The sequence below is a fragment of the Bos mutus genome, chromosome 16, assembly GCF_027580195.1.
Source record: "Bos mutus isolate GX-2022 chromosome 16, NWIPB_WYAK_1.1, whole genome shotgun sequence".
NCBI lineage: Eukaryota > Metazoa > Chordata > Mammalia > Artiodactyla > Bovidae > Bos > Bos mutus.
Genome location: NC_091632.1, coordinates 60,567,893 through 60,639,981, shown reverse-complemented (window position 1 = coordinate 60,639,981; position 72,089 = coordinate 60,567,893).

Sequence of the window (72,089 nt, the reverse complement as noted above, 5' to 3'; positions counted from 1 at the left end):
GAGATGAATAGTCTTATCAGAATATATCACAACATCAGTACATTTTCCCAAATATTAGTCATTCTGTATGAAACAATCCTACAGTTAGGACAAAAAGTTCCACCAGGGATACTGTGATGAACTTCCGTACACTGAGTGGTGAAGGGTGTGTTAGTAAGACATTTCTGCAATCTTCCTTGTCAATCCTTATCTCCTATCAGTAACTTGTCAAGCCAAAATACCTATGACACCATCAGAACATGCCACAGGTTTTAGTACAGAGTACTCGAAACTCAGAGCCAAAAATATTTCTGTTCCGCATTTCCTCTCCTCTAAAAACTTTTAGAACATGAATATATATATATATATATATATATATATATATATATATATATATATATAGCTCTGTCGCAGCCATATACCACAATGTATATAACCAAATAAGACACTTATTTTCTTACACTCTTTTGTTCAGATTAATGACACTTTTGAACTTTGCCTCAAAACTTGCTTAAAAATTGATAACCAAATGGCATATTCCAACTGATCCTTCTAGAACAAAGGGACAGTCTTCCCTCAAGTAACACTTGAGTTTTCTATTTTAATTAGGCATAAAATAGATTGCATGGTTAAAAAGTAGGTTTTGCAATTTTTACTCATCATGGTTGCAAAAATCTTTGGGTTTGATTTTTAACCAGGATATTCACTACTAAAACCTAGTTAAGGATACATGCTTACTTGTCAAATTCTATCCTTTTAAATATCCATTCAGTTCTTGTAGAAAGTATCAGCTTTGTATCAGTTTCTTTATTAAAGGTATTATATCTTTATTAAAGCTATTTCTTTCATATCTCTCTCCAATATTTAGTAATACCTCTTTCGAGCATGAATTTTTATAGCAAAAGGCATCAGCAACAGGGAACAGGAAATTATCAACCTCATGTCAGAGCTTATGGTGAATTTTTGAAAATCCATATCTTGAATCTATAAACCTGGAAGTTTTCTGGTTTTATTTCCTCCTCCAAATGAAGTACACTTATTGTCTTGTTGTAGACATAAAACCTAAGGAGACAAACTCATCTCTTATTCGAAGAGCACTTCTGGACTCTGAGTTCCCTCTGAATCATACTCTGAGGTCATTCTGACAAGAGTGACACAATCCTTGTCCGTTCACCATCATCACACATCACACCATCCTGCAGAAATTTCATCTTGTGCAAATGAAGACCCCCCTGGACATTCAGTTCAGTTCAGTTCAGTCACTCAGTCGTGTCCGACTCTTTGCGACCCCATGAATAGCAGCACGCCAGGCCTCCCTGTCCATCACCAACTCCCAGAGTTCACCCAAACTCACGTCCATCGAGTCAGTGATGCCATTCAGCCATCTCATCCTCTGCCATCCCCTTCTCCTCCTGCCCCCAATCCTTCCCAGCATCAGAGTCTTTTCCAATGAATCAACTCTTTGCATGAGGTGGCCAGAGTATTGGAGTTTCAGCTTTAGCATCAGTTCCTCCAAAGAACAACTGATGAAGCCACTAAAATATAAACTACATACTCTGCAACTTTTAAAAAACTACAGGTAGATGGCATTACCTGTGGCCTGATGATGCCTCTTGCTGCTTCTTTCCCACACTGTGGTTTGCATGTGTGAAGGACATAGACAGCAATGCTGGAATTGCAATCAAAATCGAGCTTTGAGAGCTGCTCCTTTATAGCAGGCATCCCAGGAACGCAGAAGACCACTCAGGGAGGTGCTGTGGTGCAGGGGTTAAATGCATGTGCTCTGGAATCAGTCAGGTTCCTTCCCAACTTCTTCCACACACTAGGCACACTACCCCAAGCAAGCTATTTAATATCTTTGTGCATCAGTCTTATCATCTGTAAACTGGGGATGATAGAGTCCCCACGTCAGAGAATTGCTATGAGAGGAAAATGAGTGGCAAATATAAAATACTCATAGTATTACCTACACATTGTTGTTGTTGTTGTTTTTCAGTCACTCAGTCATGTCCGACTTTTTGTGACCCCGTGGATGGTAACCCACCAAGCTCCTCCATCCATGGGATTCTCCAGGCAAGAACACTAGAGTGGGTTGCCATTTCCTTCTCCAAAGCACAAAAGTGAAAAGTGAAAATGAAGTCTCTCAGTCGTATCTGACTCTTAGTGACCCCATGGACTGAAGCCTACCATGCCCCTCCGTCCATGGGATTTTCCAGGCAAAAGAGTACTGGAGTGGGGTGCCATCACCTTCTTCCAGCTCAATAGATGAGTTAACAATAGATGTTCATTCATACCATTCTTTATCTTCTGCTTATTTCTAACTCCCAAAGTTTTCAAGGATTTTGGATTAGCCCTAATCCTTTAAATTACACCTCACTGCTCCCTCCTCTCCTTAGTTTGCCACTGGAAAATAAAGCTGTAAGCTGCTGGCCCATTTTGGGGCCAAAGAGAATTCAAGAGGAGCAAGTCAAGTGAGCGCTTGCTCATGAGTGGGAAGGCCATTCTCTCATTGGTTTTCTCTGCTCAAGAAAAAAAAAAAAAATGTACTAACAATTTTTCTGAACAATGAAGGGGAAAAAAAGATTCATTCAATATTGAGGTGTTCTATTTTACCTATCAAGAACAAAGATTCTTGAAGCTGGCTTCTTGTCAATGCAGATAACCCATGCATGCATATGAGTGACCCTCAGCCCTCAGGTAACTAGCAAATTGATCTACTTCTAGTTGACCCAAAGTCAATGAACAAAAGACTCTGGACTTTTTTTCTATCTAACACAACTCTATCTCACTTAGTTTTAATTGGGGGTCCTGGAATGGGGCACAAATAGGAATCAGAAGTTGGGACCCCTCAAAGTTTACTCCTTTTTCAATGAACTAAAGAGGCATTAAAAGATACTTACTCCTTGGAAGGAAAGTTATGACCAACCTAGATAGCATATTCAAAAGCAGAGACATTACTTTGCCAACAAAAGTTCGTCTAGTCAAGGCTATAGTTTTTCCTGTGATCATGTATGGATGTGAGAGTTGGACTGTGAAGAAGGCTGAGCACCAAAGAATTGATGCCTTTGAACTGTGGTGTTGGAGAAGACTCTTGAGAGTCCCTTGGACTGCAAGGAGATCCGACCAGTCCATTCTGAAGGAGATCAGCCCTGGGATTTCTTTGGAAAGCATGATGCTAAAGCTGAAACTCCAGTACTTTGGCCATGCGAAGAGTTGACTCATTGGAAAAGACTCTGATGCTGGGAGGGCTTGGGGGCAGGAGGAGAAGGGGACGACAGAGGATGAGATGGCTGGATGGCATCACCAACTCAATGGACGTGAGTCTGGGTGAACTCCAGGAGTTGGTGATGGACAGGGAGGCCTGGTGTGCTGCGATTCATGGGGTCGCAAAGAGTCGGACACGACTGAGTGACTGAACTGAACTGACTGAAAGAAGCATTGAAAGATAAGTATGTCCATTAGTCTCATCAAATTAGAGTCTATATTAAAATCACCATCAACATTATGAATGGCAGTGAAGCTCCATATAGGGTTAAAGAAGCAGTACATCTCCATGAGGCGAAGTCTCATTTTGCTCTACCATCTTTCTCCAAAAACAGCCTTAGGAATGGAACATAGGGTGATATAAGTAGATATAAGAACACACAAATCACTTAGTCACTTTCCCATAATGGACACTAACCTGAGCAGGTGAGATGGTCCAAGCAGGGCTGAAGTGAAGATGGCTCAGCTGTAGCCATTTGCCCTATGAAGTGTGTTGGCAAGACCTTTATACAGTCTTCTGTATCAACATGTACCTCCTATAAATTAGGTCTTTGGTATTACCATATATACACACTGCTGCTGCTGCTGCTAAGTCGCTTCAGTCGTGTCCGACTCTGTGCGACCCCATAGACGGCAGCCCACCAGGCTCCCCATCCCTGGGATTCTCCAGGCAAGAACACTGGAGTGGGTTGCCATTTCCTTCTCCAATGCATGAAAGTGAAAAGTGAAACTGAAGTCGCTCAGTTGTGTCTGACTCTTAGTGACCCCATGGACTGCAGCCTACCAGGCTTCTTCATCCATGGGATTTTCCAGGCAAAAGTACTGGAGTGGGGTGCCATTGCCTTCTCTGGATATACACACTACTATATGTAAATAGATAAATAATAATGACCTACTGTCTAACAGGGAAGTATACTCAAAACCTTTTAATAACTTAAAATGGAAAAGAACGTGAAAAAGAATATATATACATATGTGTGTATATATATATGTATATGATTCTTGTATACATACATATATATGTATATGGAGAAGGAAATAGCAACCCGCTCTGGTGTTCTTGCCTGGAAAATCCCACGGACAGAGGAGACTGGTGGGCTACATATAGTCCATGGGGTCACAAAGAGTTGGACACAACTTAGCAACTAAACAGCAACAAATATATATATACACACACACACATATGTATATGTATACCTGAATCACTTCTGTACACTTGAAACTAACACAACATAGCAAAATAACTATACTTCAATTTAAAAAAAAAACACATATCTCCTATAGGTAACTGCCTAAGCATGCTATGTAGTGAGGCAGGGAGAGTTTTCATACAAACAGGCTGTTCCATTGTGAGCATCTTATTCTACTGGTCCCAGAAGCTGTGTCGTGGGCTTAAGGTGCTGCTAATCACTAGCCACTAGCCATTCTCCTCTCTGCTCCTCTGCTCAAGCCCTAGAATATGAAAAGTATACATGTTTGGAGTGGCATTGAGGATGGTGGCAAGTGGAGAGCATATCTGATTGTCTTTTCTGTCATTCTAAGAGCTTTTCTGGGAAAAGAGAAGTCTGCAGACATACACTTGCAATAATGGACTGATGTGGGAGAAAAGCGTGTAATGGATTGCCAGGTGCATTGAGCAGGATAGATTTCTTCATAATGCTCACATCCTTCAGGTCTCTGCTTCCCACTCACTTGGTCATTGTGCTCTGTCTTCTTATCACCATCTGACATAAGCATATATTCTCTTAATTACCTGGATCCTCCAGCCAAAACATAAGCCCCATGAAACATTATCCCCAGCACCTACTACCATATCTGGAACATAGTAGGCACTCAATAAATAATTGTTGAGTTAATGAGCAAACCTGTTGTGGCCGTTAATAGTTTTAGCACTAGACTCCTGGAGACAGAGAAGGATTCGACATCAACTTTGGAATATACTAATCTCACTTCACAGATGCGGAAACTGAGACTCAGAGAGGTCTTGATTTGCTTCAAATCTTGTCAACCCAGAAGATCAGATCAAGGTTCAATGGACCACTGACCAACCTGTCCTCCATGCACACAGACATTTTTGCTATAAACATGTGACCCATGACAGAGCGGAAGGAACTGGAAGGGAATTTCCTGGGCACTCCTGAGACATGACCCAAATGGAAAAGTGAGTCCTGAGCCCTGAGAAACAGAATAGATGAGAGTGAACAGGATCCAGCCTGTCCCAGTCAAACAGGCTGCACAATGGACATGGCAATGCAATAAAACAGATGACTGTCCAGATGCAGCAGCTGCTGTAGCCATACAAAGTGTAGCCTGGTGAAGATCACAGTAAGTGAGTGTTATATCACAAAAAGGAGGAACAGGAAAGCAAAATAGATGCATGCATGCTAAGTCACTTCAGTCATGTCTGACTCTTTGCAACCCCATGGACCGCAACTTACCAGGCTCCTGTGTCAACGGATTCTCCAGGCAAAAGGAGTGGGTTGCCATGCCCTCCTCCAGGGGGTCTTCCTGACCCAGAGGTTGAAGCTGAGTCTTCTGTGGCTCCTGCATTGTAGGCAGAATCTTTACCACTGAGCCACCAGGGAAGCCCTAAAATAAATGCATATACATTTTAAAAAATTTAGCTTATTCTTTGAATTTTCCACAACTAGAAGATTATTGTTGTTCAGTCACTAAGTCATGTCCGACTCTCTGTGACTCCATGGACTGCAGCACACCAGGCTCCTCTGTCCTCTACTATCTCCGGAGTTTGCTCAAATTCATGTCCATTGAGTCAGTGATACTATCTAACTGTCTCAGCATGTGCTTCACCTTCTCCTTTTGCCTTCAACTAGAAGGTAGGGAACGTGAAAATAGGGTCCTTTCTCTCTCATTTAATAAATAGTTATTACATATATGAAGAGATGAATGAATGAATTATAAGCATTTCTCATGTGATAGACATAATGCTCAACACAAAGGATGGTTCCTACTCTAGAAGCTCAATATTCCAGAGACTTAAAGTAAGTCCCAAATTACCACACAATGTGTCTCCTATTAGACTAGAACCATGAAAGGATCCCAGAGGAAGCTGGACTTTGGGGAGTTGGGAGGTTTCAAGAAATGTTTTGGGTAGAACAAGATGGCACCCCACTCCAGTATTCTTGCCTGGAAAATCCCATGGATGGAGGAGCCTGGTGGGCTTCAGTCCGTGGGGTTGCTAAGAGTCGGACACGACTGAGCTACTTCACTTTCACTTTTCACTTTCATGCATTGGAGAAAGAAATGGCAACCCACTCCAGTGTTCTTGCCTGGAGAATCCCAGGGATGGGGGAGCCTGGCGGGCTGCCGTCTATGGGGTCGCACAGAGTCGGACACGACTGAAGTGACTTAGCAGCAGCAGCAGATGATTAATTGGGTAGTGTAAAAGTAGAAATGAATCAGGAATAGAAGATGAGGAACTAGGAGAATAATCTGTGCTAATGCCCAGAAGCAAAAGAGGTGGGAGAAACCCCAAGAAGCCCCATATCACCTAGAAATAGCACAAGTTTTTAAATTAGACCCAAGTTCAAACTCTGACTCTGCTTTTTATCATCTGAATATTGGAAAAATTACTCAAGCCATCTGACCTTTGGTTGTAAACATCTATAATATAGGGGAAATACAGTCAACATTTCAGATCCTTGCAAGGATTCCATGAAAAGGTTCTTTCTGTAGAGGATCAGGTACATGGTCAATTCTAGGAGCTGCTGTCTGCCATTAAGGTGCAGAGAAAAAAGAGAAGTGGCGCTAGTGATAAAGATTCTGCCTGCCAATGCAGGAGATGTCAGAAACACAGGTTGGATCTCTGGGTTGGGAAGATCCCCTGAAAAAGGAAATTGCAGCCCATTCCCATATTCTTGCCTAGAAAATCCCATGGACAGAGAGCATGGGCTACAGTCCATGGGGTTACAAAGAGTCAGACACGACTGAGGACACATGCAGGATGTATGATCCATTACCCTGTAGGGAATGGGTCAAAGGTGACCGGAAATGACAAGACATGGCCAACTCATCGGTGGCTGCAGGTGACACACAAATTCTTACTTTGACTAGGAGATATAAGAAGGAGATTCAGGGTTTTAAGAAATAGAGTGGTATGATCAGATCTATCCTTCACCTGGATCACTGTGAGAATGATTACTAGCATGGATGAGCTTGGGGTGATAAGAGGGCTGGCAGAGACATCATGGAGTTGTCACCTGCAATAATCCAGACAGTAAATAAATGCCTGGACTAAGGAAGAAGTAATGGAGAGAGAGAAGATGGGATAGCAATAGAGAGTGTAAGAACAAGATTCCTAGAAATAATTATCCATGGCTCCTATGGAAAGAATAAAAGCCCAGAGAGTGCTTGTGAGTGTGGTCTTCAGCCCAGGGCCAAATCTGAATTGTTACCAGCTGGCAACGCAACAAGTACAGAATCAAGAGTAAGAGTTTAAGAAGTTTCATAGTAAGATATTTTTATTGAATTTTATAAAAGTATCAATCTGCAACAGTCTTCATTCTTAGAAGGTTTGCAAACCATTGGTCTACAGTGATGCTATCCAATGGAAATATAATGAAGTCATGTATATAAGTGGAATTCATGTTAATATATTTTATTTGACTCAATACATGGAATCAACATGAAAATGTCAATGATGTTTTTGCATTCTTTTTTTCAAAACCTGATGTATATTTTATAATTATATCTGAATCTGGATTAGCCACATTTTAAGCACTTGATAGCCTGAATGCCCAGTGACTACCCATTAAACAGCCCACATGTAGAATGTCTGTCAGTTACTGGTTTAAGAGATTGAGTAGATGGTCATGCATTAACCACATCTTGGAGAAGGAGTAGTCTTAGGGGAAAATGCTCCTAATTTTATGGCAGAGAGATTTCTCCTAAATGTATATAGCCTCTTGTCCCATGTCTTTAAGCCTCCCCTGAAAAAGTGGAAGAATTTTCTGTGAGTAACTTTGGGGAAACAAACTGGGCATGTCCAGCTCGGCAACTCTATTCTTTTCCTTTAGGAACCAGACTGACCAGAGAAAGAACAGAGCTTTGCTTCTCTCAGGGACCCGCTCCACATAAGGAGGCCTGCCGTGGCCTAGCACCGCCCTGATCCAGAGGATAAACCCTAGTTCTGAGGTTATGCTCTAAGCTCCTTTGACACTCACAATACGCCATGTCCTTCAAATTAGGCTTTATCATTAATAGTAAAGGTAATACTCAGCCTCCAGCTTTGCCTATAGCAGCAGAGGTTGGTTCCAGGGACAGATGTGGATGGAGAGGTTCTCAGCTAAGGGATGGATCTCATGAGGGGATTTGGAGGTGCAGCCAGTGATGGCTTGACCTTGACTTAGACAGTGACTGGACTGAACACACACGTGTGGGCCATTCAGGGCCTCAGAAGATGCTAGCAGGTGACAGAGTCCTTAGTAAGCAAGCACAGCTGAGGCAATGACTCAATCTTAGGGAAAATAGAGCCTTTCCTTATGCTGTCATTACAGGCTTCAGGGAATTACAACACTTGCTGCTTTTAAACTTCAAAAGACTTGAGTTCAGCATGTACTTCAGAGAACTATGAAGGCTTTAGGTTTAAATTATTAATGCCAGGCCTAGCAAGTATACCAGCTGCTCCATTCTGTATCCTTAAAAAGGGAGCGATGGAGTAACTCATTTTGGATTTAGGAGGTTTGCTTCCAAACTCAAGAATGAGCCACTCCCAAATGATCTCACATTGGTTCATGATTATTTGAGGACATATGAGGGAGTCTGTTTCTTACCCTTCAGCAACTGCACAGTTATATTGCCTTAAGACTGTATAACATCTGAAAATAAGAGAATGCAGTTGCTCTGTTAATAGATACATTCCACACTCATATTGCTCAATTCAGGACTGAGTAAGTAGGTCTACACAATTCTGGGGCTCAGTTAGTAGGACCATTTGTCACACAAAATAGTGCCCTCCAAGTTAAAGTCTGTAAGCCATTATGGTAATATTCTGGCTTGCAGCTAACTACTTCATATTTTACATTTTCAACATAAAGATCTAACAAAAATAATAAGTTCCATTTGGGAGATTATCTTTAAATGTCAGGGAGATATTGAGGCATCCTGTAGGCATTTGACTAAGTTGTGTAAAGATATTAAATTGAATTTGGGTAGAGTCAAAGGTGTAGAAGCAACCAGTACAGGTGTAGATGGTGTTTGAAACATAGGTGAACAAGAGGTCATGGAGGAAGCTTTTAAAATGAGAGAGGAAACCAAGAGCTAAACTCTAGAGAACAAAAGCATTTGAGAAATGGACAGAGAAAAGAAAGAAACCAAGGAAGTGCCAGTAGAAAACAAGAGGGTATTATTTCTACTGAGAAAAATGGAAAGAATGTTTGAAGAGGGAGAAAATGGCCAACACTGTGACTGATATTTACAAATGTATTCATTCAACAAATATTTATTAAGTATCTGGTAAGCAAAAGACTATTCTAAGTACTGAAAGTTTAACAGTGAGTAAGACAGATAAAACGCTTCCTCTTGTGAAGTTTGTGATCTAGGGCAAACTCACACAGATCAAGTAAGATGAGGAAGGAATAAGACCATCCGTTGGGTTTGGCCATCAAGTGATCATTAGAGATTTCAGCAAAGGAAGTGCAATGGCATAGAGGAGTAAAAGCAGACAGATGCAGGTTCAGGCAAGTGTAGAAACTGGGAATGCAATAAAACAAGACTGTATGGAGTGGTTATTGAGACTATTTGAAGGGTGGGAGAGGAAAAAGTCAGTCAAGAGAGAAACTGAAGACCCAGGAGAAAAGATGAAAACTTGCAGAAAAAAACTTATGAGCATATGCTTGGGTAAATATAGTCTACGGTGGTACAAATTCTACTCTGAGTAATAGTAGTAAGAAGATTCAGTTTGTCAAACACTCCAAGTGTCTTATTCTATCATAAGTACTCTGCTAGATACAAGAGGATAAGCCTTGATCTTAAGGCTGTCTCAGTCCAGTACATTAACTCTACAAGAATAATTAGCACGATCATTTCTTGTATGGAATGAGATACTGTTCCAAGCACTTACAGGGAATACTGCATTAATTGACCTAGCAAACCATGCAAGAAGGTTGATTATTGTTCCCCCTGTGACAGATGATGCCACAAAGGGACAGGAAGGTGAAGTACCTAGCCTAGGAGACAGGCTGGTAAATGATGGAGCCAGGAATCGAAACAAGATAGTTCAAATTCGGGGCCCAAGATCTTATCAACAGAAGTTAATCTTAATCACTTTTGTTTATCCCCATGTGACATTTACACTGAAATGTCCCTTTTCAGGTTTTAGCTGGTTACTTGTCAACATCTATGAGCCTCAGAGTCAAGCCTCTGGTGTATCAGCGGAAGGTGAGTTCAAATGGATGTTTGTCTTTAGCAGAGCAGAGTGACAAACAAATCAACTGCTTGGAGAAGATTAACACATGGCCTGCTGTGGATTACTGTTTGGCCTGAAAGGCCAGTGCCTGGCAAGCTCCTCTCTGCTTTCAGAAACTTTGACAGTCATGGGAGGTTTTAGTTATTCATTAGGAGAGGAAGACTCTGAAGATCTTCCAAACATCATCTGTGACTCTACCTGACTCAACCAGGATGAAATCAGATTAACAGACAGAAAGGGGCTCTAAACCACAGGAAACATATGGAAAAGGACAAAGGGAGTAGAAGGTTTTAAGGGTGTTTTATTCACCAGGAATCATCAAGTATAAGAAGAAAGTGTGGGAAATAAAGTCCTAGAGGACACAAAAAATTACAAGAAGTCAAGAAACATACCAAATGCCTAGATGGACAAGTTGAAAAGCAATAATGTATTCCATTAAGACAATGCCAATAAATCACACTAGCACTTTTTTTTGAAAATTGAAAACACACTGCTAATAACCAAAAATGAAAGCATTTTAAAAGAAAATAATAGTGAGAGAGAAAGACACACTTGTCCTTCTAGGTAAGAAGTTATGCTATACTAAAGCTATAATAATTAATGTATTGTGATTCTAGGTCATAGCTAGACCTACAGATCAATGGAACAGAATACAGTCCTGAGAAAGATACAAGGAAGCAGAAAAATTTAGCTGATTATTAGGCTGTTATTTCAGATCAGCAGAGAAATGAAAATATTTCTAAAAAATAGCATTGGGACAACTGGCTAACAGTTTGAATAAAATTTAACTTGGATTCTTAGTGTGTGTCTTATTCCAAAATAAATTCAGGATGGATTAAATATTGAAATATAAAGCAAACATGTAAGAACACCAGGCGAACATCCAGGTGGATATTTTTATCATCCTTATATGAAGGATCTTCTAATTATGACATCAAAGTGAGAAACCATAAGGATACATTTGAACCCATAAGAATTCAAAACACGTATATGGTAAAACTCACTGTCTCCAAGATTAAAAGAGAGGAAAAAAAATAACATATGGCATCCCAGGATGCTGAGAAAAATAAGATGTTCAGGCTTCTATGATACAAAGTGTGGTTTCAAGACTCACGCAAGAAATATTCCTGAGGATCCTCTGGGTCAGGGGCTCTTCCCGGGGCCAAGGACACAGCTAAGAAGTGAGACTGGCTTCTTGCTCTCACCGAACTTGGTAGCCAGTGATGACTTGGTAGCCAGTGATGAATGAGTGGGAGACAGAAAAACAACAACAACAAAAACTTTTAACGTCCTGCAGAGATGAGTACTATGAGGGGGAAAAAGCAGAGCGTTGCCTGGGGTCGGGGTGAGGAGCAAAGGGTCGGGGAAGATCCTGCTGAGGAGGTGATAGTTAGCCTGAAGGGCTGGAGAACACAGAACAGCACAGCACAGATCGGGCAACAGAAGGCAAATCCATTCAGAACAGTAAAATGGAAATTCCAGTATCCAGGAGGTATCATATAAAGAATTACAGGGTTCTTACACCAAATCAAACATCTGTTTACTATTCTCAGCCCAGTTAGCTCCTTTTCCCACTTCTTTTAAAATGAATGCTTTGCCAGCCTAACCCCGTTGAAGGCCAGTTTTATGCACATTTTCTATTTCAGAATCTGAGCTCCTTTTGAAATCACAATGCTTTATAAGCAAGTTTTTGCTGTTCTTGATTAGCCACTCAGTTGTGTCTGACTCTGTTGCGACCTCATGGACTGTGTGTAACCTGCCAGGCTCCTCAGTCCATAGCATTTCTCAGGCAAGGATACTGGAGGGGGTTGCCATTTCCTTCTCTGAGCCCACATTTCCTGCATTGGCAGGCAAATTCTTTACCCCTGTGCCACCAGAGAAGCCCTTATAAGCAGGCTTTATTTTAATAGAAATTTAAGTTTTCATGAACATATGAAAATTAACCAGAAACTGAGATTTTTTTTTTTTACTTTTCTAGACTAACCAAGAAAAAAGCATGTGTCTCAGAAAGGGCTGACATGTGACTAGGGAGAAGATGGACAGAGAAATAGAAATGAGTATCTGTGTCTGTGTGCACGCATGGGTGTGCTGGGGTGCAGAGATGTGTAGAGACCCATAAAACATGACCTGGATGACAGGTACGTACATGAAGGAGCACAGAACATACCTCTTCCAAAGTTTCCAGAACCCACAAATAAGCATTACTCCAGAGTGTGACCCCTATTCAACTACCCATGCATGGGAGCTCAAATATTTGTTTTGCTCAAAAAGTAAAAAAAAAAGAAGAAGAAGACCATTTTGCTCAATCATGTTTTATTTATATGAAATGATGATATCATGGTAAAGCTATTTTATTGTTATAGAACTTTAGGTTATATAAAGAAAATTGAGTTTCAGGGGAAAAGCATACTTTAATTTTAAAATCTTCAAATTTTATTAAGTGAAACACTGGTTTTGGAAGTCAATCTTTTTTCATAATATATATAAACCTTCTTTTCAAAAGAGCCCTTCTGTTTTACCCTATCTCACTTGTCCAGCAAACATTTACTAAGTATCTACCTCATGCCAGCCAAGCCTGACCCAGTTCAGTTCAGTTCAGTTCAGTTCAGTCGCTCAGTCGTGTCCCACTATTTGCGACCCCATGAATCACAGCACACCAGGTCTCCCTGTCCGTCACCAACTCCCAGAGTTCACTCAGACTCATGTCCATCGAGTCAGTGATGCCATCCAACTATCTCATCCTCTGTCGTCCCCTTCTCCTCCTGCCCCCAATCCCTCCCAGCATCAGGGTCTTTTCCAATGAGTCAACTCTTTGCATGATGCCATCCAACCGTCTCATCCTCTTTTGTCCCCTTCTCCTCCTGCCCTCAATCTTTCCCAGCATTAGGGTCTTTTCTAATGAGTCAGCTCTTCGCATGATGTGGCCAAAGTCTTGGAGTTTCAGCTTCAACATCAGTCCTTCCAATGAACACCAGGACTGATATCCTTTAGGATGGACTGATTGGATCTCCTTGCAGTCCAAGGGACTCTCAAGAGTCTTCTCCAACACCACAGTTCAAAAGCATCAATTCTTCAGTGCTCAGCTGTCTTTATAGTCCAACTCTCATATCCATACATGACTACTGGAAAAACCATATCCTTGATTAGATGGATTATTGTCAACAAAGTAATGCCTCTGCTTTTGAATATGCTGTCTAGGTTGGTCATAACTTTCCTCCCAAGGAGTAAGCATCTTTTAATTTCATGGCTGCAATCACAATCTGCAGTGATTTTGGAGCCCAAAAAATAAAGTCAGCCACTGTTTCCACTGTTTCCCCATCTATTTGCCACAAAGTGATGGGACTGGATGCCAGGATCTTAGTTTTCTGAACGTTGAGTTTTAAGCCAACTTTTTTACTCTCCTCTTTCACTTTCATCAAAAGGCTCTTTAATTCTTCACTTTCTGCCATAAGAGTGGTGTCATCTGCATATCTGAGGTTTTTGATATTTCTCCCAGCAATCTTGATTCCAGCTTCTGCTTCTTCCAGCCCAGCGTTTCTCCCTGACCCAGTTAATGGCACTGAGTTCCTGAATCCTTGGGGTCCATCAACATTGAGGAACATACAAATGGCAAGTATTATTATTGCCATGATGGACACTCTCCAGCACACAGGCAGGACACAGAGAATTCATGAATCCTACCCTGTCTCTCATGGGATCTTTACCACTCTTTTCTTCTCAAAGAGCAGAATTAAAGGAATCTTCAGTTAAACCTGACTGCCATGACTTTGCTGATTCCAGCTTAAGAGAGTTAAAATGCAGGATTGGTGCTAATAATTAGACCACATTAAGGAGTCTGAACTCATAGGGCCTGATGTCTAATCCAATAAACTCATAAGCTTCAAAGTAAAAGAATCAAACCTATTAAATAACCCATCCTGCATGAAACAAGTGAGAAAAGGGGGAAAGATAAATGCTTTGTTATAAGATCACAAACACATACACACTCACAAACAGAATGGCAGACATACATAGCTTCCTAAACAGACACACTCACACTGTTAGTCACACACTCAAAAGTTCAACTGATTGGATGAGGCGCACCCACATTAGGAAGAGCAACCTGCTTTACTTTACAGATACAAAAGTTAACCTCACCTGTAACACCCTCACAGACACACCCCAAATATTGTTTGACTAAATGTCTGAGCATCCCATGGCTCAGTCAGTTTGACACATAAAATTAACCATCACATTCATATTTTATACCAGGCATTGAGCACATTCCTTGGCATATAATTTGTACTAGGCTTATTCTTATGAAATGAAGACCTTTCAAAAAAAATTCAAATGTTCTCAGCTCTCAGATTGTAGCCATGCTCCAAAAGCAGGAAACAGAGAAGAAGATGAGGAATAGCTAAGGACCTAAAGATAAACTACAAAAACTACAAAACAAGGAGAAACCAAGACTCAAGAGTTACTAGTTATGTTCCTTCAGAGAGAACACACACACACATACACATATACACAGACACATACACACACATACACACATATGTGTATACATAAATACAAACACACACATATCCAACCACCAAACCAAAGCAGAGAAAAAATTGTTGCTGTTGTTGTTTAGTTGCTAAGTCAGGTCTGACTTTTGTGACCCCATGGACTGCAGCCTGCCAGGCTCCTCTGTCCATGGGATTTCCCAGGCAAGAATACTGGAGTGGGGTGCCATTGCCTTTTCCAGGAGATCTTCCTGGCCCAAGGATCAAACCGATATACTCCTGCACTGGCAGGTGAATTCTTTACCACCGAGCCACCAGGGAAGCCCCAGAGAAAAAAGGCTTCTAGCTGAGAAGGCAATGGCACCCCACTCCAGTACTCTTGGCTGGAAAATCCCATGGATGGAGGAGCCTGGTGGGCTGCCGTCTATGGGGTCGCATAAAGTCGGACACGACTGAAGTGACTTAGCATAGCATAGCAACCCTTTCTTTTTTTTTAACTTTTTGTTTTGTATTTGAATATAACCGATTTACAATGTTGTGATAGTTTCAGGAGGATGGCAAAGGGACTCATCCATACATATACATGTATCCTTGTTATTTAGTGGCTAAGTCAAGTCCAACTCTTTGCAACCTCAGGGACTGCAGCAGTGCCAGACTTCCCTGTCCTGCACTATCTCCCAGAGTTTGCTCAAACTCATGTCCATTGAGTCAGTGATGCAATCTAACCATCTCTTCCTCTGTTGCCCCCTTCTTCTTTTGCCTTCAACCTTTCTCAGCATCAGGGTCTTTTCCAGTGAGTTGGCTCTTCACATCAGGTGGCCAAAGTATTGGAGCTTCAGCTTCAGCAAGTCCTTCCAATGAATATTCAAGGTTGATTTCCCTTAAAATACAAGTATCCATTTTCCCCCAAACTCCCCCTCATCCAGGCTGCCACATAACACTGAGCAGAGTTGCTTGTGCTGTACAGTGTGTGGGGGGGTGTGTTAGTCGCTTAGTTGTGTCCAACTCTTTGCAACCACATGGACTACAGCCCGCCAGGCTCCTCTGTCCATGGAATTCTCCAGGCAAGAATACTGGAGTGGGTTGCCATTCCTTTCTCCAGGAGATCTTCCCAACCCAGGGATCAAACTCTGACCTCCTAAATTGCAGGCAGATTCTTTACCCTCTGAGCTACCAGAGAAACCCTGTACAGTAGATCCTTGTTAAATCCTTCATTTTAAAAACAAAGAAACTGCAGCCCAGAGAGACGGTGTTTTGTCCAAAGCCACACAGCAAATGAATGACTGTTCTAGGACCCACACTCAGGACTCCAGAATATTAGTGCAACACCAGGGTGATACATTTTGGCCACTGTATTATCCTGCCGGCAGTCCTGGGTGCCCCAAACATTCTAAAATTCCTGCTTACTCCTACCAAGTCCTTTGTGATGAGAAGCTGATAGCAGGACAGTGGAACTCTTAATGTCCTTCCAAATAGCAGAGCCAGCACTCCAGGGAGAAATGGTTTTTTTGTGGTACTGAATGTACAGATTTTGAGAAGGAAGACAAAATGAATGGGAGGCAGATCCATGAGCTAATTGCTTTGAGATCATTATAATCAATATCAGTTGTCCCAGGTCAAGGCTGCCTTTGCCTTGTCAGGCTGCTGACATTTTGTGCTCCATCAACTGGCTTCTCGCTTCAAAGTGATAACATTATTGATTTTCATCCTGTCCCATGAAGGCCACCCTCTCACCTCCGATGGATAGATGGTGCCGGTGCTTGTGGTTTGCTCATCCTCAGGCTCCTTAGTGGAAAAGGCTTTAGGAGAAAGAACATTATCTTTGCAGTTTCACACCCTCAGGTTCTGTCCACAGCCTGAAGAAATATACTTTCCCACAAACAATACTGCCTGATTTTCCTAAATGCCCTTTCTCATCCTTCTCCATATGTAAACTTTTTTTTTTAACCCAAATGAAACTTTCCCTCTTCCTCTCTGTGCTCTGATAATGCTGGGCTTCAAATATGCACCAAAGGTGAGTTGCTTGCCCAGCTCTCTCCCCTGAGTAGACATTGGGAAGATTATGGGTTTGGGGGTCAGAGAGAGCTGGGTTCAAACAATGGCTTAAACATTTTCCAATGCTATGACCTTGGATAGGTTGTCTAACTCCTCTCCAGGCCTTCATCACCCCATCTTTGAGAAGGTAGATGGTAACACCTGTCTCATCAATTTGTTGAGCTCTTTAAATGAGATCTTTAAATGAGAAGCACTGAGTTGGTGCCCATTAAGCCTATGCATCTCATCCTTTTCCTTCTCTCCTGCCCTTTCATTTATTTATTTGGCTAGATCTGGCCTTAGTTGTGGCACACAGGATCCAGGCATGTGGGACTGAACTTACATCCCCTGCACTGGAAGGTGGATTCTCAACCACGGCACTGCCAGGGAAGTCCCCCTCCTGCTCTTTCCTGCACCCCCCACTCCACCACTGGACAGGGCCACGCCTCCCTCTTCTGTGAGTTTCCCTCGCACTACATATGGCATGGGGGAGGCATGATGAAAATTTGTGGCGTTGAGAACAGCGAGGAGGATAAACTTTTGTAGATGATGAAACTGCCTTGTGGCGAGAATCCGTGATGCTGATGATATAAACCAGTCCACCAGGCTCCACATTTGACACACGCTTTAATCTCTCTAAGTCTTGGTGCTTCATGTTAGTTGCAAAACAATCTGAACGCAACAACCATGCATACTCGGTGTGGCAGTTGCTGCATAATTTCTTTAGCTAACAAGTTCCAGTCTCCCTTTGGTGCTAAACAGAGCTGTCCACCACTCTCTGCACCAGCGCCACCTCCCTCCCCCTGCAGCTGTAGTCCTCAGTCTTCCCACCGCACAGCCCTTCCTAGTTACCAAGAACGATGCTCTGAGACAGGAAGGGCTGAAATAATCACAGTTCCCCTCCCAGCAAGTGACCGTGGACCTGGGACCCAGGGCTTCAGAGCTCTCATTCTGGGCTTCTAGCTGCAGTTTAACTTCTTTACAAACAGCACTTCTTAAAGCAACATGCTCCAATTTTAGAGATTAACTCTTTCTTCAAAACTCTTGCTCTGCACCTCAGCCCAGTGGCCAGGCCTTGCTACCCAAGGCCAGGTCCAGATGCTGCCAGCCCCTGGGTCTGAATTTCTCAGTGTCTCCCACCTGCATTCTTATTATTAGCTCTGCTCACCTACCGGTCTTCCTGGTTCTGTGCCATCTGGCAGCACCAGCTGCCAGTCACTTTGACATAAACTCCTTGAAAAGGGGGTTTGTCTCAACAGACTCTTCACCTTTGCTGTCGGCCAGCCCCGCACCTGAGTTCCCACCCAGCTCTCAGCCCTCTCCACCTAGCTGTCTGCTGGCCAGTCCATTGCAATGATTTCTTTCCCCAAATACTATTATCACCAAGCAGGACCCTATAGGGCCTTCCAGAGCAGACCCTTCCCCCATAACCTCTGCCTTAGCTCCTCTCTGAAGTACCCAGACAATATCTAATGCACATTTCCTGAGTTGTTTTACAGATGCTAAAACCCCTACCAAATGGAAGATGTTAATTCTTTGCTGACCGTGAGCACACAGGTCCCAGCCTAAGGACTGATAGTGTTAATACCTGTGATACCACCCTGTTACCACCCCATCAACCAATCCGAGAATTGTGCACAAACCAATCATATACTCTGCAAACTTCCCCTCTCTTAACTGGCCGTTAAAAAAAAAAAAAAAAAATGCCTTTCTGGGGATTTCCCTGGTGGTCCAGTGATTAAGAATCTGCCTTCCAATGGAGAGGATACGAGTTTAATCCCTGGTTGGGAAACTAAAATCCCACATGCCTCAGGGCAACTAAGCTGGTGTGCTGCAACTGCTGAGCCCAGGCACTCCGGAGCCAGTGCCCTGCCACAAAGGAAGCCTCTGTACCACCACAATGAAGACCTAGAGCAACCAAAAAAAAAAAAAAACACTTTGCTGAAACCCAGGAGAATTTGGGCTTTTTCAGCACTAACTATCGTGGATTCCTTGCGTGGTACCCTGCAATAAATACTGCACTTCCCTTCATCACAGTAGAGTGGGCTTTACTGAGCATGGGGACAGGATGACATTCTACAGGCACTTAGTTGCTTTTGTAGGAGAATCAAATTTGTCATCCCAAGACATCTCTTTGGCAAAGGATTATTTCGAGCTGAGAACAAGCAAGGCCCGTAAGACTCAGGAAGAAAACTCAACCTTCCTCCTAACTGCCTAAAGAATGTAAATAGAGGACATGTTCCAGGGAGGAGCCATCACCAGAGAAGACTGGTTTGAAATAGGTGTGTCTCCAGGGAGGAACCTAGAAAAGTCTGCTAAAATTCCTCTCTCTTTCCATTGTCTCTGCAAATGTGTTTACCAAACATTTGCCTTTCCCTCTCCACATGAGCTTCCTTCCTGCCCTCTGAAGTTCTGAACCACTACCTTCAACATCCTCTTATTATCTTCAGCTAAAGATGACGGTATCTGAAAGTGAAGATTTAGCCCTTTTTGGCGAGTCACTAGGTTTTCTTGGGTTTCTCCCATGTATACATGTTATTAAATTTATGCTTTATTTCCTTCTGTGAATCTGTCTCATGTCAACTTAACTCTTAGATCAGTGAGAAGAGACTAGAAGGGTAGGGGAAACTGTCTTGTTCCCCAACACTTTGCGCTATTATCAAAGGCATCCACATGTTCTGAATTCCTCCTCAGATGCATGTCAGTGACAGAGGCTCTGTTTTCTTGACTACATCCCTATGTTACCTAAAAGAGCTTCCCAGGTGGCTCGGATGGTAAAGAGTCCACCTTCAGTGTGGGAGGCTTGGGTTCCGGAAGATCCCCTGGAGAAGGGAATGGCAACCCACTCCAGTATTCTTGCCTGGAGAATTCCATGGACAGAAGAGCCTGGCAGGCTACAGTTCATGGTGTCAGAAAGAGTCAGACAACTAAAGCAACGGAGCACACACGCAGATGTTACCTGACAGAGTATCTCTTGTAACAGCCAGCAATATTGGAAATAGCACTAAAAATGTGGCAAAGTTATACACTATGAAAAGTAGTCAACATGCTTTCAGCCACTTAGCTCAGCACCTGGCAAGCATTATCTCATTTGCTCCTCAACAAGCTAGCAAAACTGATAATATCACTAAACTCATTTCAGAGTTGAGGAAACTAAGAGAAAATAAATGATGGCTCCCAAATAGCAAAACGATTAGGAGGGATTTTGAAACCAGATCTGCCCGATGTAAAAATCCATACCCAACCAATGTGTGCACTGCACTCCATCAGTGTGGTCATCTTAGAAAGCATTTATTGGGATGAACATGTAGTGTGGTCTTATTCCAGCATTAAGAATTGCAGACTTTGAGTATCTAAAGTAATAACACTGTTCTTGAGATTTTCTAGCACCTTATACCTTCCAGGGCACTCCTAGTCATTTGTCCTTTTAGGTGATGGCTCCATTGGTCATTAGTGTATCTACTCATCTCCCTCTGTCCTGAATTTCTTTATTATTTAACCATTAATTTGGTGTTAATTACTCTTTTCCACGTGTCAATTCTTTGGCTTCTGTTCTGTTTTGTTGTTTAACCTTTTCTATTTTGGATCCCTTGCTTCCTACATCATTTAGAACAGTACCTGATCCGTAGTAGGTACACAATATTATTTGCACACAGTAACCACTCAATAAATTTTCATATATTCTACCTCACTAAATACCCTATTATTTTCCATACAGGAGAGTATTTGCTGAATAAATTCATTTTTAAAAATGATAAACCTGAGACTTACTCAGCCAGAAGAAATGTGTGAGCTTCGACAACACAGCTGTTTGGTGACCTCATAAGAACTTAAGCATGGCATCTTGACTCCTGGCCCATTGCCTCTTTCCTTCCTTTGTTCTACTCTTTAGTATGTTGTGAAGAGTGGAAGAGTGATTTGACTGGAAGTGATGAAGAAGGCTGAGCGCCGAAGGATTGATGCTTTTTTGAAGTGTGGCGTTGGAGAAGACTCTTGAGAGTCCCTTGGACTGCAAGGAGATCCAACCAGTCCATTCTGAAGGAGATCAGCCCTGGGATTTCTTTGGAAGGAATGATGCTAAAGCTGAAACTCCAGAACTTTGGCCACCTCATGCAAAAAGTTAACTCATTGGAAAAGACTCTGATGCTGGGAGGGATTGGGGGCAGGAGGAGAAGGGGACGACAGAGGATGAGATGGCTGGATGGCATCACTGACTCGATGGACATGAGTCTGAGTGAACTCTGGGAGTTGGTGATGGACAGGGAGGCCTGGTGTGCTTCGATTCATGAGGACGCAAAGAGTCGGACACAACTGAGCGACTGAACTGAACTTAACTGACATCTTTAATGGGGCTTCCCAGGTGGCAAGAGAATCTGCCTACAAGGCAAGAGACACAGCAGATGTGGTCTCAATCTCTGAGTCAGGAATATCCTCTGGAGTAGGGTATGGCAACCCATTCCGATATTCTTGCCTGGAGAATACCATGGACAGAGGAGCCTGGTGGGCTCCAGGCCATGGGGTCGCAAAGAGTTGGACACAATTGAAGTGACTGAGCATGCACACATATACATCTTTAATATGTCTTGAAATGAAATCACAAATTCCAGGAACAAAAGCACAGGACAAGAATCCAAGAAGGCCATGCTCTGTGCTCCTGGATTTGCCTCCTAAGGTGACTAGCAGGACAATTTTTAGCATAAAAGTGGTCTGAGAGCTTGTCCCCGGAGACTGATAGGAACAAGGTTGAAGTGATTGTTTTGCAGCCTGAGTTGGAGGGAGGGGAGAAGTTGACAGGAGCCAGAACAGGTGGAGGAAGCACTAAAAATGAGCAGAAAATGAGCTAAATTACAGTGGCGACTTCCCTGGTGGCTCAGACAGTAAAGCATCTGCCTACAATGTGGGAGACCCGGGTTCAGTCCCTGTGTTGGGAAGATCTCCTGGAGAAGGAACTGACCACCCATCCCAGTATTCTTGACTGGAAAATCCCATGGACAGAGGAGCCTGGTAGGCTACAATCCATGGAGTCGCAAAGAGTTGACACAACTGAGCAACTTCACTTTTTGCTTCTTTCACTTTCAAGATAAGCAAGACCATATGGATATAGAATTGTTCTAGAAACTTAAGGGGCTTCCCTGATAGCTCAGTTGGTAAGGAATCTGCCTGCAATGCAGGAGACCCCAGTTCAATTAGGGAAGATCTGCTGGAGAATGGATAGGCTTCCCACTCCAGTATTTTTGGGTTTTAAGAGATGTATGAGTTTACTGACAAGGCGTTCATCCTCAGAAGGGAGCTCTGTGGTACAGGCACGCTGCTTCTACCTTAGCCATTTTTTTAAAGTCTAACAATCCATGAACACAGAGCAAAGGTTTTCCTATCTTAGATAGGTCAAGAGATACAACAAGAGTTTGGAAGTATAGCAGAGGAAAAGTAATCTCTACTCTTCTAAGTTCCTGACTGAGACTACCTGTAATAAAAGATAGATTAACAAGAGAAAAACCAACCGAAATTAAACCTCAATAACTCCCTCTATGTTCCAGGTTACCACTTTAAATGGGCTTCCCTGGTGGCTCAGACAGTAGAGAATCTACCTGCAATGCAGGAGACACAGGTTCGATCCAAGGAGTCAGCAAGGTCCCCTGGAGAAGGGAATGGCAACCCACTCCAGTATTCTTGACTGGAGAATTTTATGGACAGAGGAGCCTGGAAGGCTACAGTTCAGGGGGTCACAAATAGTCAGACATAACTGTGGGACTAATGCACGTAGACACACACACACCACTTTAAATACATCTTCATCTAAACACAAAAGAAAGATGTTAGGATGAAGTTAGGAAAGGGGAGCCTGGTGGGCCGCTGTCTATGGGGTCGCACAGAGTCGGACACAACTGAAGCGACTTAGCAGCAGCAGCAGGAGCAGGCTAATTAGAGGAAGAAACCAGGAGAAGCACAGTTAAAAAAAAAAAAAAAAACATGGTTTGTTTTACATATTTAACTCTGAACCTTCTCTGTTAATGTAAGTTTCTTGTAATTTAGAGTCATCCTTCTCTTCCTGGTACAGGACAGAAGGGAGAATCCTTACAAATGGAAATCTTCTTTACAGATGTCAATTTCTCTTACAAAACAGCAACTACTCTGTTTTCTGAGCAAGTCCTGGATCTGCAGTTTCTCAAAATAATCCTATGCCAAAGAGACATATTTGGGATGGCATATTCTGCTACCTTTCAAAAACATTTCTGTTATTTAGCCCTAAGGAGTAATAGAACCATCTGGAGAGAGCTAGTATTAATACCTCAAGATGTGTGTGTATGTCTGTGTGTGTGCGTATGTGTGTATGTGTGTGTGTGTGTGTGTGTGTGTGTGTGTGTGTAGGGGGTGATAGAAGGCACAAGTAATAGGCAAGGGAGGTGTGGAATCCAACTTGGGTAAATTTATTTTCCCAGGATAAGGCATCAGATAATTAAGTAAAAACATAATTTAAGTGACACCAATGGTGACTATTTTCAGTGGGATCAAACAATACAGTCAAGAATTAAATAGCAGCACAGAGTGACTTTTTAAAATCAGACTTTAAAAGAGTAAACATAATGGAAGCAAAATTAAAGTAAATGAGGTCCATCTAGCTTTCTTTTCTGCATAAAATTGAGGTAATTATGTACAAAGATAGTGTGATAAGCAATTACATAAAAATAGGCAGAAACACCTCTGGACCATTTCTTGCCCTTTAGAACTCTTTCTTGGACTCCCACGACTCTGCACTTCTCTGATCCTAGGCATCTCTCCCTCTTTAACTGTACTTCTGCTGAATCCTTTCTGATTTCCCTAGTCCCTTCGGGACTCACCTGTGGTCCTCCCTGAGCTCAGGCTTCAGCCCTTCCTCCTGCAACAGAGGAAACGTGCATTTTCAAACAGCCTATCTTGTAGAGCCCAGAGCCTGGCATTACCATGGTCCAGCTGGAGGGCCTGTCAAAGTTACTTAACCTCTCTAAATCATACTAGTTTTATCTTTAAAAGTGGGTAAAATAATGTCTACTTTATACTAATAATGATTATATAGAAAGACAGCTTCTAAAGTCCCCTCCACCATGTGGGAACAAAATAAAACCTTCTATTATTTCCTCTAAAACTTTACTGTGCTTAGTCACGTCTGATGCTTTGCCAACCCCAAGGACTGTAGCCCACCAAGCTCCTCTGTCCATGGGATTTCCCAGGCAAGAATACTGGAGTGGGTTGCCATTTCCTTCCCCAGGGGATCTTTCTCCCAGAGAGTGAACCCACGTCTCTTATATCTCCTGCATTGGCAGATAAATTTTTACCACTGTGCCACCTGGGAAAATTTATCTAAAACTCTGCTAACTTCAAATATTTTTTTCTCTCCTCTATTTGTCACCACACTGAAATACCCTGTTTTTATTTTTACTGTAGCAAAATGCACAGAAAATGAAACTTACTGTCTTAGCCATTTTAAGTGTATAGTTTGGTGGTGGTAAGTATACTCACATTGTTGGGCAGCCCATCTCCAGAACTCTTTTCATCTTGCAAAACTGAAACTCTATACTTATTGAACAAATCCTCATTTCAAAGTCCCCTTAGCATCCAGTAATCACCATTCTATTCTCTGTCTTTACGAATTTGACTACTCTATGTATCTCATAAGTCAAATGACCCAGTATTTGTCTTTTTGTGACTAGCTTATTTCACTTAACATAATGTCCCACAGAGTTGTGAGGTTGGAGTATGTGTCAGAATTTCCTTCCTTGTAAAGGCTGAATAACATTCCATTGTATTATATACCACATTTGTTTACCCATTCATTCTTTGATGGACATTTGGGTTGCTTACATCTCCTGGCTCCTGAGAATGTATATGCTGCTGCTAAGTCGCTTCAGTCGTGTCCGACTCTGTGTGACCCCATAGACGTAGCCCACCAGGCTCCCCCGTCCCTGGGATTCTCCAGGCCAGAACACTGGAGTGGGTTGCCATTTCCTTCTCCAATGCATGAAAGTGAAAAATGAAAGTGAAGTCGCTCAGTCGTGTCTGACTCTTAGCGACCCCATGGACTGCAGCCTACCAGGCTCCTCCATCCATAGATTTTCCAGGCAAGAGTACTGGAGTGGGATGCTATTGCCTTCTCCGGCTACTGTATATACGCATGTACAAATATCTCTTTGAAATCCTGCTTTCAGTTTTGAAGGGGAGATACACAGATCAAAGTAATTATAAAATAAAGTGTTAGTGGCTCAGCTGTGGCCAACTCTTTGCAACTCCATGGGCTCTAGCCCTCCAGGCACCAGGATTGTTGGCTCCTATGGTAGTTTTGTTTCAAATTTTTGAAGAACTGCCATACTGTTTCCATAGTGGTTGCACCATTTTACATTCCCACCAACAGTGTACAAGAGTTTCGATTTTCTACATCCTCACCAGCTCTTGTTATTTCTTTGTTTTTTTGAAGAGTAGCCCATGCTAATTGTTGAGAGGTGATATCTGATTGTGGTTTTGATTTTCATTTCCCTAATGATTTGAGCAGCATTTCCTATGGCTGTCAGCCATTATCATCTTTTTCACATTTTTATTTTTATTAAGTTTTATACCATCATTTCCAATACAATGTATGAAAACATATCCACTTTTATTCTTCAAACTCTTTTCCAAACTTCCTGCTTTTAGAAAATTTCTCATTTACCCAGACTAGAAGCAGTATCTTTATTACTAACTATTGTAAATGACTCTTCAAGTCCTCACAACCCTTTCTTTGCAATGACTGTTACTCTCACTCATTTCCCTCCACTCTTCCATCACGCTCCTCATCAGGAACCTGCCACACTAAGAAACGATGGCAGCTTCCTGCACACCCTGCCGTATTTTTCTGCATCAACTCCTATCCATCTTCAACACTGTTGCCAAATTAATTCACCTTTAAATCATCATATTTGTTTTCTAATTGGGCCTTCCCTGGTGCCTCTGACCGTAAAGAATCTGCCGGCAATGCAGGAAACCTGGATTCGATCCCTGGGTCAGGAAGATCCCCTGGAGAAGGGAATGGCAACCCGCTCCAGTACTCTTGCCTGGAGAATCCCCAGGGACAGAGAAGCCTGGTGGGCTATAGCCCATGGAGTTGCAAAGAGTTGGACACAGCTGAGCCACTAACACTTTATTTTATAATTACTTTGATCAAGAATTAGTAATTACTGTCTACTGCCCACTCTGGACGGAGAAGGCAATGGCACCCCACTCCAGTACTCTTGCCTGGAAAATCCCATGGACAGAGGAGCCTGGTAGGCTGCAGTCCATGGGGTCGATAGGAGTTGAACATGACTGAGCGACTTCACTTTCACTTTTCACTTTCATGCATTGGAAGAAAGAAATGGCAACCCACTCCAGTGTTCTTGCCAGGAGAATCCCAGGGACGGGGAAGCCTGGTGGGCTGCAGTCTATGGGGTTGCACAAAGTCGGACACGACTAAAGTGATTTAGCAGCAGCAGCAGCCCACTCTGGAAGGTCTTGGAATTTGTTTTTTTCTCATTTGGCAGAAGTACTCTGTTGATAAAATTAAATAGTGGTGGTCTTTTTTCAAATCACAGAAAAATTAAGTTGATAACGGTTCTTTTTTTTTTTTTTGGCAATTTTAGACTTTTATCCTATTTGTATTTATTTAGTTTTCAGCATTTGCCACTGTTTGACTTGTGGTAGTTCCTGGAGGATGACAGAATAATGAAAAAATAGTGCACTATTAATATTAATAGAAAAGTTCAGAAATTATGAAACATATTTATTTGGGCAGCTCAGGTTTTTCCATCATTGTCATTGTAGGTACATGTAGGCATCATTGTTTTATTAACAAGTATATGTCTGTGGTTTCCTATTAGAAAAATATTTTTCTAGTGTAGGCATAGTAAAATCACTTTGGGGACTGATAAAATTCCTACAGTTTATAAGAGAGCTAAATACATCTACATTAACAATTTCCATCACTTACGTGTCTTTCAGACTCTGTTATTGAGCCTGGAAGTTCTTGGAATTTGTTTTTGAGTTCTTTTGGCTGGTCTAATAATTAAATTGACACAAGACATATTAACAGGAGAAAAAAAAATAATTTGTATGTACAGAGATCTCATAGAAATAGGACTTAAGGGGTAGCCAAAGCAGGAAGCTTTTATAATTTTTAGACAAAGACAATCAGTCTCTGAGGAACTGACAAGACAAAGAACCCTAGGCTTGGTTGCTGAATTAGTGAAGATTCTAAACAGAGTTTGGGCTTGTGGTAGTAAGTTGGTAAAGAAGTAAAATGGATCAAGAGTTGTTCATATATTCTTTTGGGGCCCTGAGTTTCCTCTCTCTGGTGATAGAGATGTCTCCCCTCCTCCAAGTTCTAGGAAGGTAACTTTCATGTAAATTTATTTCCTGTGTTCAGGGAGACTGAGGGGAAAGTCAGAGCATTCTTCTTGCACTGGCTGTTTCTCAAGTAACTTGAATGAGAAATAATCAATATATTATTGTGGAGTATCTTGGGATGGCTTTCCCTGAGTTCCAACACAGACACCTGACAAATTTTATAATCAGTGACCCAATAATTAATTCTGGACACTTCAACTTGTAAAGAGATTCACTTTTAAAAGATGCCTAGGGTTTCCCTGGTTGTTCAGTGGTAAAGAATCTACCTGCCAATGCAGGAGACAACGGTTTGATCCCTGGTCCAGGAAGATCCCACATGCAATGGGAACAACTAAGTCCGTGCGCTGCAATGATTGAGCCTGTGCTCTAGGGTCTAGGAGCTGCAACTATGGAGCCCATGTGCCGCAACTACTGAAGCCTGCATCCCTTTGAGCCCGTGCTCCATGAGAGAAGCCACAGCAATGAGAAGCCTGCACACTGCAACTAGGCAACTTGAGGATAGCCCCCACTCTCTGCAACTAGAGAAAAGCCCACGCAGAAACTAGAGAAGACCCAGAACAGCCCAAAATAAATAAAACCTTTAAAAAAGAAAAGATACCTAAACTTGTTTACAATTATCTCAGATTGGAAAGTTGGCCGAAAGGGGAAGCAGCTGTTAGTTAGCTCATGTTCAGAGAAAATTTTCCACAGAATTTTCCTTTGAGGATCCCCCTTTGGGGTATAAGAAATCACAGAATCAAGACAGTATGGTATTAGCATAAAAACAAACACATAGATCAATAGAATAGACCAGACAGCCCAGAAATAAACCCATACATATAAGGCCATTTAATTTATGACAAAGAAGTAAAAAATACACAATGGGGAAAAGACAATCCCTTTAATAAATGGTGTTGGGAAAACTGGACAGAAATTAAAACACTATCTTACACCATACACAAAAATTAACTCAAGGTGGATTAAAAACTTGAACATAAGAACTGAAACCATAAAACTCCTAACAAAACAGAAACGGTAAGCTCCTTAATGTCCATCTTGGTGATGATTTTTTGGATTTGACACCAAAAGTGCAGCCAAGAAAAGTAAAAATAAGCAAGTGGGACTACATCAAACTAGAACACATCTGTATAGCAAAAGAAATCACTAACAAAATGAAAAGACTTACTAAAGAGAAAAATATGTTTAAAAATATATTTGCTAAGGACTTAATATACCCAAATGTATAAGAACTCATTCAACTGAATAGCAAAAAGCCAAACACTTGTTATTTCTTGTCTTTTTAATAGTACTTATTCTGATAGATGTGAGGTGATATCTCATTGAGGTTTTGATTTGCATTTCTCTGATGCTTAGTGATATTGAGCATCTTTTAATGCACCTATTGACCATCTATATGTTATTCTGGGAACATGTCTATTCAGATTCTCTGCCTAATATTAAATAGAAGTGTTATAGGCCCATCTTCATTACTTCAGAGCAGAGAATGAAAGACCTATTCAGTGCTGAGCTAAGTTGACGATTATTGATAATTGGCATATTCAACTCCTTTGGTTCCAGTCTCTACATGCAGAGAGACTTCTATACCTATTTGAACTTCTGTACAGCAACTCTGATGCTGGGAGGGATTGGGGGCAGGAGGAGAAGGGGACGACAGAGGATGAGATGGCTGGATGGCATCACCGACTTGATGGACTTGAGTTTAAGTGAACTCCGGGAGTTGGTGACAGACAGGGAGGCCTGGCGTGCTGCAGTTCATGGGGTCGCAAAGAGTCAGACACGACTGAGTAACTGAACTGAACAGCAAGAAAACAACCAGAGAGATAGATAGATAAGCAACATGGGTGAATAAGACACACTGTCATGAATAAGATAATCATCATCAACACCCCCCCACACACACACACACACATTTGGCATCCATTCACAGATGAAAGTGCCTTTGTGGGAGCTGTGGGATCTAGCACCATACACTAAGGGACCTAGGAAAACCACAGTCCTGCCTATGAACACTCCAAGGGCTCACGAACCAGCTCCAGCCCTTCATGGCTGTACTCTAGGGGCTATCTTAGGCAATCACCCATAAATAAGAAAAGCTTTGTGAAAGTCAAGGTCCTAGTGGAGACGTACCAACACATCACTGAAGCAAAAATATAAGTTTGGACACAACAGAGAGGGTGAGAGGAACAGTTTGACTTTACCTACACCACCCTGCCCCCAAGGTGGCATAGCCTGGGACTAAGAAAGTCATTCTCAGCCTGTGATTTCCCCAGTAAGAGAAATGCAGAGCAGGTGAGTGAGCACTTAGCTTCCCAAGGTGTGTGAGACACTGCCAATGGAGCATGTTTCTCTCTCACTCTACCCAAACTGATAAACCATGAGGTGTCTGATGAGGTGGTGCGGAAAGGCTGGGAGAGTGGCAGACAGATCTCTCAGAGGACATTAAAGGGGGCAGATCCTGTTAACTGTATCACAAACCCCATCAAGACGCCCACCCTCAAGCCAGTGGGGATGCATTCCCCATGTATCCTGCCAACTGACCCATGGGTACACTTGAGCTCCAATGCTCTGTGTGCCCCAGCCTCAAACACTTTCACCTAGCTCCCTGTGTATGCTCCAGAAAACAGAAGTGAGTGTAAACTTTGACAGACAGTTAATGAGCACATACCAAAAGTCAGCTAGAATCTTGTGGGTCAGGATGGGACCACAAAGATGAACAGCACCACCCTTTGTAAAGCAACAGGGAGGCTGTCAGCAACTGACTCGGTGTACTGCAGAATTGAGAGCCGACATGTAAGCTTAAGAATTCTGCCACAAGAGGGAGCAGAAAGTGTGGAGCAGGTGTTTTCATAGAAAGTATGGGAAAGCCTCAGAATCTTTAGCAGGGCTGATGGAAAGTATTTCTCTCCTAAGAGCAGGGCTCCAAAATCACTTCAGATGGTGACTGCAGCCATGAAATTAAAAGACACTTACTCCTTGGAAGGAAAGTTATGACCAACCTAGATAGCATATTCAAAAGCAGAGACATTACTTTGCCAACAAAGGTCCATCTAGTCAAGGCTATGGTTTTTCCAGTGGTCATGTATGGATGTGAGAGTTGGACTGTGAAGAAGGCTGAGTGCCAAAGAATTGATGCTTTTGAACTGTGGTGTTGGAGAAGACTCTTGAGAGTCCCTTGGACTGCAAGGAGATCCAACCAGTCCATTCTGAAGGAGATCAGCCCTGGGATTTCTTTGGAAGGAATGATGCTAAAGCTGAAACTCCAGGACTTTGGCCACCTGATGCGAAGAGTTGACTCATTGGAAAAGACTCTGATGCTGGGAGGGATTGAGGGCAGGAGGAGAAGGGGAGACAGAGGATGAGACGGCTGGATGGCATCACTGACTCGATGGACATGAGTCTGAGTGAACTCTGGGAGATGGTGATGGACAGGGAGGCCTGGCATGCTGCGATTCATGGGGTCGCAAAGAGTCGGACATGACTGAGCAAATGAACTGAACTTAACTGAACTGAAGACTTGAGAAGGTGACTTCAAATGTAAAGACAGCCATGCAAAATTCCAAGGAATATAAAAATACCAATAAAACATGACACCACCAAAATATCACAATAATCTTTCAGGAATCAATACCAAAGACATGGAGATCTGCAATTTTCTTTATAAAGAATTCAAAATGGCTGTTTTAAGAAAGTTAAATGATCTACAAGAAAACACAGAAAGACAATTCAACAAAATCAAGAAAATGGTACATGAACAAAATGAAAAGTTTAACAAAGAGAAATCATATAAAGGAAGCAAACAAAAATGCTGGAGTGAAGAATACTAATGAATGAAATATGAAATGAAAAAAATAGTATAGAACATCAACAGTAGCATGGACAAGGCAGAAGAAAGAATCAGTGAGTAAGAGGACATAAATTTTGAAATTATCCAGTTAGAGGACAACAAAGCAAAAAGAATGAAAAGGGGCAAAAAAAGTCCATGTGACTTATGGGATATTATCAGAAGATTTACAGAAGCCAGAAAACTTATCTAAGAAATGGTGGTGAAGAGCTTTCCAAATCTGAGAGATATTTGGATTTCCAAGTTCACAAAGCTTGTAGGTCATGAAACAAATTCAGCTTAAAGAGATGCTCATTAAGCCACATAAAAATAAAAACTATCATAAATCAAGTCAAAGAGAGAATTTTAGAATTAGCATGAGAAACACATCTGGTAACTTAAAGGGAATCCCAATAATTAACCTAACAATAAATTTATTTAATTATCCAACTAAAGACACAGAGTGGCTGAATAAATTTTTCTTTTTAAAAAAGACCCAATAATTAACTGCCTACAATAAACTCATTTTTTTAAGCTTTAAGGACACATAGAGGCCTAAAATGAAGGATAGAAAATGATACCTCATGCAAGTGGAAATGAAAAGAGGGCCGAGATAACTATACTTACATAGGAAAACATATACAGTAAGCAAAAAACGGTAACAGTAAACAAAGAAGGTCATTATATAATGATGAAAGTGTCAAATAATCAGGATGTTGTAACAACCATAAATATATATGCATTCAACATCAAAGTACCTGCTTATTAAGGAAACACTAGCAGATTTCATACCGTTCATCCTATCATTTTGCCTTTTCATACTGTTCATGGGGTTCTCAAGGCAAGAACACTGAAGTGGTTTGCCATTCCCTTCTGAGTGGACCACATTCTGTCAGACCTCTCCACCATGACCCGCCCGTCTTGGGTGGCCCCATGGGCATGGCTTAGTTAGACAAGGCTGTGTTCCTAGTGTGACTAGATTGACTAGTTTTCTGTGAGTATTGTTTCAGTGTGTCTGCCCTCTGATGCCCTCTTGCAACACCTACCGTCTTACTTGGGTTTCTCTTACCTTGGATGTGGGGTATCTCTTCACGGCTGCTCCAGCAAAGTGCAGCCGCTGCTCCTTACCTTGGACGAGGGTATCTCCTCACTGCCGCCCCTCCTGACCTTGAATGTGGAGTAGCTCCTCTCGGTTCTCCTGCGCCCACACAGCCACACATAGAGGCCTAAAATGAAGGATAGAAAATGATACCAGGAAATGAAAAGAGGGGCAAGATAACTATATTTACATAGGAAAAAATATACAGTAAGCCAAAAACTGTAACAGTAAACAAGAAGGTCATTATATAATGAAAAGGCAAAATGATAGGATATTGAAAGAGGAACACCCCAGGTCGGTAGGTGCCCAATATGCTACTGGAGATCAGTGGAGAAATAACTACAGAAAGAGTGAAGGGATGGAGCCAAAGCAAAAACAATACCCAGTTGTGGATTTGACTGGTGATAGAAGTAAGGTCTAATGCTGTAAAGAGCAATATTGCATAGGAACCTGGAATGTTAGGTGCCTGAATCAAGGCAAATTGGAAATGGTCAAACAGGAGATGTCAAGAGTGAACGTCGACATTCTAGGAATCAGTGAACTAAAATGGACTGGAATGGGTGAATTTAACTCAGATGACCATTATATCTACTACTGCGGGCAGGAATCCCTCAGAAGAAATGGAGTAGCCATCATGGTCAACAAAAGAGTCTGAAATGCAGTACTTGGATGCAATCTCAAAAATGACAGAATGATCTCTGTTCGTTTCCAAGGCAAACCATTCAATATCATGGTAATCCAAGTCTATGCCCCAACCAGAAATGCTGAAGAAGCTGAAGTTGAATGGTTCTATGAAGACCTACAAGACCTTTTAGAACTAACACCCAAAAAAGATGTCCTTTTCATTATAGGGGACTGGAATGCAAAAGTAGGAAGTCAAGAAACACCTGGAGTAACAGGCAAATTTGGCCTTGGAATACGGAATGAAGCAGGGCAAAGGCTAATAGAGTTTTCCCAAGGGAATGCACTGGTCATAACAAACACCCTCTTCCAACAACACAAGAGAAGACTCTAAACATGGACATCACCAGATGGTCAACGTCGAAATCAGATTTATTATATTCCTTGAAGCCAAAGATGGAGAAGCTCTATACAGTCAGCAGAAACAAGACCAGGAGCTGACTGTGGCTCATATCATGAGCTCCTTATTGCCAAATTCAGACTTCAGTTGAAGAAAGTAGGGAAAACACTAGACCATTCAGGTATGACCTAAATCAAAATCTCATGATTATACAGTGGAAGTGAGAAATAGATTTAAGGGACTAGATCTGATAGATAGAGTGCCTGATGAACTATGGATGGAGGTTCGGGACATTGTACAGGAGACAGGGATCAAGACCATCCCCGTGAAAAAGAAATGCAAAAAAGCAAAATGGCTGTCTGGGGAGGCCTTACAAATAGCTGTGAAAATAAGAGAAGCAAAAAGCAAAGGAGAAAAGGAAAGATATAAGCATCTAAATGCAGAGTTCCAAAGAATAGCAAGAAGAGATAAGAAAGACTTCTTCAGTGATCAATGCAAAGAACTGGAGGAAAACAACAGAATGGGAAAGACTAGAGATCTCTTCAAGAAAATTAGAGATACCAAGGGACCATTTCATGCAAAGATGGGCTCGATAAAGGACAGAAATGGTATGGACCTAGCAGAAGCAGAAGATATTAAGAAGAGGTGGCAAGAATACACAGAAGAACTATACAAAAAAGATCTTCACGACCAAGATAATCACAATGGTGTGATCACTCACCTAGAGCCAGACATCCTGGCATGTGAAGTCAAGTTGGCCTTAGAAAGCATCACTATGAACAAAGCTAGTGGAGGTGATGGAATTCCAATGGAGCTATTTCAAATCCTGGAAGACGATGCTGTGAAAATACTGCACTCAATATGCCAGCAAATTTGGAAAACTCAGCAGTGGCCACAGGACTAGAAAATGTCAACTTTCATTCCAATCCCAAAGAAAGGCAATGCCAAAGAATGCTCAAACTACCGCACAATTGCACTCATTTCACACGCTAGTAAAGTAATGCTCAAAATTCTCCAAGCCAGGCTTCAGTAATACATGAACTGTGAACTTCCAGATGTTCAAGCTGGTTTTAGAAAAGGCAGAGGAGTTTTATAGTTTCTGGTCTTACGTTTAGATCTTTAATCCATTTTGAGTTTATTTTTGTGTATGGTGTTAGAAAGTGGTCCAGTTTCATTCTTTTACAAGTGGTTGACCAGATTTCCCAGCACCACTTGTTAAAGAGATTGTCTTTAATCCATTGTATATTCTTGCCTCCTTTGTCGAAGATAAGGTGTCCATATGTGCGTGGATTTATCTCTGGGCTTTCTATTTTATTCCATTGATCTATATTTCTGTCTTTGTGCCAGTACCATACTGTCTTGATAACTGTGGCTTTGTAGTAGAGCCTGAAGTCAGGTAGGTTGATTCCTCCAGTTCCATTCTTCTTTCTCAAGATCGCTTTGGCTATTCGAGGTTTTTTGTATTTCCATACAAATTGTGAAATTATTTGTTCTAGCTCTGTGAAGAATACTGTTGGTAGCTTGATAGGGATTGCGTTGAATCTATAAATTGCTTTGGGTAGTATATTCATTTTCACTATATTGATTCTTCCAATCCATGAACATGGTATATTTCTCCATCTATTAGTGTCCTCTAGAGGAGAACATAGGCAAAACACTCTCTGACATACATCACAGCAGGATCCTCTATGACCCACCTCCCAGAATATTGGAAATAAAAGCAAAAATAAACAAATGGGACCTAATTAACCTTAAAAGCTTCTGCACATCAAAGGAAACTATTAGCAAGGTGAAAAGACAGCCTTCAGAATGGGAGAAAATAATAGCAAATGAAGCAACCGACAAACAACTAATCTCAAAAATATACAAGCAACTCCTACAGCTCAACTCCAGAAAAATAAACGATCCAATCAAAAAATGGGCCAAGGAACTAAATAGACATTTCTCCAAAAAAGACATACAGATGGCTAACAAACACATGAAAAGATGCTCAACATCACTCATTATCAGAGAAATGCAAATCAAAACCACTATGAGGTACCATTTCACACCAGTCAGAATGGCTGCAATCCAAAAGTCTACAAATAATAAATGCTGGAGAGGGTGTGGAGAAAAGGGAACCCTCTTGCACTGTTGGTGGGAATGCAAACTAGTACAGCCACTATGGAGAACAGTGTGGAGATTCCTTAAAAAACTGGAAATAGAACTGCCTTATGATCCAGCAACCCCACTGCTGGGCATACACACTGAGGAAACCAGAAGGGAAAGAGACACGTGTACCCCAATGTTCATCGCAGCACTGTTTATAATAGCCAAGACATGGAAGCAACCTAGATGTCCATCAGCAGATGAATGGATAAGAAAGCCGTGGTACATATACACAATGGAGTATTACTCAGCCATTAAAAAGAATACATTTGAATCAGTTCTAATGAGGTGGATGAAACTGGAGCCTATTATACAGAGTGAAGTAAGCCAGAAGGAAAAACATAAATACAGTATACTAACGCACATATATGGAATTTAGAAAGATGGTAACAATAACCCGGTGTACGAGACAGCAAAAGAGACACTGATGTATAGAACAGTCTTATGGACTCTGTGGGAGAGGGAGAGGGTGGGAAGATTTGGGAGAATGGCAATGAAACATGTAAAATATCATGTAGGAAACGAGTTGCCAGTCCAGGTTCGATGCATGATGCTGGATGCTTGGGGCTGGTGCACTGGGATGGCCCAGAGGGATGGTATGGGGAGGGAGGAGGGAGGAGGGTTCAGGATGGGGAACACATGTATACCTGTGGCGGATTCATTTTGATATTTGGCAAAACTAATACAATTATGTAAAGTTTAAAAATAAAATAAAATTGGAAGAATAAAAAAAAAATCATAAATAAATAAAAAAAAAAAAAAGAAAAGGCAGAGGAACCAGAGATCAAATTGCCTACACCTGCTGGATCATCAAAAAAGCAAGAGAGTTCCAGAAAAACATCTATTTCTGCTTTCTTGACTATGCCAAAGCCTTTGACTGTGTGGATCACAATAAACTGTGGAAAATTCTGAAAGAGATGGGAATACCAGACCACCTGACCTGCCTCTTGAGAAACCTATATGGAGGTCAGGAGGCAACAGTTAGAACTGGACATGGAACAACAGACTGGTTCTAAATAGGAAAAGGAGTACGTCAAGGCTATATATTGTCACCCTGCTTATTTAACTTATATGCAAAATACATCATGAGAAACACTGGGCTGGAAGAAGCACAAGCTGTACTCAAGATGGCTGGGAGAAATATCAATCACCTCAGATATGCAGATGACACCACCCTTATGGCAGAAAGTGAAGAGAAACTTAAAAGCCTCTTGATGAAAGTGAAAGAGGAGAGTGAAAAAGTTGGCTTAAAGCTCAATATTCAGAAAACGAAGATCATGGCATCTGGTCCCATCACTTCATGGCAAATAGATGGGGAAACAGTGGAAACGGTGTCAGACTTTATTTTTTGGGGCTCCAAAATCACTGCAGATGGTGATTTCAGCCATGAAATTAAAAGACGCTTACTCCTTCGAAGGAGTTATGACCAACATTGATAGCATATTCCAAAGCAGAGACATTACTTTACCAGCAAAGGTCCGTCTAGTCAAGGCTACAGTTTTTCCAGTGGTCATGTATATATGTGAGAGTTGGACTGTGAAGAAGGCTGAGTGCCAAAGAATTGATGCTTTTGAACTGTGATGTTGGAGAAGACTCTTGAGAGTCCCTTGAACTGCAAGGAGGTCCAACCAGTCCATTCTAAAGGAGACCAGTCCTGTGTGTTCATTGGAAGGACTGATGCTGAAGCTGAAACTCCAATACTTTGGCCACCTTATGCGAAGTGTTGACTCATTGGAAAAGACTCTGATGCTGGGAGGGCTTGGGGGCAGGAGGAGAAGGGGACGACAGAGGATGAGATGGCTGGATGGCATCACCAACTCGATGGACATGAGTTTGAGTGAACTCCGGGAGTTGGTGATGGACAGAGAGGCCTGACGTGCTGCAATGCATGGGTTCGCAAAGAGTCGGACATGACTGAGCAACTGAACTGAACTGAACTGAACTGAATGTAAATAGACATGCAACAAGAGAAATATATAAAGTTACCAAGTCCTCATTTCTGTAATTGTCACAATGCCATCCATAATTGATTGATATCTATGATTTTCTTCTTCCTCAATCCATTCCATGTTTCCACCTCCCCCAACCAACCAGAACTTTAGCTGGTTAAGATGATTTGTCTGGGAGAGTAACCCAGATCTTCATTCTCAAAAGTCTGAGTTCTCAATTGTCCTGCCCACCCCCCAATCATGTTTTTAAGATCCTACAGGAACCTTAAAAGCTTTGCATTAACTTTTACTTTGGGGAATAGAACTAAGTACCCAAGGGAATCCCCTGGGTTCCAGACCGCACCCAAACCTTGCCTGTGTTGTGAGCAGTAACCCAGTTTCCCCTTTGAAATCAGTACCATTTACTCCATCTCATAGAACAACCTGTTGGTTCAGTGGTATAAAGAGATCCAAACAGCCAGGTGACAGCCTCATCTTAAATTTAACTCAGCTACTGTTTTATTCCCTGGGAGAAGCATTTCCTTTCTGAGCACTGAGGTCTTCAAACCTGCAGACAGCAATGCTGCTGCTACTGCTGCTGCTGCTAAGTCGCTTCAGTTGTGTCCAACTCTGTGTGACCCCATAGACGGCAGTCCACCAGGCTCCCCTGTCCCTGGAATTCTCCAGGCAAGAACACTGGAGTGGGTTGCCATTTCCTTCTCCAATGCATGAAAGTGAAAAGTGAAAGTGAAGTCACTCAATCGTGTCCAACTCTTAGCGACCCCATGGACTGCAGCCTACCAGGCTCCTCTGTCCATGGGATTTTCCAGGCAAGAGTACTGGGGTGGGTTGCCATTGCCTTATGCTGCCAGGAAAAGAAACAAAAAATCTACCAGTGAGTTCTTAGGTATGATAGTGAAAATAGTTCTCAGTACTTCTTGTACTAAGAATCCACTTGTAGAAGCAAAAAGTCTGCAAGTGGGTTCTTAGTACAAAATGTACTAACCAAATAAATAAGAAAGCAAATAATTAAGGAAATAAATAGGACTTCATCAAAACTGAAAACTCTTGCTCCATTTGAGAAACTATTAAAAGAATGAAGTGACAAGCCACCCACTGTGGGAAAATATTTAAATTTCCTTGATTATTAAAGGGAATAATAACATTTATTATTACTACTTTTTTGTGTGAGAAAGTCACTTAGCCGTGTATAATTCTTTGCGACCTCATGGACTATATAGTCCATGGAATTCTCCAGGCCAGAATGCTGGAGTGGGTAGCCTTTCCTTTCTCCAGGGGATCTTCCCAACCCAGGGATCAAATCCATGTCTCCCACATTGCAGGCAAATTCTTTACCAGCTGAGCCACAAGGGAAGCCCTATTATTACTTATGTATAACACACTTTTGTGAGTGTCTGTTCTAGCCTTTTAGTTGGATTCTTTGCCTTTTTAGTATTGAGCTGTAAGAGTTATTTATATATTCTGCTTTCATATCCTTTATTAGATGCATGTATTGTAAATATATTTTCTCAATTTGTAACTCGCCTATTTTCAAGTGTCTTGATGAGCACAAATTTTTATTTTGATAAAATACCATTTATGATTATTTTTCCTTGTTGGTTAGTGTCTTTGGTGCTGTCTGTAAATAATTTTTGAAAATATCAAATTTATAAAGATATTTCCTTCTATAGGCAATGTAGTTTTAGTTTTAATGTTCAGTGCTTAGGTATATGAGACACTTTTAAGTGAAAAGATTACATAAACTGATTTGTATTTTAAAAGGAGCACTCAACAAGTTGCTTGCATGCTATTAGGGGCAATGATGGCAATAAGTAATCAGTTATAAAATCCCTGCAATAATCTACATGAGAAATTTGTTGGCTTTGAATAACACATTTATGGTTAGTAGGAGATCTGGTGAGGTGTGGTTGAATTTGGGATGTACTTTAAAAGATAAATTTCCTGATGACAGATAGGATGGGGATATGAGAGGAAAAGAAGATGATCAAGATGATGACAATTTTATGGCCTGTGCAACCGGAAAGATAAATTACTATTTTAATGTGCTAAGAAAGATTGGTGAGTGAAGGTGGAAAGGAATCAGGAGTTAGATTCTGGATGTATCAGTTTACGGGTGTTTATTAGACATTCAACTGGACATAACAACCTGGAGTTTAGTGTTGAGATCCAGGCTAGAGTGTTTCTCAGAATGTGGATGGTGATCAAAGCTATCAGATTATTCTTTTCTGTTTTTTCAAGTATAGTTGTTTTATAACTTTGTATTAATGTATACACCAAAGTGATTTGGTTATACACGTATATTTACATTCCTCTTAATATTCTTTTCTATTATGGGTTATCACAAGATATTGAATATGGTTTTCTGTGCTATACAGTAGGATCTTGTTGCTTATCCAGTCTGTACATAATAGTTCACATCAAAAGCCATCAGATTAGATGCCATTACCTAGGGAGTGAATATAAATAACGATGAGGGATGAGCTCTGAGTTCTAGGGCACTCAAATATTAAGAGGTTAGGAAAATAGGAGAAGTCATAAAAGGTGACTGGAGACCGAAAATAAGTAACACTAGGACAGAAATCAAGCTTCCTAGGTGGCACAGTGGTAAGGAACCCGCCCACCAATGAGGAGACGTGCATTCAATCCCTGGGTTGAGCAGATCCCCTAGAGTAGGAAATGGCAACCCACTCCAGTATTCTTACCTGAAAAATCCCGTGGACAGAAGAGCCTGGTGGGCTATAGTCCATGGGGTCCCAAAGAGTCAGACACAACTGAGTGACTGAGCACAGGACAGGACAAAAATCAAGAAGGTGTGGTGTCTTAAAAGTGAAATACAGAAAGTCTTTTCAAAAAACGTGATCAGGGTGGCAAATGGTAAAATGTCAAGTAAGGTCATGACTGAGAACTGATCTTTGGATTTGTTTATATGGGGGTTATAGATGCCGTGACAAGACCAGTTTTGGTGGAATAATAGTGCATAGCATCTAACAGGAGAAGGAAATGACAACCCACTCCAGTGTTCTTGCCTGGAGAATCCCAGGGATGGGGGAGCCTGGTGGGCTGCCATCTATGGGGTCGCACAGAGTCAGACATGACTGAAGGGACAGCAGCATCTAACATGGAGGGAGAAACCAGAAAAGGGCTGGGAGACTGTGAAAAAGGGAACATCTCCAAAAGATCAAAAAAATAATTGTTGGGAATAAAGGAACACAAGAGCTGATGGACAGAATATTGTCGGAGACTTTAAGGCTTCAGGGAGGAAAGCCACCCTGGACCGTGACAACTGTTAGAGTGTGGCCGTGAGTTGACTCATCTGGCTTAAGTGGAGCTGAAGGACTTTGGAGCTCAGGAATCATACACTGTGAAGTCCAGTCTTGGATGAGTTCTACACGTGGACATTGATGCTGCCTGGCATTGAGGAAGAGCAAGGACTGAACCCAGAAAAGCAAGGCAAGGTCTCATCATGGGCTACGGGCTAAGTAGGAGGGCCACCCTGTACCATGAAGGGAACTACCCCGTACTATATAACTGCAGTCAAAATACACACCAGCCACTCTTTTTACCCCGTTACCAGGATGGAACATTTAAGGAACAAAGCAGCTGCTCAGAATTTTAGGGATTTACCAAAAAAGAACAAATGTGTTCTGTCATGTGGGCTGCATCATGCCATTCCTCAATGAGCTGAGATGATGATTCATGGGTATGAATCACCCGTGACATCTGTCACCCTGGGACTCTGAAGCTGCTATGGGCTCATATTGAGGCTGACCTCTTGCTTTTATGTCCCTGTGTGTAGGTTGTGTATGTGCGTGACTGCACATGTGCACACACATGCACACTCATTATCACATCATTATAAATTAAGGAGTTCAACACTTTTAAATTTAACATCTTTAGAAATGAAAAAAAAAAAAACATGTCAAAGGAATCTGAGTGCTCAGATTTGACTGTCTTTCCTATCTTTATAGAAAAGAGCTATTAACAAAACCTGACTCTTGAGCCATTCTCTGGTCTTCTACTGAGTGAGACTCAAGGTAGTGTTTCAGGTGGCTAGATGACTGATTCCTTGCACTTTAAAATAAGAATAAAATAGACTATTTCATTCACTTTGAATAAGACATAAACTTCAGTTTCCCTGGACTTGGAACTCAACATTCTAAAACGAAGATCATAGTATTCGGTCCCATTACTTCATGGAAAATAGATGAGGAAACATTGGAAACAGTGACAAACTTTATTTTCTTGGGCTGCAAAATCACTGCAGATGGTAACTGCAGCCACGAAATTAAAAGATGGTTGCTCCTTGGAAGGAAAGCATGACAAACCTAGATAGCGTATTTAAAAGCAGAGACATTACTTTGCCAACAAAGGTTTGTCTAGCCAAAGCTATGCTTTTTCCAGTAGTCATGTATGGATGTGAGAGGTGGACTATAAAGAAGGTTGAACTCCAAAGAATTGATGCTTTTGAACTGTGATGTTGGAGAAGACTCTTGAGAGTCCCTTGGACTGCAAGGAGTTCAAACCCGTCAATTCTAAAGGAAAAGAATCCTGAATATTCATTAGAAGGACTGACGGTGAGGCTGAAACTCCAATACTTTGGCCACCTGATGCGAAGAGCTGACTCATTAGAAAAGACCCTGATGCTGGGAAAGACTGAAGGCAAAAGAAGGGTATGACAGAGGATGAGATGGTTGGATGGCACCACTGACTCAATGGACATGAGTTTGAGCAAGCTCTGGGAGTTGGTGATGAACAGGGAAGCCTGGCGTGCTGAAGTCCATGGGGTCACAAAGAGTTGGACATGACTGAGCAACTGAACAGCATCAACAAAGAATCCCATAGAAGCAGCTGGGATCATCTGAGACCACAGGAGATGTCACAGCAAAGCCATAAATGACCAATGTCAGGTGCTTACATAGAAACCACTTATACACAAAAACTGGAGGAACTAGTCCAAATCCTTAATCCCATTCTAAGCACGCATGACACCTTTGGTTCCTACACCTGCCCGCATATCACCTGGAGGATTTTTACATTTTGTATATAACACAAGCCCAGAGGGCACAAATGTCAGCATCACTATGACAGTGAATGGGTGGGGAGGAGAGAAGCTCCCTAAGTGATGTGCTTCTCATACAGACACACACACACACACACACACATATACACACATGCACACGCACGCACACACACACACATTCCAGCTTGGAAACCCAGGGCAGAGGGCCCAGAAGCCCTTCAAAAAGGACAACATTTTTTTCTAAGTTTGGCCCAGCCAATTCCAATTTAAAACTCTTCTGAGTTCCAAAACAATGGTATGATGGAGTTGGGGTGGCCAGAGCTCCAGGCTGTGCCTTCTGACCTCAGAGGGATAACAGAGCCCTGAGCCTGCCATGTAGAGCCAATTCTGGAGGTGCTCAACCCCAAGGGGGTGGAGGTCCCCACACCTCTGAGACTCTACAGAAGTATCACTGGAAGGGTGACAGGTCTACTTGTTGTGTTGTATTTTCTTTCAATTTTAAAATCAAATAGTAGTTGCGCATGTATCCATGTTAGTGCGTGTTTGTGTGGGATGGAGTAAAAGACATGTCAGAGTCACTCAGAAAGCTTTGTCAAAATCAACAGCTAACCTTTTCCCTACCAGCCCCTAAGATGCCAGGATTCTGATTCAATTATTCTGGGGTGGCATCTGGACATAGCCCTTTGATTTAAAAAAGCCAGGTAACTCTGACACCACCCCTTCCAGTTGAGAGTACCAGTGATAAAATATCCGTGGGACCCTATCTATCTATTCACAAGTCGTTTGTTTAAAGTTAAAGCAACTCAGAACTCTTCCAGGCATGGCAGGAACATTCAGTCCACAAGAGGCATCCATGTCACCTGTTAATAGTTTTCTACCAAAGCCTGTTCTACCAAAGATGTTTCTACGTAACACCTTCTTTAGTCTTGCTTGCTGCCCGTGCTTTGCTTTAATCCTTGCTCTGTTTTATTCATTGCCTTTCTCCCTCTTCTCTTTCTTATTAGCTGCTGTGGATGATTCAGGACTCATCAGCATAACATTCAGGAAGTCCTCATTTGCCGCTGCCTTATTTTAATGCCCCCCGACCCGCCCACAAACATGCCTCTCTAGGACCTTTAGCTATTTCACTGTGATTCTCTGGCTGCCTGTGTTTCCCACAGCAGTACAGGGAAGGGGCTTGGCTGAGGGTGTCCTCTCCTTGTCAGCCACACTCTGTCCTGCCTGGGCTGTTCCCTGCCCCTCCCTGGTGTCCTCGTCATCTCCTCACTGGGTGTCTCTGCTTCTCTAGGCACCACTGCAGACAGCAGTGGTTCTCACACTTTTTTTTTTTTTTGGTTCTCAGACTTAAACTTCATCAGAATTCCCTAAAGGAATTGTTAGAACAGACTCCTGGGCCCCCACCTCTGGATTTTCTGACTTCTAAGTCTGGGGTGGAGCCCAAGAATTGGCTTTCCTAACAATTTCCCAGATGATGCAAATGCCACTGGTCTGGGGACCACACTTTGAAAACCACTGGTGAAGAAGCAAGGACAGGTTTAGAGAGCAGCTCAGTTGGCTACACTTTCCATTAAAAAGGTAGCCCCTGGCCACTGAGTGACCCAGACAACTTATTTGCCTTCTGAGAGACTCAGTTTTCTCAGCTATAGAAATAAGACAATAATAACCTCACAGAACTGTTTTAGGGATAAAATAAGATACTGTTCCCTGGCCTCTGTTAAAAGCAGAATTTTTATTTTATTTTTTACATATATATTCTTTCCTATATTCTTTTCCATTATGGTTTATCAGAGGATATTGAATCTAGCTCCCTGTGCTATACAGCAGGACCTTTATCCATTCTACATATAATAGTGTGACTCTGATAATCCCAAACTCCCATACTTCCCTTCCCTGCCACCAGCCCAGGCAACCACAAGTCTGTTCTCCATGACTGTGATTCTGTTTCTGTTTCTCAAATAACTTCATTGTGTTGTATTTGAGATTCAACATGCAAGTGATATCATATGGTATTTGTCTTTCTCTTTCTGACTTACTTCACTTAGTATAATCACCTCTAGATCCATCCATGTTGCTGCAAATGGCACTATTTCATTCTTTTTACGGCTGAGTAGTATTCCATTGTGTACATGTACCACATCTTTTTATCCCTTCTTCTGTCAATGGACATTTAGATGGAGAAACAGAATCTATTAAATGAGATTAGAAGACTGAGCACTCTTTGCCAGTCATTAGTAGCCATGCAAGGAGCACTGCCCACCAATGCCATTGTCATTTGGCAATCTGGAATGAGTGGCCTTAGCTCATGTGGGAAACCACTTAAATGTACAGAGTGGCAGGATTGGGTCACCTTCCCCTGACACTTAGGCTCTCCAGAATGTACTGTCTAGGGACTTCCCTGGTGGTCCAGTGGTTAAGACTCTGTGCTCCCCCTAAGGCAGGGGTCATGGGTTCAATCCTTGATCAGGGAACCAAGATCCTGCATGCCATACAGCACTACCAAAATAAATAAAATAAAATAAAATAAATAGATGTTATCTGCTTGAAGGAAAAATTATGATGTACAAAGAGAAAAATTTTTGTGCTGTCTAAATAGAGAAGGAAAGAAAAACCACTTTCATCTTCCTGGTTCTCATTCCCCTCCCTCCCTTACTCATGCCATTCAATCTGAAATCCCATGGCTAATTCCAAGAGGTACATTTTGTCCTTATAAGGAATGTACAGGGCTTGCATTCCTGTGCTCATAAGAGAGTGTGGTCTAATGGATAAGTAGTGGGAGTGGCAGGGAGGTGGGTTCTATTTAAAGCCTCCCCACTGACTCACTGAGGCATCCTAGAGAAACGGCTTCATTCCTCTGGGCCTTGGGTTTCCTCTCATTAAAGGGAGGAGAGCTAACTCCTTAGCAGGGCATGCCTGAGGACAGGGTAGTCAATGTGAGAAGCACTTGGAGGAGGAGAGGCATGTGGTCATAGCAAATATGGAATCTGGAGAGGGACACTCTTTCTCCACCTTCTCCTAAGTATTACAAAATGCCTACCTCCATCCAATGAGGCTGGCCAAGGCTCTATCCTGACCCATCTGAAGCCCTGACCTTCGGAAACAGTGCAAATAATGAGAATTTTATGAGCCCTCCTGCTGAAACAGCATTGCCCTCTCCTCCTCCTCTCTGAGGTTTGGGGGAGGCAGACTGGGGGACCAGGAGAGCCCTGGCCCAAGAGACTGAAATAAGATATCTGCACATGCCTCTGTCTGTCTCCACCTTGGACCTGGGGCCAGAGCCTGCCTGACTCAAGAGTTTAAAATGCTAATGATATCCAACACCCCTTCCAACTCTTTGACACCCCCATAACTCTGAACCATGAGGTCTTTCCCAACATGGTCAAGAATTCAAGGAATAGAACAATAGCTCTGTTCCCACTCAGAGACACAGCACCTGCACTCAGTCCTTTCTGCCTTCCCCTGGAGAGAGTCTCTGTATTGTCCTCTCGCTGCTTTACCCAGTGGTTTTTGAGTCCCTGCTTGTCTCCGTCTGGCGACTAGCCTAGACCTGGGAATTGGAGTCCACAAGTTCTGCCTTCAAAGCTGTTACCTCAAGCAAAAGAAATCAGGAAGAGCTCTTCCTTCTACTCAGGGGGTGTAGTTTTAGAAGAGTCCGGAAAAACTTAAATAAAGTTTAAATTTATGTGCCTAATGGCTGCACAGGAGCACAGTGAACCCTTCTGAGGAGTTTGGAAAGACCTTTGGAGAACAGAAGGGAAGAAAAAAGAAGCTCTCTCTAATAAGGCAGCAGAAAGGAAAAATGGTCACGGGGGTTTATTGATTCATCTTGCCAGGTACCAAGTGAGTTGCTTCACATACATCTGCTTACCCTCTATCAATTTCATGAAGTAGATTTTTTTTTTCACAAGTTAAAGTTAACTACAGTTGTGCATAATAAATTTCCTTATGCTCCCAGAGCTAGTTCGTGGGAGGGCCAGTGCTCCAGTCCATGTGGTCCAGACTCTAATGCAACGCCTCCCAAAGACAGGACATCTGATCTGGTCTCAAATAGTCACTAAGATTTTCCCTGGAAGAGAATGGGCAGTTTCCCCAGATCCAGAGAGGAGGCTAAATCAACAAAGTCCCAGAGGTAAGATTTGGTGAGCAGCCAGGATTTAAGAACTGATGCAGGCAGTGTCAGGAAATGACATAAAAAGGGCACCGGGGAGGGGGCACAGCCAAAGCTCCTGTGTGTCCCTCCAGGCCATGAGGTGCCATGGAAATGGGAATAACTCCATCCCATTTTTCCCTTTAAAGCTTCTGCTTTGATAGCACTGTGATGGGAAAAGAGGTTTTTTTCAGGCATTGATGAAGCATTAATAATATTAGGGAGAGGGGGCAATAAGGAGATGACGAGAAGCTCAGAAGAGACACGCCGTGTCTGAGGGAACTAAGGCTGTCACCAAGTATACCAGCTCCAAGTAAATATAATATGCTTAGCCACTGTTAACGGAGAAGGCAATGGCACCCCACTCCAGTACTCTTGCCTGGAAAATCCCATGGACAGAGGGCCTGGTGGGCTGTAGTCCATGGGGTCACTAAGAGTCGGACACGACTGAGCGACTTCACTTTCACTCACTTCAGAAGAGAAATGATGAAAACTTGGACCAACCTCTTGCTCTGCTGTCTATAACATTTCAGGGACTAGAGGAGCCCTGGGAAAATCCACATGTACTTAGAATTCTAAGCATTGTTAGGCTACCTACCTTTTCCCTTGGCCAAGCTCCTAGAAAACACATAATAGGTATGAATTTAGTAGATCAAGCCCTGAAGGTCTGCCATTTCCTAGGAGGATGTTTCAGAAGTAGACCCTCTCCTTAAAGCTTCAAAGCCTCTTAGGGATTCCAATCTCCTTTGGAAAGGACCTAGGGAAACTTGATTTAAATTTCTCAGGATTCTTCCAAATCTACATCCTCTGAAGAGAAGGAAGAGCTCTTTCCGTTATTGTCAGGAAAAGGAGTGGCATTCTCAGACAAAAACTGCATTCACGTGATAGACAAAAGAGAGCCAGGTGGCTTGGAATCAGATCCTTTTTAGACTGTATGGTGTGAGACAAGCAGCTTAAGAGAGTTTGGGCCACAGCTGTCTTCGGAGAAGACAGGGCTTGAGTCCAGGCCACCCAGTGGAGCCAGAGGAAATCTGGAGGGCTGACCGAGGGGATGGTAGCAGATAAGTGATGTCACTGAACCATCACAGCACAGATCAACACGGGGCTACCCTGAGGCTCCAAGGAACCCAGACAGAGGCAAAAAGATGTGAAAAAAGTAGGGTATCTGTACATCCACTCATAAGCAGCTGCACTGTCTCCAAAAGTGATGAGTAAATAGAAATGATGACATATCTTGTTCATTTTGAAAATCAAGTCTCTGGCTTCATCTTTACCTCTGTCAACCGAAGAGGAAAAAAAAAAAAAAACCACAACCTAAAAGTTGAGAATTATGTTTTATTCAGCAGACTTTCTGGGGCTTAGGCTCAGGAGGCAGCCTCTCAGGCACCTCTGAGGGACTCCTGCAAAGAGGTGAGGAAAGCGCCAGTATATACAGGAGTTTTTGCAACAAAAACTCAAACATCAAAAGATAATAATTAATTAAAGAAAAACAGATCTCTCAAATTAATGAATTTAGTGGGTTTCTATGTAAGAGATGATATAAGAGTTTGGGATCATTGAAATGATTCTTTTGATGTGCACCTTAGTTATCTAGGGCCAGCATTCTGAGATTCCCCATCCTGAATTTCATCAGCATGCTCTTCTGGGGGCAGCTGCAGTGGCTGATGGTTTGGTAGCGGCAACATCCTTTGTTTACTGATACAGCAGGTGACATTCTTCATCCACACCTTCATCAAAGAATTAAAAGGAATCCTCCTACACTGTTGGTAGAAGTGTAAAATGATATAGCAACTATGGAGACCAGTACGGATGTTCCTTTAAGAACTAAAACTAGAGCTACCATATGATCCAGTAAACCCACTCCTGAGTGTATATCTGGAGAAAACCATAATTTAAAACATGCATGCACCCCAATGTTCATTGAAACCCTGTATACAATAGCCAGGACATGATAGCAACCTACATATCCATTGATACAGGAATGTGGTACATATATGCAGTAGAATATTATTTAGTCATTAAAAAAAAGCATAAAATAACACCATTGCCGCAATGTAGATGGACCTAGAGATTATCATACTGAGTGAAGTAAGCCAGACAGAGAAAGACAAATATATAATAAAACTTATGAATGGAATCTGAAAAAATGATACAAATGAATTTATTTACAAAACAGAAATGGAGTCACAGATATGAAAAACAAGCTTATAGTTATCAAGGGGGAAAGAGGAGGTGCACTGGGAGACTTGGATTGGCATAAACACATTACTATATATAATATAGATAACTCATAACAACCTACAGTATAGTACAAGGAACTCTACTCAGTACTCTGTAATGGCCTATGTGGGAAAAGAATCTAAAAAAGAGGGGATGTATGTATGTATATAACTGATTCACTTTGTTGTACAGCAGAAACTAACACATCACTGTAAATCAACTGTACTTCAATAAAAATTACTTTTTAAAAGAAAAAGAATTTACTTCTCTCACTCAACTCTCACCCAACGTCTTTTCCTCCCACTATTTAAAAGGGCAACAGGGAGCTTGCACAGCCCACAAAGAGTTGAAGGACCCGAGTGAGTTCTGGTCCCATCTCTGTCCCGTCTCTGTCCCAGCTCCTCCTGGGGCAGGAGCTCCCTGCCCCAGCAACCTCTACTTTGTCTCTTTATTACGAAGAGCGGGAAATCATGAAATGATGGGGTTGGAAGTACAGGCTGCCCTTTTCAGTCCCTTTCAATCCCAACAATTTCTCCTTTGTCTCAGACTCCCACTCCTCTCCCCCATGTATTTTCATCTTTATTTTGGTCTTTCTCTGTTTTTTCTTGCTTATAAAATCTAGCCTGTGTGAGTAATGTTCATATGGTTATGAATACAGTTGGTTCTTTGTCATCTGTGATAATGAGCTTGGGATCATGTGGATAACCCCAAACTGCAAACACTGTTCATATACATGACTGAGGCATATTCCAGTGTGACTAACAGTCTAATATTTGGTTTGGACTGCATTCGTGGAGTATACTTAGCTGGTTAGCAGGATGGGCCCAGAAAGATTAACTGGGCAGCCTTGGGAAGAACTAGGATTCGAGAATGGGTACAAATATTGCCAAGTCCCCTCCACCAGCAATGTCCTGTTTATACATTAGACTTTGGTAGATGGTGCGATTAACACTACAAAGGTCCATGTGTAGAGCAGGCCTGGGAATAGGGTGGAAGCTACCCTTAGAAAAGGTCATCCCTGGCCAGAGGTTTAAGAAACTGAGAGCCTCAGAACCACATAAGTTTAGTATCTCAGTTCTGGAATGGCTCAGCCTACAAGACTGAGGGTTAGCCTTCCTCTCTGGATTCTGCTGCCCCTTTGTTTCATCTTGGGGCTGACACTGTGCTAAGAAAAAACCTCTTGGATATTTACAAGTTGAAACAACCCCATAGAAAAGCAAGCCTCATAGGAATACAAAGCCCTTGTGTTTTCCTGATTGTGCAGCCCTGCCATCTCTTCTAGAATGAAAAAGGGAAGAAGCTGGGGTTTTTTTAATTTAAATTTATTTATTTTAATTAGAGGCTAATTACTTCACAATATTGTATTGGTTTTGCCATACATCAACACGAATCCGCCACGGGTGTATACGTGTTCCCAGTCCTGAACTCCCCTCCCACCTCCCTCCCCAAAGCTGGGCATACATACTGAGGAAACCAGAATTGAAAGAGACACGTGTACCCCAATGTTCATCACAGCACTGTTTATAATAGCCAGCACATGGAAACAACCTAGATGTCCATCAGCAGATGAATGGATAAGAAAGCTGTGGTACATATACACAATGGAGTATTACTCAGCCATTAAAAAGAATACATTTGAATCAGTTCTAATGAGGTGGACGAAACTGGAGCCAGTTATCAGAGTAAAGTACACCAGAAAGGAAGAAGCTGTTTTAAGGCTATGATTACCGTCCTAGGACCCAGGTCCTGCTTTCTCCCTACCTTCTCCTCTAGGGATCTGGTCTCCAACAGTCTCCTCATCATCAATTATCCCTGATCAATCCATCAGTAAAGGCAGTTCAAGTGAGCTGAAAGGTAATTTTGATCTGGCTGAGTCGAGATATTGTATAAAGTTTCCTCTACTCAGAAAAGGTTGAAAATTTTTACATAAGATCACAGAATACATAGTTCATCTGGACCATTTTTCTAGATTCCACATATATCCACCAATATCTGATATTTGTTTTTCTCTTTCTGATTTACTTCACCCTGTATGATGAGAGTCTCTGAGGGTGGAATGAATTGGGAGATTGGGATTGACATATATACGCTACTGGGCTTCCCTGGTGGCTCAGACGGTAAAGAATCTGCCCCTAATGCAAGAAATCTGGGTTTGATCCCTGGGTCTGGAAGATTCCCTGGAGAAGGGAATGGCAACACACTCCAGTATCCTTGCCTGGAGAATTCCATGGACAGAGGAGCCTGGCAAGCTACAGTCCACGGGGTCACAAAGAATCAGACACAGTTGAGCAACTAACACACACACACACACTGCTATATATGAAAAAGATTACTAACGAGAACCTACTATATTGCACCAGGAATTCTATCTACTCAGTGCTCTGTGATGACCTAAATGGGAAGGAAATCCAAAAAAGAGAGGATATATGTATATATATAGCTGATTCACTTTGCTGTATAGCAGAAAATAACAACATTCTAAAGCAGCTATATGCCAGTAATTTTTTTTTTAATCGCAGGTAACAAAGTTCTGTATGTTATATTATCTTACAATAAATTTTGAATCCTCTTTTATTATTAATGTAACATATTCAGTGCACATTTGGAAATTGAAGTAAATGTATACTGAAGAAAAGGTAAGAGAGCTACACTCTAATACCAGAGATAAGCACCCTTAACATTTTGGTTTTTTACTCTCTTTTCTAAGGGAATAAAAAGACATGATAGAAAAAGAGATAAAAAAACAAGTAGATGGTAGATACTTTGTTCATAGTTTTAGTTTTCTAATTCACCGTTTCTTTGTAACAATCTTGTAAGCATTTTCATATATTTAATTTTTCTAATGCTATTTAGTGTGTTTCTGTTACTTTTAATTTTAGGCATGTATAATAATTTGCTAAGCATTTCTATATTGTTGAGATTTTGCTTCCAATTCTTTACTTATTTTATGTAAAATGACAATGAAAATCTTCTTACATCAGTATTTCTTTGTATTACTGGGTTTTTCCTCAGAAGTGATTCCTTTAAAAATGAATTTCAGGGCAAAGGGGCATAAAAATTTTTAAGGATCTTGACTAAATGATCAAAAACTTTTTTACACAAGTAGCAACAATGTATACTTCTAATGGCAGTGTAAATAGCATAACCCCTGCTGACATGTAAATTTTTATAGTGTTTAATAATTATATATAGTTATTTATAAAGCAAAAAATGTGATAATTCCTTTTTTTTTTTTTTTTTGGTCCTACAACATGCGGGATCTTAGTTCTCAGACCAGGAATGGAACCCGTTTCCCCTGCAGTAGAAGCACAGAGCAACCACTGCACCACCAGGGAAGTCCTGATGATTCAGTATTTTCATTAGAATTTCCTTGAATTTAGTTTGTAAATATTTTTCCTATGTTTATAGAACTCTCAACTTATAATCTTTGCCCATTTTTCTGTTGGGTTCTTTTTTATTCTATGAGCTATTCATATCAACTTTATATCAGCTATATATTTATGTATGCATGCATGCTCAGTCGCTTCCTTAGTGTCCAACTCTTTGCAACCCCATGGACTGTAGCTCACCAGGCTCCTCTGTCCATGGAATTCTCTAGGCAAGAATGCAGGAGTGACTTGCCATGCCCTCCACCAGGGGATCTTCCCGACCCAGAAATCGAACTGGTATCTCCAGTGTCTCCTGCATTGCAGGCAGATTTTTTTGCCTTTGAGCCACTGGGGAAGCCCTGTGTTTATGATAAATACATACATATGTGTATTAAGTTTTACTACCTATGCTGCAAACATTTTTCCTCATTTGATTTTTTTAATTTTGTTCATGATTTTAATATTAATTTTTTAATTTAATTGTAATCAAATTTCTGCTTTTACTTTATTATTTCCTCCACATTTTACAATTTCATCTCCATTGTAAAAAGACTGGAGAATACTTATCCTTGTTTTCTATTAATAATTATTTGTTTTTTAGTAATTATTTTTCTTTTACTTTTTATATTTAACTTTATAATCCATCTCGTGTTTATTTTGCACATAGTATGAGGTGAGAATTTTACTGGAGATCATTCTCCAAACTATTTGCTGACTAATCCATGTTTGTTATGTTTCCATTATCACATGTTAAATTCTCATGCATGCAGTAATGCTGACGCATCACTCAGACTCCCCTATGGGAATAAAGGATTGGTTCTTCAGTTTCAGAAAGACAGCCCTCAGTTGCCAGACCTCTTTTTGGGATTGCCTCAATAGAAACAAAAAAAAATGAAACAAAACTGTCTTGCCCTGGGTCATAGCTTCCAGAGGCAACCCTCAACCAGCAATGGACTGTTACCAGAGTATAAAGGTCCAGGCTTCTCCCCCCCAGTTCAAGACAACTCTAAGGGCTGTCCCAGCCCCACAGCTCCCTGTAATGCCAAAGCCCTTCTTGGGACTGATTCACACCTAAGCTCTTCTTCCCTTTGCCCAATTTCACTTCTATCTTCTTCCATTCTGGCAGGTCTGAATAGCACTCCCTAGCCAGTAGCCTAACTGTTGCTTCCTGACCTGCATACAAATTTCTCAAGAGGCAGGTCAGGTGGTCTGGTATTCCCATCTCTTTCAGAATTTTCCACAGTTTATTGTGATCCACACAGTCAAAGGCTTTGGCATAGTCAATAAAGCAGAAATAGATGTTTTTCTGGAACTCTCTTGCTTTTTCTATGATCCAGCGGATGTTGGCAATTTGATCTCTGGTTCCTCTGCCTTTTCTAAAACCAGCTTGAACATCAGGAAATTCACGGTTCACATATTGCTGAAGCCTGGCTTGGAGAATTTTGAGCATTACTTTACTAGCGTGTGAAATGAGTGCAATTGTGCGGTAGTTTGAGCATTCTTTGGCATTGCCTTTCTTTGGGATTGGAATGAAAACTGACCTTTTCCAGTCCTCTGGCCACTGCTGAGTTTTCCAGATTTGCTGGCATATTGAGTGCAGCACTTTCACAGCATCATCTTTCAGGATTTGGAATAGCTCAACTGGAATTCCATCACCTCCACTAGCTTTGTTCGTAGTGATGCTTTCTAAGGCCCACTTGACTTCACATTCCAGGACGTCTGGCTCTAGGTCAGTGATCACACCATCGTGATTATCTGGGTGATGAAGATCTTTTTTGTACAGTTCTTCTGTGTATTCTTGCCATCTCTTCTTAATATCTTCTGCTTCTGTTAGGTCCATACCATTTCTGTCCTTTATCGAGCTCATCTTTGCATGAAATGTCCCTTTGGTATCTCTGATTTTCCTGAAGAGATCCCTAGTCTTTCCCATTCTGTTGTTTTCCTCTATTTCTTTGTATTGATCGCTGAAGAAGGCTTTCTTATCTCTTCTTGCTAGTCTTTGAAACTCTGCATTCAGATGTTTATATCTTTCCTTTTATCCTTTGCTTTTTGCTTCTCTTCTTTTCACAGCTACTTGTAAGGCCTCCCCAGACAGCCATTTTGCTTTTTTGCATTTTTTTTCTATGGGAATGGTCTTGATTCCTGTCTCCTGTACAATGTCACGAACCTCATTCCATAGTTCATCAGGCACTCTATCTATCAGATCTAGGCCCTTAAATCTATTTCTCACTTCCACTGTATAATCATAAGGGATTTGATTTAGGTCATACCTGAATGGTCTAATGGTTTTCCCTACTTTCTTCAATTTCAGTCTGAATTTGGCAATAAGGAGTTCATGGTCTGAGCCACAGTCAGCTCCTGGTCTTGTTTTTGCTGACTGTATAGAGCTTCTCCATCTTTGGCTGCAAAGAATATGCAGGTCAGGAAGCAACAGTTAGAACCGGACATGGAACAACAGACTGGTTCCAAATAGGAAAAGGAGTACGTCAAGGCTGCATATTGTCACTCTGTTTATTTAACTTATATGCAGAGTACATCATGAGAAACTCTGGACTGGAAGAAATACAAGCTGGAATCAAGATTGCCGGGAGAAATATCAATAACCTCAGATATGCAGATGACACCACCCTTATGGCAGAAAGTGAAGAGGAACTCAAAAGCCTCTTGATGAAAGTGAAAGTGGAGAGTGAAAAAGTTGGCTTAAAGCTCAACATTCAGAAAACGAAGATCATGGCATCTGGTCCCATCACTTCATGGGAAATAGATGGGGAAAGAGTGGAAACAGTGTCAGACTTTATTTTTCTGGGCTCCAAAATCACTGCAGATGGTGACTGCAGCCATGAAATTAAAAGACATTTACTCCTTGGAAAGAAAGTTATGACCAACCTAGATAGCATATTCAAAAGCAGAGACATTACTTTGCCAAAAAAATTTCATCTAGTCAAGGCTATGGTTTTTCCTGTGGTCATGTATGGATGTGAGAGTTGGACTGTGAAGAAAGCTGAGCGCCGAAGAATTGATGCTTTTGAACTGTGGTGTTGGAGAAGACTCTTGAGAGTCCCTTGGACTGCAAGGAGATCCAACCAGTCCATTCTGAAGGAGATCAGCCCTGGGTGTTCTTTGGAAGGAATGATGCTAAAGCTGAAACTCCAGTACTTTGGCCACCTGATGCGAAGAGTTGACTCATTGGAAAAGACTCTGATGCTGGGAGGGATAGGGGGCAGGAGGAGAAGGGGATGACAGAGGATGAGGTGGCTGGATGGCATCACTGACTCGATGGATGTGAGTCTGAGTGAACTCCGGGAGATGGTGATGGACAGGGAGGCCTGGCGTGCTGAGATTCATGGGCTCACAAAGAGTCAGACACGACTGAGTGACTGATCTGATCTGATCTGATCTGAACCAGTAGCCTGCAACTGAATCTCCATTTCAGAATCAGCTCCAGGCATACATACATACAGCCTTTGACAGACATACAGTCCCACAGTCTGTAACCCACAATTCCAAAAGTTCAGGAAACAGAGGTTTTTGTTTATAATATTTATTTTGACTGCACTGGATCTTAGTTGCAGCTCCCAGGATCTTTTTTAGTTGTGGCATGCGCATTTCTTAGTTGGGGTATATGGGATCTAGCTCCCCGACCAGGGATGGAACCCAGCCCCCTGCATTTGGGAGCACAGAGTTTTACCCACTGGACCACCAGGGAAGTCCCCCCCACCCCACCAAATTTTTTAATCATGAGTTTGATGCAAACATTCATTTGGGAACAAAGCATGAGCTGAATCAGTAAGAGACTATTTACCACTTTGATGTATCTTATTCAATTTCATTGCAGAAGATTCCTGTCTAGACCAACTGGAAGAATTAAGTATTTTTTAGGATATAACCAAATCGCCTTACTAAAATTCAATTTGTATTTCTTTTTATTTAAGTATAGTTGATATACAATAGTATATGTTTCAAGTGTGTAACAGTGATTCACAATTTTTGAAGGTTTAAACTCTAGATTTTAAATTCCAAAACACATCTAGCCCAAAGAGTCTCAGATGAGGCACCAAGGACCTATGCTTGAGTACGTTTTGAAACTTACCTTGAGGCATATGTTGTTTTAATGGCAATATCATCATAAAGCATTCAGTTCAGTTCGGTTCAGTCACTCAGTCGTATCCGACTCTTTGCGACCCCATGAATCGCAGCACGCCAGGCCTCCCTGTCCATCACCAAGTCCCAGAGTTCACTCAAACTCACGTCCATCGAGTCGGTGATGCCATCCAGCCATCTCATCCTCTGTCGTCCCCTTTTCCTCCTGCCCCCAATCCCTCCCAGCATCAGAGTCTTTTCCAATGAGTCAACTCTTCGCATCAGGTGGCCAAAGTACTGGAGTTTCAGCTTTAGCATCATTCCTTCCAAAGAACACCCAGGGCTGATCTCCTTCAGAATGGACTGGTTGGATCTCCTTGCAGTCCAAGGGACTCTCAAGAGTCTTCTCCAACACCACAGTTCAAAAGCATTGGTTCTTTGGCCCTCAGCTTTCTTCACCGTCCAACACTCGCATCCATACATGACCACTGGAAAAACCACAGCCTTGACTAGACGGACCTTTGTTGGCAAAGTAATGTCTCTGCTTTTCAATATGCTATCTAGGTTGGTCATAACTTTTCTTCCAAGGAGTGTCTTTAATTTCATGGCTCATGAAGCATATTGAAACCTAATAGATTAAAGTCTCTCCTTCAGCACCCCTGGGCTTTGTTGGTGGCTCAGACAGTAAAGAATCTGCTTGCAATGCCAGGGACCCAGGTTTGATCCCTGGGTGGGGAAGACCCCTTGGAGAAGGGAATGACTACCCACTCTAGTATTCTTACCTGGGAAATCCCATGGACAGAGGAACCTGGCAGATTACAGTCCATGGGGTCACAAATAGTCGGACACAACTTAGCAACTAACACTTCAGCACTACTATCCCTTTACAATATACATTTTGCTATTCCTATTGGTTTGTTCTTGGCAATAAACTTCAGAATTCTTTTATTAAATTACAACCCAAATTGAGATTTTCACTGAAATAATATTAAGGATAAAAATTAATCTGAGAAGAGTTAACATCTTTAAAGTATTTAACCATCCCATTGACAAACATGACAAGCCTATTCTTTTGTTCATATTTACTTTTATATAATTAACTGAGCTTTGAAGTTTCTTTGGAAAAGCTCCACATGTATTGCAATAGCTTTGCTTTGGATTATTATTCTGAGAGAAGCTAAGAAACTCTTTTTCCCCATTAATTAAGCTTTACTTTTAACTGCTTCTCTGCTATAGACTGAATGTTTGTGCTCTCACCCCCCAAATTCATATATTGAAACCTGACCCCCAGTGTAATGGTATTTGGAGGTAAGGCCTTTGGGAAGTGTTTAAGTCTTGGGGGTGGAGCCCTCTTGACTAGAATTAGTGTTCTTATAAAAGAAAGCCCAGAGAGCTCTCTGACCCCTTTTACCATGTGAGGTCAGAGAGAAAACAGCTATCTATAACCAGAAAATGGGACTCAACAGATGTTGTATCTGTCAACACCTTGATCTTGAACCTCCCAGACTTCAGAACTGGGAGAAATAAATGTTTGTTAAGCCTCTCCGTCTATGATATCTTGTTATAGCAACCTCAACAGACTGAGACATTCCCTTTCCAAAGTTATACTAAGTCTAACAGTTCTTCAGTTGGATTTCCTTGAATTTCCCTTGTATTTATTTATGTCATCTGCAAATAATGATAATTTTGTTCTCTCATAAAATATTCATGCATTTCTCTCTTTTCATTTTCTACCATGTTGTGCTGGACGATACATTTATAACAATACGAAATAGTGATGGCAGCAGCCGGAATCCTGGCCAGCTTCCCAAACTTAATTGTAATTGTCCCCAGTGCTTCACCATTAAGCATTATGCTGGCTAGTATTTTATTACACTTATTCTTAATTTTCTACAGAGGTATTGTATTCTTAGTTTTCTAAGAGTTTCCTTTTTATCTGTAAAGAAATATATTGTTTTGTAGCATATATATATGTACATATATATATATATATATATTACATCTGTTGAAATTACCATATTTTGTGTCTTGAAATACTGATGTGTTATAATATACTAGGGCTTCCCTTGTGACTCAGACGGTAAAGAATCTGTTTTCAATGCGGGAGACCTAAGTCCGATCCCTGGGTTGGGAAGATCCCCTGGAGAAGAGAATACTCACTCCAGTATTCTTGCCTGGAGAATTCTATGAAGGAGCCTGGCAGCTGCAGTCCATGGGTAGCAAAGAATTGGACTTGACTGTGTGACTAACACTGCATTAATGGATTCCCTTAGAGTAAATCGTTCTCAAAGTTTAGGACAGACTATTTCATTGTAGTTGGTCAGTTGCACTGATTGTTTACAGAAATATAGATTTTCACACACGTTTGTAATTGGGATCAGTCTATAGTAAAAGATCTCACATGTGAGAAAGCAGAAGTATCACCTCAGGAACAATTTAAAAAATGAAGATTTACATAATCCAGAAACTGTGGCAGAAGAGAAAGATAAATTTGAGTATCAAATACTTTTAATTCCCTAATAGAAAAAAATGCTTCATAGCCAAAAGACAAATGGAAATTTGTTATAAAAAATAATGAATTGACAGATCAGTTCCATATTTTACAAAGTGCTCAAGCAATCAATTACAAAAAGAGAAGAAATCCAGTGGTAAAGTAAGCAGCAGTTACAAGTAAGTAGTTTACAAGAGGAAAAAGAAATCTATAAATGGACAACATAATTTGAAATCACACCCAACCTCTTTGATAATTCAGTTCAGTTCAGTTGCTCAGTCATGTCCAACTCTTTGCAACCCCATGAATTGCAGCACGCCAAGCCTCCCTGTCCATCACCAACTCCCAGAGTTCACTCAAACTCATGTCCATCGAGTCAGTGATGCCATCCAGCCATCTCATCCTCTCATCCCCTTCTCCTCCTGCCCTCTATCCCTCCCAGCATCAGAGTCTTTTCCAATGAGTCAACTCTTCGCATCAGGTGGCCAAAGTATTGGAGTTTCAGCTTTAGCATCTGTCCTTCCAAAGAACACCCAGGACTGATCTCCTTTAGAATTGACTGGTTGGATCTCCTTGCAGTCCAAGGGACTCTCAAGAGTCTTCTCCAACACCACAGTTCAAAAGCATCAATTCTTCGGTGCTCAGCTTTCTTCACAGTCCAACTCTCACATCCATACATGAGCACTGGAAAAACATAACCTTGACTAGACAGACCTTTGTTGGCAAAGTAATGTCTATGCTTTTTAATATGCTGTCTAGGTTGGTCATAACTTTCCTTCCAAGGAGTAAGTGTCTTTTAATTTCATGGCTGCAATCACCATCTGCAGTGATTTTGGAACCCCAAAAAATAAAGTCTGACACTGTTTCCACTGTTTCCCCATCTATATGCCATGAAGTGATGGGACCGACCAGATGCCACGATCTTTGATAATTAAAGAAATACAATTCAGATTTATGATTTAAGCCTATTAACACCCTGTCCTGGCAAAGATATGGCAAAATAAGCACTTAATATCGCTTATTGTTTTTAGAGAAGGACTTGGCAATGGTTATCAAATTAAAAGTCCATGCATATTAGATCCAGCAATTCTGCTGCTAAGGATTTACCATATAGCTCTAGTCACAAAATATATGTAGAAAATGCAAAACTAAACCAAAGCAACCAATGTATTAGCCAACAGAAGACTAGCTAAACAAATTATGTTCATTTTTAAGCTGAAGAATAGTTGATTCACCATGTTGTATTAGTTTCAGATGTATAACAAAGTGATATATGTATATAAATATTCCTTTTAAGATTCTTTCTCTTTATAGGTTATTACAAAATATTAAGTACAGTTCCCTGTGCTATACCATAGGTCCTAGTTGGTTATCTATTTTATGTCTAGTACTGGGGACAGAGGATAAGATGGCTGGATGGCATCACTGACTCCATGGACGTGAGTTTGAGTGAACTCTGGGAGATGGTGATGGACAGGAGGCCTGGCATGCTGCGATTCATGGGGTCGCAAAGAGTCGGACACGACTGAGCGACTGAACTGACTGACTGGGTATAAGCGTTTTTGACAGAATAATATATTGCCATTAAAAAAATAGATTGATCTGTGTGTGCTGATACAGAAAATTTTCAATATAAATTATTAAATGAAAGAAAGCAAGTTGCAGAGAAGTGAACATAGTCTGGACAATCTTGTAGATATATTGAAAGATGGATAAAGATAGATACTGTGTGTACATAATTTTCATTTTTCATACTAGAATGTTACCTTTGGGGACTGAATTTAAACAAGATGGTACAGAGGGATAGTGTCAAGGACACTTTTCATTATACTCTCTGTACTGTTTGAACCTGTTTGAATGCCACTTCTATTAAAATGTAATGCAAGCAAAGATTTTCTAAGAGTTTCAAAATTCATTTTCTGCTATATACTATACTTTACTATATTAAATTGATAATAATATTAAAAAATCTATATTCCTTGGCCCCATAATTAACGACTCTGATCTGTGAGTAGTGGAGCCTCGGAATCTGAAGTTTTTACACACATTCCCAATAATGTATGAAGGTAGCCAAGAAACACATTAAAAAAAATCTCAGTTCTATACCTATGCTGCTCTGTTTTACCTCATTTGGATATTACAGCAAGGTTAACCTAGAACAATAAATTATTTGCATTCTATGATTTTCTATTTCTGAAAGAAATCTATGATCTGTGATTTCTATAATTTTCATGTAGTATCAGAATTATCAATATCTTGACAATTTGTGGAAAAAAATACCAGTAAAATAAGTCTTTGTGGAAATAATTCTTTATACCGCATTTACTTTCTTCCAAAGCTATTTTTCTATTTAGTCTTCCATCCTTTTTTTAAATCATATGGAGTCAATTACATTTTCAATTTAGATAATCCAGATTTTCAAACTTATTGCCATAGAGTTGTACAAAGAAAACTCTAATAAATTTCTTCTCTATTTTATAGAGAAGGTCTATTATATAGCCCATTTCTTATTTCTCAGTTTTATTTTTGAGTACCCTCTCATTTTCCCTTTATTATTCTTGATCTATTTTATAAGTATTTTTAAATAGATTGACCCTCGAACTTTTTAACCAATGCCAATTATTATGCTTCTGTTCATCAACTTTTTAGTATCTGTTTTTATTTTTATTATTCCTCCCTACTTTACTTAAATTTGTATGTTTGTTTTGAAATGCAAAAGTCACTGTCTTCCTTTTCTGCTTAATCATAAAAGCACATAAAATACTGAATTTGACCATAAGTATAATTCTAGCCTCATACCACAATTTAATATTTTCTCAGTATTATTTCATGACCTATAGACATAATTTTATTTTTTTCTTTAGTTCAGTAGTTAAGAAATTATCATGCAATTTTTGTTTTAATTATTTGTTTTAATTATTTTAATATTTTTGTTTAAATTATTTGATCAAAAGTCAAAGGTGTCAGAAAATGTAATTATTCTATATCTGTATTTTGAAATCTACTGAGGTTTTCATTGTATTCTTCAATTTTATATGCTTTGTGAATATTTTAAATGTGTATTCTATTTTTAATATGTATTAATTCATTCTTGTTAGATAATCTTATTATTTAACTCTGTTCTTTGGACGGAATGATGTTAAAGCTGAAACTCCAGTACTTTGGCCACCTCATGCAAAGAGTTGACTCATTGGAAAAGACTCTGATGCTGGGAGGGCTTGGGGGCAGGAGGAGAAGGGGACGACAGAGGATGAGATGGCTGGATGGCATCACTGACTCAATGGACGTGAGTTTGAGTGAACTCTGGGAGTTGGTGATGGACAGGGAGGCCTGGCGTGCTGCAGTTCACGGGGTCACAATCAGTTGGACATGACTGAGTGACTGAACTGAACTGAACTGAACTGAAATGACATTATCTGTCTTTGTCCTTGATTTTTGGTTCTCTAATCTTTCAAAATATGAGAGGGGTGTAGAAAATTTTCCTTTAACAATTTTACTTTTATTTATGTCTTTGTCCTTTTATTTTAGATGTACTTTTATTTTTCAGCTCATTTTAACAGTCTTTAACTTATTAAAATATATACTTGTCTTAACCTCAGATACTATATTTTATTCATGTAGCCATTTAGCAAATATTTATTTAACATTTGCTGGGCATGAGTAGAAGTTCAGCAAGCCATTCAATAGAGTTCTGGCCAATGAGATAAGCAGAAGCCTATTAGAGTGACTGACTTTCCCTTTCTCCTTCCTCCTACGTGGATGCGGTCAGCAGGCTGCTGTCACAGCAGTCATCTTGTGAGCACGAGGGAAGGCCCAAGACTTGGAGATATATCTCCCAACATTATTTACTCACTGAAACAACACAAAAAACTATCTACCTCTGTAAGTCTTGATAATGGAAAAAATTTTTAAATAACTGTAATTGAAGCTACTGCTAAGCTAAGTCACTTCAGCCATGTCCAACTCTGTGCGACCCCATAGACGGTAGCCGACCAGGCTCCGCCGTCCCTGGGATTCTCCAGACAAGAACACTGGAGTGGGTTGCCATTTCCTTCTCCAATGAATGAAAGTGAAAAGTGAAAGTGAAGTCGCTCAGTAAGTGACCCACTCTTCATGACCCCATGGACTGCAGCCTACCAGGCTCCTCCATCCATGGGATTTTCCAGGCAAGAGTTTTGGAGTTGCTTGCCATTGCCTTCTCCAATTGAAGCTACTATTAGTTGGCTATTGTGTACCTGCAACTGAATATATTCTTAATTAATATGTCTTTCCATACACTTCAAATTTTTCAAAGGTGTATTTGAAATTGCAATTTTTAGGTATAAATTAAGTACCCTGCAATGACTTTCTATATAATAAAAGAAATTAAAATACTTTTAATCCTCATTTTCCAATCCTTGTAAGTATAGTTTGTGAAATCAAAATTTTATTTTTATTGAATTTTTACATCATGTTACATTTGTGTTTAATTTTATAATTATAGTTATAACAATTATTTCTAGTTAACATTTTGTGCTGTATTTTGAACTCTATAGTTCTTTAATGATTAAATGTGTTCATTCTCAGGTAAAACTGATTCATCTTTTGGGCAGCTGTCATATGTCTTCAGGCACAGTTGCTAGAAGTTACAAAAGTGCTATTTTTCTTTTAAATCTTTCCATAACTAAAAACGCCTATGTTTTTGCCTTTAAGCATGAACAACATGTTAGAAAGCAATCTCTTGTCTACTGCAGAATTCTTGGATCAAAATTTTTCATTAAAACTCCACATTTTTAAAACTGTCTGGTGAATTTTTTTAATAAGGTACTATGAAAAATAATCTAAGGGCACAATGAGTTTTTTCCCTTGTTGAACTACAGTTTTTAATTCTCTAAAATAAAATGTTGCAACAATGTAATACTTTATGAATAATTCACCCTGAAAAATGTCAAGCTCTTTGAATCACAACTCACATGATTGTAATGATGTGCTGGTAGGTAGTGATGATGATGAGGTTGAGGTTGAAGATAAGGATGATGGTGATGATTTTAGCTCAGGAAAGTGTCTTACTTTGTATATTCTTTTATTCCTTCCTTTGTTTTGGTCTCTTCTGAAAGTTGTGTATGTAAAATTAGTTTCTGTTCTCCATATCAACCTCCTCTCCCTCATTTAAAAAAAATATTACTTCAGCATTCATAAAGAGATACAGTTCATCTTCTACATCATTGAGTTGAATTTCTGCAGTATCAATTCTATTTCTTATCTTCAAAGCATATTTTACTTCTGCTATTGCATTTTTAAGTTCCCAGAATTCTCTTCTCACTTCTGTCAGATCTTTTTTCATGTCTGCTGGCACTCCATAAGAACACTTTTATCTCATTTCTCAACCCTGTTTCACAAGCCCATGCTTCTCATATTTATCAAGACTATAAAGAGAACATCTAGCTTATTTTTCTTCTTTTTTCTCTACCTATGTTTTTTCTCACACAGCATTTTTCTCATGTAGTATAGACTTCTGAACTATTAGACCATTTCTCGTTAATTTCATTGTATCTTTCTGTTTGTTCATCCTTGAATATTAGAAGCTGAAGATTTATTCTGTCACTGAATATTTCTTTTTAAAAAGAACAGTTTTGGCCACACTGCGAGGTGTGCAGGATCTTAGTTCCCTATCAGAGATCAAATCCATGCCTCCTGCAGTAGAATCACAGACTCTTAAACACTGGATCACCAGGGAAGCCCCCTGTCACTGAGTATTTCTTAACAGGTTATTCTTTCCAGAGATTAGCAAATATTGGCCAATAGCCTTAGTTTCTGAGTGTTGAACTTGACATCTGAATTATCATAGCTGGTTCAATGGAAAGTAGAATGAGTGAGTCAGGTATCTTCCCATCCTACCAAAAATCCTTCCTTTTCCTAGAAAGGGAAAGCCCATGTTACATGTTTTATGAATGATAGACCATACATTTTTTTCACTTGAATGTGATTAAAAAATAAGCTAGTATACTTTGATTACTAACACCCAATACTCTATAGAAAAGTGGTACCAGAGAGTGGTTAAAAGTACTGATTTGGAGACAACTTGTGCTTCTGCCTCTTATAACTCCTTAAATAGTGACATCAGGAGATTCACATCTGTGGGTTTTCTCATATGTAAAATGGTGCTCAATGATACCTATCTCACAGGCCTACTGGGAGAATTAAATAGTGTATTTAGGATATATGCATCCTATTATTAAAGTATGCCAGGCACTGTTAATACAGAAATTAGTACATTCTGCTGCTGCTGCTAAGTCGCTTCAGTCGTGTCCGACTGTGTGCGACCCCATAGACGGCAACCCACCAGGCTCCCCCCGTCCCTGGGATTCTCCAGGCAAGAACACTGGAGTGGGTTGCCATTTCCTTCTCCAATGCACGAAAGTGAAAAGTGAAAGTGAAGTCACTCAGTCGTGTCCGACTCTTCGAGACCCCAGGGACTGCAGCCTACCAGGCTCCTCTGCCCATGGGATTTTCCAGGCAAGAGTACTGGAGTGGGGTGCCATTGCCTTCTCCATTAGTACATGACATGCATTCAATATATAGTAGCAACTATGGATATTTTGTTAGTTGCACAGTATTTTGTAAGACCTGATAGCTTTCCCTTTTTTGTTTTTATTAAACCATCTGTATTAATTTATTTGGAGTACCTAGTAATCAAATTGCTAAATAAATACAATGACACTTGAAAAAAATTAATTTATTATTTTATTCACATAAAAATTCACATAAAAATACATGATTACTGGGTCATAACAGTCACTGATCAAATTAACAAGATTAAAAATCATTCCAAGAACTTTAGGAAGTATTCAATTAGAATATAATTCAATTTTCACTCAATTTTCTGTACTGATGATAAGTAGATCAAGAATTTCATGATTAAGTCTTTTCACAGACTAAGAAAGACTACAGTATATCCAATATTTGATTTCATTTTTATTAGGTGAGAATACTTTCACTGATGACATTTTTTGCCAACTTGAGTTCACAGAAAGAACATTTTCTGCTGTTGTTTAGTCGCTAAGTCATGTCTGACTTTTTGCGACCCCATGGAGTACAGCCAGCAGGCTTCTCTGTCCATGAGATTTGCCAGGTAAGAGTACTGGAGTGGGTTGCCATTTCTTTCTCCAGGGAATGTTCCTGACCCAGGGATCGAACCCATATCTCCTGCTTGGCAGGCAGATTCTTTAGGACTGGGCCACCTGGGAAGCCCTCTCAGTTGTTTACAAATATCAAAATAGATCGGTCATACTGAGAGAAGTAAGTCAGACAGAGAAAGACAAATATATATGATATTTCTTTTTTTTTTTTTCTGTTTCCATCACTAAATCTCTTCTTTTTTTTTAATTTTATTTTATTTTTAAACTATTTCTTATATGTGGAATCTTAAAAAAATGATAAAATTAAAATTATTTACAAAACAGAAACAGACTTACAGACTTAGAGATTGAATTTATTGCTGCCAGAGGGGAAGGGTGGGAGGAGAGATAGTCAGGGAGTCTGGGACTGACATGTACACACTGCTCTATTTTAAATGGATGACCCACAACGACCAACTGGGGACTCTGCTCCATATCACATAACATGGAAAAGACTCTGCTCCGTATTACATAAATGCAAAAAGAATTTGAAAAAGAGTAGAGAAGTGTGTATGTATAACTGAATCACTTTGCTGTGCCCCTGAAACTACCACGACATTGTTAATCAACTATACTCCTATGTAAAACTAAAAGTTTAAAAAAATGGATTGAGAGGGAGGAAACTGGAGAACTTGAGGGGCTAACAAGTTGAGAAAACACTACCTCTTTTTATCTGGTTAGCCCGCAAACATAACCTTGATCCAAGATACAACCAAAGTTGAACATGCTTCTTCACATAGAAAAATTAGGAGCAACTTTAATAACTGCCTGCTGTATAATTGAATTGATTCCTTGAAAACTTTATGGAAGGTTTCAAACTGAAGTTCCACATACAAGGGCTTTCCATAGTCACTGAGTTCTGAATCACTGCTAGACAGGACTGGAGAGGATGGAATGCCTTACACTATTCCCTTTGGTTAATCAGCCTCTAGGGCAGCCAGAGATCCCCATGTGAAAACCACAGGTGTCATCTTGAACTCAGGAGCTACCGAAAGCACAGTGGACCGAAGTTGTTCACTCCTGCTCAAGGGAGCCACCTACTGTGTTCCTCTTACACTGTCCATGTACAGCCTAGGTAAAACAGGACTTGGGGGTGGGGGGTGGAGAAATTACATTTTTAATAATTCAGAATTATCTTAGTGGCCTTTTTCAATTATAGAATATAAGGTCTAATCTGTAACTTTGAGAATCTATCCATGACTTTCATTTATAAAGTATAGTAAAATCGATCTGTGACTTTCTATCTAAAGTGCAATAGTTCTTAAAGAAAAGTATTCATTTGACTAGATATGTAAAATGCTAGAGGGCACTAGTAATGAAAAATCTAGCCAAGATAAAAGTATCTTTCCAATGATGAAGGAAGTCAGTGACTGGAGAGAAGGGAGAGATGAAGGATATTTCAAATAGGCCACATCCTTCTAGTTCACATTCAGAATCAGCTCTACCTAAAGGTCCCTGAGTGTAACATTTACTCTGATATTTAGAAGATGGCACGGGATTGGAGACTCATTTCTAACCAACCAATCAAACTATATGATTTTGCACAAATCCATTTATCTCTCTGAACCTCAGTTTAAGCATCTTAAATGCAAGGACAATAGACTGGATCAAAGGCTTACAACTACATGTTTAAATAAATGTTGCCAGAACACAAGTAAATGGAAAAAGATAAAATCAGAGTGACTTCAGAGCGCTCCTAAGGAGCCTTAAGGCTCTGTGGGACTCAGTCTGCCAACGACTAGACCAAGTGATTTCTTAGACATTCTCGGAATTAACATTCTATTACTCTAAATGAAAACAGGTTAAACAACGAAACCCAGAGCTCTATGTCTCCACCTATATAATATGTCCATGAGGTTCAGCACTGTGAAAACTGGCCCAAGTTGTGTCATTCCAAATGTGAGAAAGAGAAAATAACAAGAAGGAAAAATTGGTTGGCTCTGACAGAACCAAACAGAAGGTGATTAGTATTTTTGGATTGTTGCCAGAGCTCTAGCCTCCCCTCGGAAAAATTGCACATGCAGGGCACCAAGCTCCTTCTAATGAAAAGAGATGGAATGCACAGAAGGACTTGCTAATACAAATGTTCTTAAACTTGAACTCAGCAGGATCAACTTGTATGGTGAGACATTTCTGACACCGAGAGAAAAAAAAAGTGCTTAGTATGAAACCTTTGTGCTCACAGCAGTCTTGGCCCTGTTTATTGCTTTGTGAACTAATGTAAATTGAATAGAGCAACACACTCAAACCACACTGGACTTGATAGTATAAATGAGGAAAAGATGGGGGGTGAGAGTGCAATTTCATTTTTATTCCATGAAGTCAACACATTATATAAGTGTCCAGAGCTCTCCTCACACTTTCTCCCCTAAACTCAGCCTCCCAACTTCTTACCATTCTCATCACACATCCAGTCCTGAGTGATGCCAGAAATTGCATCACAGTTAATGGCTTATGATTATTAAGGGAAATGGACTTTTTACTGAACTCTTATCTTCAACAATTCTGGTTCCATTCCTTTGCTTTCTTTAGTCTTGACATAGAGCTCTTTGCATATTCATTCTTGACATGCCCAGTTTCCTTAAGGAAATATTTGGGGGTACTGTCAATTCTCAGTAGATATGTCTTTGGTAAAACAGATATATTTCCTGTGTTAGTTGTCTACTCTTGCATAACAAATCACTCCAAAATTTAGTGGCTTAAACAGTACATATATATTATTCCGCAGAGTATCTATGGGTCAAGAATTCGGGAGCTGGATGATTTTCACCTGACGTCCCTCATGAGGCTGCAATCAAGTTGTTGGCCAAGGTTACAGTCATCTGAAGGCACATCTGGGGCTGGAGGGTCCACTTACAAAATGGCTCACATAGTTGTTGGCAGGACGCCTACATTCCTCATTGCTCTTGATACATGGTCTTAGTTCCTCACCATATGAATCTTTCAATAGGGCTGCTTGAGTGTCTTTACAACATGGCAGCTGCTTTCCCCTAGAGTGAATGACCAAAAGACAGACAGCAAGGAGACCATAATGCTTCTTATAATCTAGTCCCAGGGGCACACTCCATTGCTTCTAGAATATTCTGTTCATTACAAATGAATCACTAAAGCTGAACCCATGGGGTGAAGGGGAAAGATCAGCCTCCATCTGTTTAAGGCAGGATTATCAAGGTATGTGTGGACATATTTTGAAACCTCCAGCCTCCCTTCAGGCTAACCTAGAATATGAAAATGGAAACTTTGAAAACAAATTACTGCAAGAACGGCAACTCAAATGACCAAAGACTTTTATGCAGGATTTTGTTAGTCCACAGTGACACATTCCACACAAAGTATTGGTTTCAGTTCAGTTCAGTTTAGTTCAGTCACTCAGTCATGTCTGACTCTTTGCGACCCCATGAACCTCAGCATGCCAGGTCTCCCTGTCCATCACCAACTCCCAGAGTCCACCCAAACCCATGTCCATCGAGTCGGTGATACCATCCAACCATCTCATCCTCTGTCATCCCCATCTCCTCCTGCCTTCAATCTTTCGCAGCATCAGGGTCTTTTCAAATGAGTCAGCTCCTCGCATCAGGTGGCCAAAGTATTGGAGTTTCAGCCTCAATATCAGTCCTTCCAATGAACACCCAGGACTGATCTCCTTTAGGATGGACTGACTGGATCTCCTTGCAGTCCAAGGGACTCTCAAGAGTCTTCTCCAACACCACAGTTCAAAAGCATTGGTTTATAGATCATTAATTATTAATACTTGACAAGATTGAGTTTGGGAAACAGAAGATCTGTAACATAAACTTTAAGAAGTAGAAAGAATTGCAGGTTTCTCTGTAATGATGGTGTAAAAGAATAGGGAAATTATTTAATTCATAGAACACACCTGAAGTTTACAGGAATATGCCTTAGAACTTCTCTGCTAGTACAATGCAGGGAAGTAAAAACAGAGACATTAATAATCATCTAAGATGCTAACAATAATGTTAAGCTGGTAATGAAGAAGAAGAAATTGAAGTGAGTGCTTAGTGAGTGCAGTCGTTTCTTCTTTGAAATTACTTTTATGATTTTCCCAAATTTTAAAATAGCCGATGGAAAAAAAGAAGTAGCAAAAACTGTGCCATTTTAATTGCATGTGTTGGGGTTGGGAGGAAGAGACCAAAGCTTAACATTAGCATACCAAAGCCAAAATTAATTTTTGCCAAAAGTAAGTAAACAAAAAGCAGTCAAATTAGGTTTTCTCTCATAGAGACAATCAACTTGTTTGTGTTATTTTATTTGTTCATTTTCCAACTGGTTGTTTCAGCAACACACAAATATAGCATCTCCTCTCCCTTCCCAGGGCTTCCCAGGTGGGTGCTAGTGATTAAGAACCTGCCTGCCAATGCAGGAGACATAAAAGATGTGGTTTGATCCCTGGGTCAGGAAGATATCCTGGAGGGGGTCATAGCAACCTACTCCAGCATTCTCACCTGGAGAATCCCTTGGATAGAGGATCCTGGAGGCACATGCACTCCCTTTCCCAGCAATAAATAAATAAAATAATTTTCTTGGTAGAGCCAAAGACATTTATACTCATGAAACAAACTCTTTTTAAGCCTCACTGATAAAGAAAGATGTGTCTACAAATTTCTTAAATAAATACTGCTCCTTCTTAGCAAGTAACTAGCTGTGGTGGATTAAATAATAGACAAGAAATGGTAAGGAGTTTCCATGCTTCCTGACATTTATCTCTTGATATGCTCAGTCACTAAGTTATGCCTGAGTCTTCTGTGACCCCATGTACAGTAGCCCAGCAAACTCCTCCATCCATGGGATTTCCCAGGCAAGAATACTTGAGTGGATTCCAGTTCCTCCATATGTCTTCATGGGGACCATTCATTTACCCGCTCCTGAGCTGTCCAGCTAAGAACCCTGTATTTCCTCAAAGAATAACACTTCTCCCATCTGCACCTGCTGGCTGCTGCTGCTGCTGCTAAGTCGCGTCAGTCGTGTCAGATTCTGTGCGACCCCATAGACGGCAGCCCACCAGGCTCCCCCATCCCTGGGATTCTCCAGGTGAGAACACTGGAGTGGGTTACCATTTCCTTCTCCAATGCATCAAAGTGAAAAGTGAAAGTGAAGTTGCTCAGTCGTGTCCGACTCTTAGCAACCCCATGGACTGCAGCCTACCAGGCTCCTCTGTCCATGGGATTTTCCAGGCAAGAGTACTGGAGTGGGGTGCCATTGCCTTCTCCGCCCATCTGTACCTATTTGCCTCCTATTCAAATGTCTCCCAGACACCAATGTACCTTTTGCTTCAGACAGATTTTAGTTTTTTTAGCACCTACCATCCAAGAGAAAGTCTGCAGTGTCTCAAGTTGAATGAGTGTAAAGAATTTTGTGAATGGAAGAGACTCTTTGAAAAAACCAATTCTCTCCTGTTGTCTAAATAGCCTTGCTTTTCCAAGAGAGGCTCAAGAACTAGAGACTGTGAGTCAAGCAGAAATCTCAGGCACCACTGCGGACCTACAGGATCAGAATCAAAGTTTGTTATAAATTAAGTCCTTGTTTGACTCCCATGTGTGCTAAAGTTGGAGAAGCTGTGGAATTTGAATAAAAACATTTACATACTGGATAAACAACAAACTGTTCACAGGGGCTAAACCACTGGCTGTTTCCCCCTTAGCAGGTTGTACAAGAAATGTCAGCCTAGACTCAGCCTAGAGTGCAGAACAAAGATTGCTGGATGCCACAGAAATGTTCACATCCTTGTGACTTACTTCCTTGTGTGGCGGGAGCTTGGGCTATCTGACCAGGCCATCAAGACCAGACAGACCAGTGTTTCAGCTAAGAGCTCCTAGCAGAGGTTTACAAATAAAATCCTTCCAACAGAATAATCCTGGCTGGAGGGAAAGGCACAAAGCCATAGCATTTATCCAGGTTATGGGTAAGGGAGAACCAATTCAGACCTTTTTAGTTCTGTTAGTTTCCTGGGCTCACTCAGCTTCCTGTCTCTCTGT